Genomic DNA, 72,089 nt, shown 5'->3' with positions numbered 1-72,089 from the left:
CAGTTAAAAATATGTGGACTTGTAAAAGAGAAGTAGCAGGAAAGGTCTGAACCCAGAAAAACAGGTTGTGGTGAATCTGTAATCTCATAATGAGATGAAACCTTAATATGTTTCCACATTCTTTGCTTCTCGCCTGGCTGTTTCAGAAGCAGTGACAGACTTTCAGCGCTCAGTGTGAGGATGGGGTACACTTTGCTCAGTGTTCTCCCCTTAATCTGTGAGTACATGAGTAACTTCCTCTCTGTGATTGACTGAACTATAGTGAGTGTCAAGTCTAGTAAAATTCAAACTATTTTAAATGCTTTAATTTATGATATGCGATCATTCATAATTTAGAGGTATTAATCTTTATTACAGTGCTTACTGTCTGCCGTGGACATGCTCAAGGTGACTGGTTTCTTTCTTTTTTCTATGATTAATAAGTAAAGAACATTTTTTTCTTTATTTATGCTTATTAGTTTCTAAACATGTATTTATTTTCAATTAATGGGGAAAAAACAGTAGGCCTATTGCCATAGAGTGAGAAATTTTATTTTCATTAAAAAACACAGTTTTGTAACTGTGTGATTATGTTTGTGTTGGATTTTAGATGCTGAGCTGACCCTTAAACCAAACTTGTCCCATTTATTTGCTGGAGAGTCTGTAACCTTCATCTGTGACGCGAGAGAGGGAAACGAGACTGACTGGCTTTACAGATTCACCTGGAACGGTCATGAAATCGTCCCCTTCACTAAGAATAACTCCCACTCACTTTACCTGACAAAGGACCTGAGCGGTGATTATCAGTGTGTTTGTCATCGCAAGGGCTCGACAAATTTTACAAAACAGAGTAATAACCTCACTCTCTCCATATCAGGTAAGATACCATATTTCCTGTTAAGTTTTCTGTCACCTGCAGCACAGCCGTGGTAAAAGTACCACAACAGCATTACAGACACAATCAGAGAAATAAATTCAGAGAAAAGGAGGAAATTTAATCCTCTTCTGTTTACTCTCAGAAGTGAACCTTTTTCTATTTGTCTTGAGTGAAATCAAACTTCAGTTAACAAAGATTTGAATGAATAAAAAAGTTTATATTTGGTATCTAGTCTTTCATTCATGTTGATACACTGATCACAGCATAGCAGGGAATGGGACGTAACAACAAGCAGACATTTCCTGGTAGCAGATTCAGTGCCTACATGTGGAGGCTGCAAATGTAGCAACAGTTAATACATCAGGTACAGTGAAGCTTTTAGCTGAGCAATGTCACAACTTACAGTCATGGCAGCAAATGAACAAGCATGACTTTAGTGTATCAACATATACTGAAGGGAACATTATACTGTATGTAGTATGTGTGAAGTGAGAAATAGGTCGCACGAGAGGCTGTCTGGCTAAACTTCTTCAAAGTCCTTTATTCTGCTTATTATGAAGTCAAGTCAAGTCAAGTCAAGTTTATTTATAAAGCACATTTAAAACAACGACGTTGACCAAAGTGCTGTACAAGATCTGTAACCCCAAGGACTATACTAAATAAAAATAAAAATATATAAATAAATAAATAAAATAATAAAATAAAAATAAATAAATAAAAACATTAAGAACAATAAATAACATAAGAAAATTAAAAATTAAAACGTTTAAAACAAGTACCATAAAATACCATAAAACAATCATCTAAAAGGAGGTAGCACTGCAGCCAAATGCCAAGGAAAAGAAATGTGTTTTTAATAGAGATTTAAATGTGTGTATCGTCTGAGCTGTGCGGATATGGAGAGGTAGATCGTTCCATAGCTTTGGTGCTGCTGCTGCAAAAGCTCGATCACCTCTCTGTTTTAGTCTAGTTTTAGGCCTCTGTAAGAGCAGCTGGTTCGATGACCTCAGAGCTCTTACAGGGGTGTGACAGTGAAGCAGCTCAGACAGATACAAAGGTGCCAGTCCGTTTAAGGCTTTAAAAGTAAGCAATAAAATCTTAAAATCGATTCTAAAACGGACAGGGAGCCAGTGAAGGGATGACAGGACTGGGGTAATGTGTTCATGCTTTTTTAAACCGGTTAAAAGACGAGCTGCCGCATTCTGGACTACCTGCAGGCGGCGCACAGATGATTGATCTATGCCAAAGTACAGAGAATTACAGTAGTCCAGGCGGGAAGTAATAAAAGCATGAATAACTTTTTCCAGGTCCTGCTGCGGGAGATAAGGTTTTACCTTGGCAATGACTCTGAGTTGGTAAAAACTGATTTTGGTAACAGCACTTACTTGCTTCTCCATTTTAAAACTACTATCTAAAATGACACCCAGATTTTTCACAGCATCACGACAGTGAGGAGCCAAATGACTCAGAGTGCCAGAGGAGTAGCTTGAGGGGTCAAATTTACCAAAGCATATGACCTCGGTTTTGCTTTCTTTCATAATTTTTTTTTTTTCATAAAACTTTAACAATTTTATGAAAAATTGTTAAAGTTGAGCTTTTGCTTGAAATGCACTTGTTGGAAATGTATGAGAAACAAAAAAATAAATAAGTTTTAATAACAAAAATCATCTGTTTTAAACAAAACAGCACACAGACCCACAGCCACTTTGACAGCAGACAGGACAGCCATCCCACTGGGGGGCTCGGTGACACTGACCTGTTCTGTTGAGGGCTCAGCTGGCTGGAGATATGATTGGTTCAGGCAAAACCCCGGTTCTCATGAGGTACCGTTTGATACGAATAGTTTGCAGAACATTATTCGTATCTCAGATGAAGGCATCTATCGGTGCAGGGGGAGAAGAGGGAACCCAGATTTCTTCACAAACCTCAGTGCCGTGCATCACATTAAGAAAACATGTGAGTTTAGTAACTGTTTTTAAAGAAATGAAGTCACATACATTTACAATGACCAACTTTTTCTGTTTAAATTTATTGTATTTTTGGTATGAAAGTGTCCAACAGGATCTTTGTGACTTTGCAACATAACTGGACTCAGATATTCAGCGGTGAGATGATTACCTTAAGGTGTGATATCCAAGGAGGGGAAAACACCGGGTGGCAGTATGAATGGAGAACAACAAGCTCAAGAACCCCTCCAACACAACGAGAATACAACATTAGCAGTGCTTCGTTTTCCTACAGTGGGAACTATTGGTGTAAGGGCAGAAGAGGCTTGTACTTCTCGACAGCTTGGAGTGATGCTTTCACACTAAGAGTCTCTTGTAAGTGAAATCACCTTTGAGTGACACAGTGTCATGGATTTGCTATGTGTTGATTTCTCATCTGTCTACTTATAGAAAAAAAAATCCTTTATTTTACTCCAACAAACAGCAAATAAACCCAGCGCGACAATTGCAGCTGATAGAAGAACCATACCAGCTGGAGGCAACGTAACACTGACCTGCTCTGTGGCGAGCTACACTGGGTTGAAATACTTCTGGTTCAGGCGTACCTCGTTCTCTTCTGAAATTCAGATGATTAGAGACGAAGAACCAGAGTAATCCAGAGTAATCCAGAGTAATCAGTGTCTCACAGGGAGGCGTCTACTACTGCAAGGGAGGGAGAGGAAACCCAGCTGTCTTTACAGATGACAGTGATCCAATCACGATTAAAAAAACAAGTGAGTTTAAGCACTTTAATTTGATCATTATGTGATATAATTTGATATAATATGTTATGCAGGAATTTGCTCAAAGCTAAAGCCATCTAATTATTCTGTACTTTTATTAATAGTTTCCAGTAAGACAGTTGTGTCCCTGGAACCCAACTGGCCTGTAATATTCAGTGACGAGATGATCACTGTTAGGTGTGCGATTTATGGCGATGGAAGCATTGAGTGGGAGTATGAATGGAGCAAACCCGACTCAAACGCAGTTCTGACAAACAATGAATGCAGAATTATTAACGCCTCTGTGCTCAGCAGTGGGATCTACAGCTGTATGGGTAAAAACAAACGGGACTTGTACTCAGTAACAGAGTGGAGCGATGCCATCACACTGATAGTTTCTGGTAAGAAAACCTCATTTTTTTAGTAATTAATAAGCAGATAAAATGTTGTATTCTTGATTTGAACAACATAAATTGATGCAGAACATATAAAAATCCATTGCAATAAGTTTTGTAACCTAGAAGAGGTTTAAAGAATATGCAAATGTACAACCTGAAAATGTTGGGATTCTGTGTAATATGTAAATAAATGCAATGATTTGCAAATGTCAGAAACCCATATTTCATTCACAATAGAAGAAAGAATAAATATCAAAAGCTATTTAAACTGAAGAAATGAACCATTCTAAGAATTATTCACTCATTTCGAATTTGATGGCAGCAACACAACACGGGAGAGGGCTACAAAGGAGAGGGCTGGAAAAGTGAGGACAGTCAGAACATTAATGATACACTGCGTTAAAACCAGGCATGATTCTGTCATGGGAACTGTCAGCGTTCATACATGAAACAGAATTTGAAGTCCTAAACAGAAAATGAGGACTATGACACTGGCTCTGTTCCACAGTGTGCCTTTTTCCTCTCACCCCAACCGGTCATGGCAGATGGCTGCCCCTCCCTGAGTCTGTTCTGCCAGAGGTTTATTCCTGTTAACAGGGAATTATTCCCAGTGGTTGCTCATAGGGGGTCATCTGATTGTTGAGGTTTTCTTTGTGTTATTGTAGGGTCTTTAGGGTCTTTGACTTGACGTTTGTTGTAATTTGGGGCTATATGAATAAAATTGAACTGAACCAAGAGAAAGTATCAACCCTTCGATGAAATTAAAAGATGACAATCAACAGGACCTGTTAGTGGGTGGGACATATTTGGGAGCAAGTGAACATTTTGTTCTCAAAGTTCATGGGTTAGAAGCAGGGGGAAAATAATGAACAAGGGTAAGGATTTGAGCAAGTCCAGCAGCTTTAATTCAAATTCATCTTTGCTACACTTGATGTAACTAACACTGACCATGAACACCACAGCCACTGTGCACCAGTCCAGCACAGAGCTTCACTGTAAATTCACCTCAGTACACCAAACTAACCAGTTTATCCTGCACTAATCAGCCTTCATGCAACCTTTGAATAACACAAAATTAGTGTACCTCTGTGTTTTTTATATGTTTCACAATATTAAAAAACAAACAGAAAAACACAACTTCACATCATATACAGATCTTGGCTTTGGATGCTGCCCCATGATGGATGGGTGGGTGGGTTTGTACACAACACTAGTGTCTAAATTAATAGGAGGGCCTGACTTCAAGATTCAAGATTCCTCTGGGTCATAGTTATATGTCACAGTTATGATGTTTGGTTTGGAAATGGTGGCACTCACAAAAAGACAGGAGCTGAGCTGGAAGTGGCAGGATCGAAGATGTTAAGATTTTAATTGTGAGTTGCCAGAATGGACAAGACTAGAAATGAATATATCAGAGCGACACCTCAGGCTGAGTGGTTTGGAGACAAAGTTAGAGGGGAAAGGCTGAGATGGTTTGGACATATGAAGAGGAGGGACAGCTGATATGCTGGAGAAAGAATATTCAATACTGAGCTGCCTGGCCGGAGGAAAAGAGGAAGGCCACAGAGAAGATTCATGTATGTAGTGAAGGAATGTGCAGAGGGTTTATGCAACACAGGAGGATCCTAGAGATAGGGTGAGATGGAGGCAGGTTGTCTGCTGTCGTGTCCCCTAAACGGAAGCAGCAAGAAGAAGAATTCCTTTCAACATGCATGTAACTGACACAGTGAATATATTCACCAACACCACATGGTTACATGCATAAATTGACTGAGTCCTGATTTAGTTTGACTACAGTATAATATATCTCTGCATGTTAATTTATTTCATATATCTTATGTTGGCATTTAAATTGTTGTGTGTACTTGATGCAGATTTTTAGTGCTACAGAATAAGATTGACTATTTACTGTTTGCAATTAACAGTTTTTGGTAAAACTGTTATTGTCTTTAAAGCAAAGGGACAGCAATATATGATATATAATAATATTACTGCACACTTTTCCCCCTACAGGACACAGACCAAAGGCCAGCATCAGTGCTGACAAAAGAGTCTTTCTAGAAGGAGACAGTGGTCCTGACCTGCTCTGTGAAACCATCATCTTCTGGTTGGAGTTACTATTGGTACAAAGGCAAGAAAACCTCAGAACCACTGACGACGGCAGAGGCTGTTTTCCACTCTGTCGGACAAATCAGTGTATCACAGGAAGGAGACTACCGGTGTAGAGGAGGGAGAGGAAACCCTGTTTACTTCACAGAGTACAGTGATCTGATCAGTATTAAAAAAATTGGTGAGTCACAGTAAATGTTTCTTTTCTTTAATTCACTGAAGATGTTAAATTGTATTTTTAATTTAACTTCTTTGTCTTTAACATCAACAGTCACAAACAGGCCAGTTGTGACTCTGCATCCAAACTGGCCTGAGATATACAGAGGAGAGACTTTTACTTTGAAATGTGAGCTCCCAGGAAGAGATACTGAGTGGGATTATGAATGGGAAACAACCAGTTTATATAAACCTCCAAAGCAAAATAAATTCAGGATTTCCACTGCTTCTCCACTTGTATCACACAGTGGCCACTACTGGTGTAAGGGAAGAGTGAAAAGTGCACAACAGAATTCAACAATGTGGAGCGGATCCTTCGAACTAAAACTACACGGTGGGTGAATTGTTTATGCAATGTGAACTGTACACTGTACACTTTGTGCAAATCCATTATTATGGATTCATAAATGTATTATTTTTTAATAAGAGAAAATTATATTAACAGGTCATACACAGCCTGTCCTCACTGTGTCTCCATCATGGCTGAGTCCTGGAGCCTCAGTAACTCTGAACTGTGAGGTTAAACATCCGTCTGCAGGATGGAGCTTCTACTGGTATAAAGCTGTGTCCCAGATGTATGTATTACTCTTCCTACTTGCGATTCACCAGGATTCACTATGATAGATGGCGTCACCTCTACAGATATGAATTATTACCTGGAAGCATCAGTGGGAGTGAAAAGGATTCGTATATCATTGATGGACAGACACACACAGCAGGATATGTGTGTAGAGCTGGAAGAGGAGACCCAGAGTATCACACTGATCACAGTGAACCAAAGTTTGTCTGGTCTGCAGGTTGGTTTGTATGTTCCTACCTTTATTTTTTTTTAAAAAAGTGTTAATTTTATAATTTCTTATAGAGTCTCTATCAAAGATGAAATTTATGCCAGTAATCACATTACATGTACATTCCTGCCTCCCAGTATAAATAAGCCACAATGAGTATTTTTTCTGTTCCAAGATGACTGTATCTTCTTAAAATGCTGCAAATGTTTAACAACTCTGAATGGTTAAAAGACAATAAGAAAAAGTGAATATGTACTCCAGATGTTTGTCTCTTTTTTTGTCTTGATTTATTTATTTATTTCCACAGATTTTCATTCAGCAGCCTCCCTCACAGTCAGTCCCAACAGAGTGCAGCACTTAATTTATGAATCTGTGTCACTGACCTGTTCTGTAAACTCTTCTTCGTGGAGAGTGATGAGATTTGATGAACATGGCTATCTGAGCCAACTCCCAGACTGTCCCAACTGGAGGACAATGACAAGATCCACATGCAACATAGAAAGACACAGGCATCGGGCTGCAGTGTATTGGTGTGAGACTGAATCTGGAGAGTTCAGCAATGGAGTCAACATCACTCTACATGGTAGGTTTTACCCCCCCCCCCCCCAAAAAAAAAGACAAAACCCAAAAAGAACAAACAAAAATAAACCCCGTGTGTAAAAAAAAACTGTGTAAAATGTAAACAAAGACAGAAAGCAATGTTTATGTTTCAGTGTTTCAAATGAGAGAATGAGGGAATATATCATTTTAAGGAAAATTTTAATTTTAATTTGGAGGCAGCAAAATGTCTCAGAAATGTTGGGACAGGGTAACGTTTACCACTGTGTAGCATCCCCACTTCTTTTAACCACAGCCTGTAAACATCTGGGAACTGAGGGGAGCAGCTGCTGGGCTTTTGGGAGAGGAATGTTCTCCCATTCTTGTCTGATCAACAGTCACAGGGTTTCCTTTGTCATATTTTTAATTACCTCTACGGAGGTTATGTTTTCGGTCGCGTTGGTTTGTTTGTCTGTTTGTTTGTTTGTCTGTTTGTTTGTTGTCAGCAGGATTACTCAAAAAGTTATTAACGGATTTCGATGAAATTTTGTGGAGTGCTTGGAAATGACAAGAGGAAGAAGTGATTACATTTTGGTGGTGATCCGGATCACGATGTGGATCCAGGAATTCTTTAAAGAATTCTTTACTATTGTGGGATAGGGGGTTGGCCTTGGCGGAGGTTTGCGCTCTCTGAGTGCTTCTAGTTTCATAGTGCATCAGATATTTTCTACTGGTGAAAGGTCTGGATGCAGGCAGGCCATTTCAGCACCCAGGCTCTTCTTCAGTGAAGCCACGCGTTTGGAATGGGTGTGGTATATGGTTTGTCTTAATGAAATATGCAGTATATGACCTTCCCTGAAAGATGCTGTGTTGATGGGAGCATATGCTGCTCAAAAACCCTGTTTCACCATTAATGGTGCCTTTCCACATGTGTAATGTGCCAGTTCCATAAACACTGATGCATCCTCATTACCATCAGAGATGCAGACTTGAACTGAGCACTGATAACAAGCTGGATCGTCCCCCTCCTCATCCATGATTTCCAAAACATATTTCAAATTTTGACTCGTTTGACCACAGAACAGTTTACCACTTTGCCTTGGTCCATTTTAAATGAGTTTTGGCTCAGAGGATCACGGGCATCCAGTACTGATTTTTGGTTCTGTCTGTTGCACACAGAAATTTCTGCAAATTTTCTGAATCTTTTGATGTTGTTATGCACTCTACATGATGAGATATTCCTATATCTAAGTAGGAATATATCTATTCCTACTTAGATATTACTAAGTCCTTTTCTGAAATTGTTCCATAATTTGTGGATGTAGTTTTGTGCAGGTTGGTAAACCTCTGCCCAACTTTCCTTTTAATCAAATTAGTTGAAAAATGTTTTTGTCCATTCATCCATTTTCTTCCACTTCTCATATTTCATACTTCATATCATACTTCCACACAGCAAGAAAATGCAAACTCCACAGAGAAAGGCCCTGGCCAAAGTGAAAAGTTGCTCATATCCTAACCTCTCCGAAACATGTGGCTGCCATCAAATTCAAAATGAGTTGATATTTTTCATGAAACAGCAAAATGTCTTTTTTTTTCTGTGTGTGATTATAATAAAATATCAGTTGGTGACATTTGCAAATCATTTCATTCTGTTTTTATTTACATTTTACACTGTCCTGATGCTTTTTAAAATTCAGTTTGTAGATACATTTACAAATGTATCTACAAACTAAACGTTAAACGTTGATGTAATGTTTCAGCTGTCATAGAAGTGTACATAAAAAGTATGTAGAAAATGTGTTTCCGATCAACGGCAAAGCGCAATATGCTATTTATAATATACTTATAATTAGTTTAAACCAGATTAGGAAAAAACATATTTTCAGTCTAAGTCCGCTTAGTCATCATAATAATAATAATAATGAGAGAATGCAGCCAAAAAATGCATTTCAAACCTATTTATAAGTCTAATAATCCTGCTGTAGTTCAAAGTGTGAAGAAATAAAAGAACAGCATTAAGGCTGTTGGTGCCACTGTCTCAATTTACCAAACACAAACAGCTGTTTCATATTATTTTAATGGCTTTTACAGGTACGCATGCTATCCTGGTGAGCCCTGTCCATCCAGTGAGTGAGGGGGACTCTGTCGCTCTTGGCTGCAAATTGAGGGCAGGAAACTTGAATTCCACTGTTGCCTTCTACAAAAATATGAAACTAATTCAGAAGGACGACAGACAAAATCTAAACATCTCTGCAGTGTCAAAGTCTGATGAAGGCTTCTACAAGTGTGAATATTCAGGGCACCAGTCGCAAGAAAGCTGGATGTCAGTAAAAGGTAATTGTGATGATACAGTCAGTGGCAGAAAAGCAGACAAATAATTTGTATTAGTTTAAAATAAGACATGCAGTAGTTAGTCTACAAAAATGAAATAAGAAAATTAAGCAGATGAGTTGAAATGGTCCTCTCCACTGGAAGCATATGAATCCTCATTTTGAACTAAAATGTTATTTAATAGTTTGCATTTTTGGCCACTTTATAGAGTGTTGATTATTTTCTCTTCATTATTGTGTAAATATCACAGTCCTCACAGTTTTTAGAGTTGTTTTATTTGCAAACATTTTTCAACATCCCTGAAAGTGTTTGTCAGGTACAGAGTGTGGCCCATTGACTGGACTCCTCTATGTGAAATCTCTTGATAGGTGAAGCGAACTAACTCTAATCCTTTATTATTGCAGCATCCAGGTCCTCACTTTCTCTCTCTCTGATCACTGGGCTGGTTTGTGGCATCTCACTGATTCTCCTCCTGGCCCTGCTGCTCGTCTGTTGGTACAGAAAATCAAAGGGTGAAATATTTACATTACTTATCTATTTTATTTATTTATTCAATTAAAAAGATTAAAATCATTGTCATGGAATGGACTATTTTTTTTTTCATTTGTAATACACACATAATTAACATTATTACTGTCTTTTCCACAGGTACACTTTGTATCAGGTTGGTAAAACACTTTCTTTTCTTGTCTGCAGTCTGCTGATAGTAAACAACACATTCACTGTAACGTTTACCTGTTTAAAAAACTCAGACTAGCCGAGTCTCAGGAACCCGGTCAGATCACTGCTACAGTTCAATCTGTCAGCCAGGACAAAAATCAGCAGCACATATACTCCTCTCTTCTTCACGGTCAGCTATGCATCAAATACAAATATTCTTTGGCAGCTGTTACAGCTGCACATTTCTTAATGAACATTCATCACAACATAGCTGCAAGTTTACTGCACATAATGTGACTTATTTTGTCATTGTCTTGATTTTCACTGACCCGAAGGTGATGCTAATATCTATGAGTCATGCAGACGCTCTGAAAATGCGGTACAGTATAAATGTTTTTCCAGAAAGAGCAAATGAAAAATTCATTATTTTTATTGTGCGATAAAAATTTAAATGGTGAAATATTTTTCATTTTAGGTGAACAGACAGATGACCACGGAAATACTACATCTCAAATCCAGCTCAGAAGCATTGGACAGAGGAGTGAGTACACAAAATATGAAAATTTAAAACACGTGCACATCTGAATGTCATACCTCTACATATAAGGCATGAGTTTCAAAAACTCAGGTTATAGAAACCTGTTTTCCACAGTTTGGGATAAAATATGATTTCTATACTGAACTGTTTGAATTTCTTTTCATGCAAAGAGGTCCTTCAAAAACATGTGATATCCACAGACTTTGTAAGCTGTGGCAAATAAACTTTATTTGTGTGTAATCTTTACAGGAATTTGTGATGATCCAGAGGAAAACTCTGACTACCATAATGTAAATCCAAACTCGCCTACAGGTACAAATATTAGTTGTTAGCAAATGTTCAGTTTCAGGGTGATCTGTAGATGAAGGAAACATGTATCACATTATCATTAGGCCAAATGTGTGTTCACTGTACTAGAGCTTTAATTAAATATCCTAATGTTTAGAGTCAGAATTGTAACTCTTTAAAAAAAAAAAGTCTTCTCTCGCATTATATGTTTTTTTAGGTGTTTGCTGGTTTAACTTATTTTATTGTCTGTATTTTTTTTTTTAAAGTTCCCTAAAACATGCAGGTGCAGCATCAATAAACAAGCGAAGCCTGGACAGCAACATGAAAAAAACAAACAAAAAAACATGAATTCTCAAACATTTTAACTTTAGCATCATTACAACTGCTGTATGATAAAGCTGATGAGCCATACCATGAAAATATGTGAAAGAGTTTTTAAAGATAGATTAAAAAAAACAGGTGATGATCACTGAGCAGCAGTATTAATTCATATTAAGAGAGCTGTATAGAGAAGGTCAGTGGGTCAGCATTGTTTGTTTGTGGACCTAGATAAAGCTTATGATAGGGTGCAAAGAGAGGAACTGTAGTACTGCATGAGAACATTAGGAGTAGCAGAGAAGTATATGAGGGTGGTGCAGGACATGTATGAGGACAGTGGTGAGGTGTGCAATAGGAGTGACAGATGGGCTCAAAATTGGGGTGGGATTACATCAGGGATCAGCTCTGAGCCCCTTCCTGTTTGCTGTGGTGACGGACAGATGAGGTACATGCGTGTGAATGAGAGAGAGACAGGTTGAAAGGTGAGTGTGCAAGTAGTTGAGTTTAAATACCTTGGGTCAACCATCCAAAGTAACGGACATCGCAGAATAGAGCTTAAGAAGAGTGCAGGCAGGGTGGAGTATATGTGTGTGTGTGTATATATATATGTGTGTGTGTATGTATGTATATATACACACATATATACACACACACACATATATATATATATATATATATATATATATATATATATATATATATATATATTCAGTTCAAAAATGTTGGTTTGGTTCTACCTTGTGTTACTTTTCTTATCAGTTATTGTGTAATTGTTGTGTAAATGTTCACATTATGGTTGAAAGTTTAATATCAAATTAAAGGCCAGTGAGATTATCAGGTCGCTTTCAACAGTAACAACAGTAAGGTTATGTCAGTGTTATGTCCGTAAGCTTACGCTAAATGTCAAAATTAGTGATCATGTCACATGATCACCAGTGAACATACCAATGAGCGCCATGAAAAGTAATTCTGTGAGTAAATGTATACACAACATATAAACATGGTGACATCCAAACCACTTTGTGGAATTGTTTGTAATATGAATATTCAGTATATAATTGTAAATTATATCTTTATGTCAGCTATTACATTTTGCATATTGTACTGTATCCTGTTTTCCCCTCATTTTATCTGATCTATATGATTTAAAGTTACTTAAACATTGTTGAAGGAAGCATCCTTTGTTGCACTGCTGACTGTGGTCACAATCAGCCAGCACAGTGTCTTTCTCCTTAAACATCCCACTTCAGAAGTCTTGTAACACATAGACTACATACATACTGTATTCACATTTACATTTCCCCAAGAAGATAAACCTTTTTGAATCACAAATTCTCCAACATATCCTGGCCCTATTCCATTCATCACCCTCAGTTATGGTATTGACCTCCTGTTCCCATTTGCTTTTTGTGTGTGCGTGTCTGTGTGTGTGTGTGTGTGTGTGTGTGTGTTTTGAGATGAACTGTATTTATTAGTCAGTTACTTGATATGTCTTTAATTCAAAAATATGATAAATGTCTCTCCAAATTATCTGGTGATATCTGGAGACAGACAAACAGACAAATACACATATATATACATACATGAGTGCATACATAACATCTCAGGCCTCAATGACAGGAGATTACAAACTCATACCAGCAGGGGGCAGCACGTGAACAGTAGCATTAAGTCTTTTATAGTTCACTAAATAAACAATTTAATCTGTGATAAGCTTGGACAAAATAGGAAAGCCTACAGAATTTCTGTGTTCTTTTTTCAGCAAATATTGTACTTGATACTGATGCTAATCACAGGTGCATTTCATGGCATTTTATTTTATTATGGCATAAAAATCAAAAAAGTTCTGGGTAAATGTGGCTCATAGTATCACTTTTAATCGTCATTAAAAGTTAAAGTTCTAAATCAGTCCCAGTCCCTTTCACGTGTGTTGTGAAATCTGTTGTGAACCTGAGTAGTTGTTTGATGGTGGCATTCTGAGCTTCTGTCTCTTTAAGAGTTTCCAGAAGTCTGAAAAGGGGAAACACTGACTACCGGTGAGTTGTACTGTTTGTACTTAAAAGGGTGTGCTGGGTCTATTGCAGAAAAGCCGAGTTCTTCAATGTGTTTCTACCTTTTTTTTTTTTTTTAAATCATCTTTAAGCCATGAAGTGCACAGTAAAAAGTCTGAAACTTTGGCACACAGATGTGGGCTGCAGCTGGGCTGGAACCTATCCCAGCTAAGACCAGTTGGTAATTGGGGTATCCTGAGCATGTTACTTTATTCATTCTAGATGGAAATTTATTTGATGTGTATTTGAAGCAATTTCATGTTTTTGTCCCATCTGCAATTTAAGGCTGCAATACAGCAGCAGTCTATGGTATGATTATATCCATGGCAGGAAGGAAATAATATTGCTTGCTTGCTCATTTTTTTTAATCTCTTCCTTTTTTTGAACCCATCTGAATTACATTATCTATTTAGTTTCAAGCATAGAGTTACCACAGCAACCTAACTGTTGACATGAATGTTTGTGAGAATAATTTTTATCGACACCGCAATCTACATAAGTGGGCGATGTCATTTCCAACATTTATTGTTGTGTGGTGCATTATATGTCTATTACCTTGTGGTCCTGTCCTGGTGTTTTCCAGCCACAATAGAAACAAATAAAATGCTGGAGGTTTTTTCTCTCCTGGGTCCCCACACTTAGTTGTGTTCAGGTTTGTTTGTTTCTTTCAACGGCAAACATATTTGTCCATCCAGCACTGGATCAGGTGTCCCTGAACCCTCCCTTAGTTATGCTGCAGGAGGCCTAGGTTGCTGGGGGGGGTTCCCATGATGCACTGATAGTTTCTTCTCACTCTCTCTCTCTCTGTTTAAACACCACTCAGCATTTAGTTATTAGTCATTATTAATCTCTGGCTCTCTTCCATGGTGTGGCTTTTGTCCTGTCTCCCTCCCCTGTCATTACATTCTTTTAAAAAAGTGGGCTGCAGTTTATGTATCATGTCACATGTGTGGCACTCAATTTGGAAATGCTCATATGGATCATATTTGAGAGGAGGAACAGACAACTTGTTTGGATTGGAGGACATGTAAAAATGTCACGTACGTCCTTAATATTTTATCAGCATGACCAACAGTGCTTGTGATTTGTCTTCATGTACTCATCCTAATTAATTAACCCAGTCTGCATTTAATATTGTGTAAATTAATGTTGTGCAGTTTAAGAAAAAGAGACCACCGTATGTCAGTTGGTTGCATTTGTCTACATCACAGACTATATACACTGTATTTGTGCAGGTGCTGCACAAAATAAAAACATGCAGCAATGTGATGCAAAGATCACAATACCATGCCATCATAGCTTTAATAGTTCTATTTTATTATTTTTTAGCAGCCAGATCTAACATCATTTCATTTTACCTGCACTAAGACTTGATTCTGCCTCTTTCTGTTGCTGTCAGGCCTTTTGCCACTGAATGATTCCTGGTCCCATTTCCCTATTTCTTTATCTGAAGGGGATTCATCAGGACTTTCTTGGTTCCAACCTAAACCAGAACAAACAGAAGATATTTTTATGTTGTTTCACTTCTTGTTGAGATTCAGCATATCTTTCTATATTCTGTGTAGCTTTAGATATGCTTATATTTTCCCTCTTACCAATGCTTTTCAATATTAATGCAACACTCAAAGCTTTTGTTCTTCTGCAATAAATCTTTGCTTGATATCTGTATGGGTTTTTCAGACAATTAAATTAAATACTATATTTACACCCACATCCACCTGTTCTCCAGTAGTGTTCAGTAGTCATAGCAGCCTAAATCATACAAATATAAACAGTGCAACATGTGTTGTAATGGAAAGCCTAAATAAAAACATAACTGTTCAGATAGACCTCGTGGTTTGTGCAATCTCAGTGTCGTCAAGTGCAGTATTTGTTTTACTGGATTCTTTTGAATTTCAGAAGCAGGCATAAAGTTGTATTTATAGTAACTTTGCGGGAAACATGACCAGATGACGTGTGTTCTGTGGCTGCAGCTTTCTAGAGTAGTCTCAGTTTCGTTAAAGAGAGAAGGAAACAGAGACAGCGGACTCTGTTGTAATGTGAAAATTTCCGATCTACCGTTAAGATTATTTTCCTTTGCTGAAGTTTAGAGTATCTCTGGTACAAACTGAAAGTATTTTTCAGGCGTGTCAGTGCTGGATGTGAGGATGGGAAACACTTTGCTGTGTGTCCTCTTTGTATCCTGTGAGTACCAGCGATTTTTCACCAGTTTTTCTTTTTTTTTTTTCTTTGTACAGCATTTTAGAAATGACTTGGCTTAGTTTTGAACAAAAAAAAATGTTGAATCTTCACAGGCAGTTAATATTAATAATCAGCACTGCTAATTAGTTCTATATTTAACTGTAATTCTCATTTATGGATCATCAGGTTTTTAAAACAATTCTTTGAAAGTTTGCTTCTTGTTCCAGGTTTAAGTCCGTTCCTCTGCTATGGACATGTTCAAGGTAGAAGCTCAGTTTTGCCTTTTATTAATTTTTTTTTTTTTCACTTTGAATTAAGTCTCCATCAGCTTTATCGCTGTCTGCTATATCTTCTACTGAATATTATGGTATCATTTTTATTTATACTTGCACACAGATCGCAGCGAGGGACATAAGTATGTCATTCTATAAAGACTGGTAGCTTTCAGCATTGCAAATATGTTTGTGTTCTAGATGCTGTGCTGACAACAGACCCCTCCTGGTCCACATTTTTTATAGGAGAGTCTGTGACTTTCATATGTGACGTGAAGGAAGGAGCTGTGAATGACTGGGAATATAAAATCAACAGAGAGGGTCGAGATTTTGTGCCCTACAACACACATCAAAGCTACACATTAAAAACTCAGTATACCAGTTACAGTGGTGAATACCAGTCGCAAGAAGAGCTCAAATGATACAAAGGATAGCAACACTGTCTCTATAACTGTAAGTCTTTAATGAAAGGTCAAATGTATAGGTTTAGCTCCATAACCACAGGTTCTATTTAACAAGGAGTTTAATCACATTAACATAAAATGTGTAAAACAAAGACTCTGAACATCATGTTTTTGCACCTCTAATGTGAGAAAAAGTCTTGCAGTGAGTGCAAAGTTTACTTTCTTGAGCTGCTGGAATTTCAAATAAGTTATTATTTCCTCTAACATGAAATATTAATAAATACTTGTAGCTACAGGGGTATCCACTTTATATACACAGATCAGCATAACATTATGACCACTGACAGCTGAGCACACGAACAAGTGTGAGGTGTTGGCTTGGCCTCCACATTCCCCAGAGCTAGAGCCAATCAAGCATCTGTGGGATGTGCCGGACAAACAACTCCATTTTATGGAGGCTCCGCCTCAAAGCTTACAGGAATTAAAGGATGTGTTGCTAACATCTTGGTGCAGATACCACAGCACACCTTCAGGGCTCTAGTGGAGTCCATGCCTCAATGGGTCAGGGCTGTTTTTGGCAGGTGGTGATGATGTTATATTTGATAGGTGAATAATAAATACATTAGAGTTGCACTCATTAAACCATGTAACACAACAGACTTCATTATTTATTATTAGCATTAATTATTCCTAACATGCAAAACAACAAACCAGTTGACAGATGCTAGTTTATTTTCACTTGCATGGTGGTGAACTTTCATACTGCCTGTTTTATTTTACTTCATAAAAACAATTAATACAATTACAATTAATACAATTAATTCTTTTTGTTTAATTTTTTAATCATTAAAGAATGCTACAGACAGATGAAATGCTAAACTAATATTTGCATACAGATAAACCAAAGGTCAAACTAAGTGCAGATGTCACAGAGATTCCAGGAGGAGGCCGTGTGAACCTAAGCTGCTCAGTGAGCCCATCATCAGGATGGAAATACTACTGGTACAGCGATGAGAAACACTCTGAACCTCTGACCACACAAGATGCAGTTTTCCACTCAAATGGACAAATCAGAGTCTCACAGGAAGGACTCTACAGGTGCAGAGGAGGAAGAGGAGACCCAGTTTACTACACAGAGGACAGCAAACCAGTCAGCATCAGTAATCAAGGCAGGTTTGACTCATGCAATGATAGCATGCAAGTATTTCTCAAAATTGATAATACTATTTTCATTAAGGATTTTTTTTCTTCTTGTTTTTAATATTGTGTCACATATACTTCACGAGGTCCGACTCTTTATCAGTAGATGTCAACTCATTATAAAATTATGAATTGATTTATTTTTGGTAGAGGATATGCTTTCTCAATGCCATTTTGGTTATGGAAAGAAGATCACCATCATTTAAATATTGTATTTCTTCACTGGAAATGTTACACAATGCTGCCAAGAATACATTTCAATAAAAAAAAAAAATTTGCAAATGTTTTATTTTTATGTATTTATTCCTATTAAATATATTCAGTGGAAGTCACCAAGATTTTCTGTTGATTTTCTGTTTCTGTTTGTCTCCTAACTGGATATTTTTATGTGAACAGTTCCCATTAAGCCCACTGTGATCCTGCAGCCATCCTGGACTCAGATATTCAGCGGTGAGACAGTCACTGTCAGATGTGAGATTCAGGGAGGAACTCAGTGGACGTATGAATGGAGTCCAGCCAAGTTAAACACACCTCCAACATCCAATGAACACAGAATCAGCAGAGCTGCTGAGTCTGACAGTGGAGGATACAGATGCCGGGGCAGAAGGAACTATTTGTTAACAGAGTGGAGTGATACCATCACATTGACTGTATCGTGTAAGTTGGACAAATTTCATTGGATTTAATTAAGGAAAACATTATTTTCTTCTAACAACTTTATGTCTGTGTTTGTGTCACTCAGTAAGATTATTAGGCTCATTGCACAAGAAACAGAAAGCAACTTTTGACTTGTAGCTTTTAAAATGCAATCATTCACAATGAAACATCAATCATAGAACAAATACAGTACCAGTCAAAAGTTTGGGCACACCTTGTAATTCAGTGTTTTTTCTTTATTCAAAAATTTGTCTGCATTGTAGATTAAAACTAAAGTCATCCAAACTGTATGAAGAAATAATTATGGAACTATTTAGTAAACAAAAAGTGTTTAACAATGTGAATGTGTTATGTATTTTAGATTCTTCAAAGTAGGCACCTCTTGCTTAGATGACAGCTTTGCACATCTTGGTATTTTCTCAGTCAGCTTTCTGAGGCAGTCACCTGCAATGGCTTTCAGTTAACAGCTGCACCTTGTCAAGCGTTAATTTCTTGAATTTCTTGCCCTCTTAATGTGTGTGAAACCATCAGTTGTGTTGTGAAGAGGTAGAGTTGTTACCCAGTGAATAGCCCTGGTTGAGTAATGTTCTAATCCATATTATGTCAAGAACTACTCAACTAAGTAAAGAGAAATAACAGTACATCATTATTTTAAGAAGTGAAGGTCAGTCAATCAGAAAAATTTCAAGAACTTTGAAAGTATCCTCAAGTGCAGTCACAAAGACCACCAAACAATACAATTAAAGTGGCTTTCATCAGCACTGCCCCAGGAAAGGAAGATCAAGAGTTTCCGCTGTTGCACAGGATCAGTTCATCAGAGTTACCAGCCTCAGAAACTGCAAGTTAGCAGCACCCCAGATAAGAGCCCAATAAATGCTTCACAGACTTCAAGTAGCACACAGCTCAACATCAACTGCTCAGAGCAGACTGCGTGAATCTGGACTTTATGGTTGAACTGCTGAAAAGAAGCCACTTCTAAGGAAGAACAAGAAGAAGAAGAGAATGCTCAGGCCAAGGAACACAAGGAATGGACATTAGAACAGTGGAAATCTGTCCTTTGGTCTGATGAGTCCAAATTTGAGATTTTTGGTTCCAAACACCATGTCTTTGTGAGCCGCAGAAAAGCTGAGAAAATGGAAATGGTTCCTACAGTACATGTGTAGTTCCCACCATGAAGTATGGAGGAGGAAGAGTGATGGTGTGAGGATGCTTTGCTGGTGACACTGTTGGCAATTTATTCAAAAATCCAAGGTACACTTAACCAGCATGGCTGCTACAACATTCTGCAGCAACATCCCATCCATCCTGTCTGGTTTACACTTAGAGGGACCATCATTTGTTTTTCAACAGGACAATGACCCCAAACACACCTCCAGGCTATGTAAGGGCTATTTGACCAAGAAAGAGGGTGATGGAGTGTTGCATTAGATGGCATAGCCTCCACAATCACCTGATCTAAATCCAACTGAGATGGTTTGGGATGAGTTGGACAGAGTGAAGGCAAAGCAGCACCTCTGGGAACTCCTTCAAGACTGTTGGAAAAACATTTTGTGTGATTCCCTCATGAAGCTGACTAAGAGAATGCCAAAAGTGTGCAAAGCTGTAATCAAAGCAAAAGGTGCCGACTTTGAAGAATCTAAAACATATTTGGGTTTGTTTAACACCAGCAACCCAGCTGGCCTCCAATATTCAGAGGGGTGTCGATAACTCTTAGATCTGTGGAGTAGACATGAGTATAATAATTTACAACAAACTTACAAATGAATTGTATCATATTATGAATACAGGATTAAGCACACTTTGTTATGTGACAGTGAACTCTTCAAGTGCAGGGGGAAAATTAAAAACTCTCCACCTGCGCTTAAATCATCAGCGTACTTCAACAAGACTGACAGTGTAAATATCTTGAGCCAAGATATTAAGAGAAATTGTGTTCAAAATTAAGAAACCCAGCTACACATAACAATAATAAAATAAAATCTCTTTTCAGCAGATGAACCCCGTCCTGTCCTCACTGTGTCTCCATCATGGCTGAGTCCTGGAGCCTCAGTAACTCTGAACTGTGAGGTTGAACATCCGTCTGCAGGATGGAGCTTCTACTGGTATAAAGCTGTTCCTGAGAAGAAACCATACAACAATGTGTATTACAGCTTTGAGCAGCTACCTGGTAGCCACAAAGGGACTTCACTGGACTCCTACATCATTGATGGACAGACACACACAGCAGGATATGTGTGTAGAGCTGGAAGAGGAGGCCCAGAGTATCACACTGATCACAGTGAACCAAAGTTTGTCTGGTCTGCAGGTCAGTTTGTTTCTGTTTGTCCGCTCAATAAGATGATGTTATATGTTTGTCTTTTACCAGCATGCAGTATGACTGTTCATATTCATGCTCCAGCAATTAAAGAAATTGTTGTGGTCCTGTGAACTTCCCCATCATTACCTTTCAATAAATTTCCTGTGATTGCTTTTGTGATTACCCCGTTTCATATTTTGATGAATTTAATATCAGAGAGATGGAGAGAGAGAAAACGTCTGAGATTTTGACATTTGCTATTAGTGTTTTACCTCATTCTACTTTCAAAGCAGACAGAATATATCAAAAGGTGCTGCTTAGAAATTTAGGCAATGACTGACTATAGAGATAGCAGATGAAATTATAGTTTACTGCATGGTTGAGGGCAGGTTCTTTACTAAGCTGGTTGTTTAATATTCTAAATGTACCAACTGATAGTTTTTTTGGTTTTGTTTTGTTTTGTTTTTTGAAAACTAACATTAAAGCAAAGGATTTTTGAGGTGTGATATTGTTTTTTTTTTTTTGCTCATCTGGCCAAAGGTCTGATAAGCTTATGCCATAGAGAGACAACTGTCATCTGTGTGTTAACATCCATTCATCCATATGTCCATAGTTCACAAGAATCACTCCTCCTCCTACAATATTGGTCAGAATTTAATCACACACTAATCACTTAATTGGTCTTCAGCCAAACAATAACCTGTGAATTGTGATGGCTCACCATTGCTCTTTTGGTTGATCTTTCATTTTTATTGTCTTTTGTTTCCAGATGTTCATTCAGCAGCGTCTCTCACAGTGAGTCCTGACAGAGTGCAACACTTCACCTCTGACTCTGTCTCACTGACCTGTGAGGGAAACTCTGCTGAGTGGAGAGTGAAAACGTTCCCTGAGGATTACGGGTTGCACTATGCTTTTTGGACAAGAATGCCAGTTTTCCAAGGGAACTATTATACGTCAGAGTCAGAGGCTGCAGTATACTGGTGTGAGTCCAACTCGGGACAGTTTAGCAATGCAGTCAACATCACCTTACAGGGTATGCTGTTAAAGGTTTGCTTTTTCTTTCATTTTTTCTTATATTTAAAGCATTTAGTCATCACATTTCATTAGCTTTTTGCCCCACATGCTATGCTTCAGAATTAATATAAGTAAGTTTGTATCTCATAATTAATATCAGTCTTCCTTCACCACTTAATTCAATTAAACTGTTATTTGTATACCCCAAAATCACCAGTCATCTACATATTTTTATAAAATGTGCATTGAAGGACATATCCTGGTCAAATATGCTTCACAGTGTTACTGGAGATCAAGGTAATGCCCTGCAGAGGTCAGACACTGTGTTTCTAAGGTTTGTGGGGCTGAATACAATAATGTCAGTTTTTTCTGAATTTAAAAGCAGGAAATTAGAGGTCATCCAGGTGTGTTTAAGACATTCCTGCAGTTTAACTAAGTGATGTGTGTTATCTGGCTTCATGGATAGATAAAGTTGGCCACTAAGCCACTTAAAATAAGGTTTGCTTAAAAACAAACTAAACCCATGAAAACTAAAACTTGAACTGATTTAGCTGTGGCTGATCACCCCTTCAAGTCATCTTTTCTTATTACCTCTTTGCCCGCATTTTCATTTTGGCTGCTATTTTAAGCTTGCTTCGTGGAAATCCTAAATTTCCTCAAGGAATCATCAGATCCCTCAGCATGTTACAGGAAACCTCTGTGCTTAAAAACACTTTGGTTTTTGGGTCAATGCCACAGCCCCAGCTCTCAGCAGCAGTGACGATCCTTAACACAAGAATTTCAGAAAGGTTTGAGGTCATGGTAATCACAGGACACACAGTGCAAGTTATTTAACAGGCATCTATTTTTTTTTTAATGTGACACTTACTTTTAAAGGACTTTGTTTTGTGGAAGGAAAATTGCTCATTAAAAGGCTAAATAGCATCACATCAACTTTAACAGTGGGGATCTGATACATTTTAATGTCATCATCTCAACTAAAAACAGACAAGGCATTTATATGATAAAAGCTTTTATGGAAGATGCATATGGTAGTTTTTTAATAGAGATTAAATGAGACCTTAATGTTGAGAAGTGTGTTTGTAATCTGTTCTAGCAACTGTATGTCACCTTTTTGTGAAAAATCCAGCTGAAGTTCTGGCTGATTTATAACTGAAACATTCTTTTTTCTCTTTCTCTTCACATCACTGTTTTGCAGATGATTTTAATGGTCCTATCCTAGTGAACCCTGCCCACGCTTTGAGAGAAGGAACCTCTGTTAGACTGAGCTGCAACTGTGGAAGACAAATTGTACCGTACAATGTGGTTTTCTATCATAATGATAAAATTATTCAGAATGATACCCGAGGAGAGCTGGACATATCTGCAGTGTCAAAGTCTGATGAAGGTTTCTACAAGTGTCAGTGGTCAGGAAAAGAGTCACCACAGAGCTGGATGTCAATTAAGTGTGAGTCTCTTGCCCTGTGATAGCTGGGATTGACTCCAGCCCCTTTGCAACCCTGAAAAGGATAAATGGAAGTGGATGGTTGGATGGATGGCTTTACTTGTGTTGTAGTATATTGGTTTAATGTCTCATCTCTCATTGTTATTAAAATACTTTAAATTTAATTCAGCTTATTAAAGTGTACTAATAGTTAAATGTCTTATCTCTAACAGCCTTGTCAAGATCTGAAAGCTTCTCATTTCTGTCACTGCTGATCATTGGACCAATTTTTGGCATCTTAATTATTATTCTTCCATTCTTGATATATTATTATATATTACCACAGAAAGTGCAAGGGTGAGAACACTTAGACTGAATACTATGTTTTAGTTTTTAATCATTCAGTTTCTGAAGTGAAAGTAAGCAGCAGTGTAAAATAAATTAAAACAACATAACATAAAATCAAATAAATAAACAAAATCATTTTTTGTTAAAGGCCAGATGGTCAGCCAGGATGAAAGTCAGTAGCAAATATACTCCTCTCTACTTCACGGTTAGTTGTTTATCAATCATCAGTCATATTTTTATCTTTATTTTACCTTCTCATCACAAAAGACTGGGGGAATATCATTTTATATACATGTGTGCCTATATCGAGGTTTCAAAAACTGTACTAATCACATCAGTTGCAGCTTTAATGAATATGCACTTAACTAAGATAGCAAATAATAAGATTTAAAAGTTTACTCATATAAGTACTGGATTAATAGTATCACAGATATAAGGTGACTAATTTAAATTTGGGCGATTTTCACTGAACTGCAGGTGACCGTTGCTTCTATGAAACAATCAAAGGCTTTGAAAACACAGAAAATGGTAAAGTATACATTTATGAATGATTATTTATGAAGTATAATTTATAAAGTGGTGCATTTGTTTAAATGATTATACAATAATTGTACAATAACTTCCATTAAAGTGAAAAAAATGAATACGTTAAAAAATATGTGTGCGTGTGTGTGTGTGTGTGTGTGTGTTGCTCAGATTACATCAACATCCGAGCTGGCAATCAGCTCTCAGCTTTGCACAACTCAAGTGAGTATACAAAATGCTAAATAAAACAATATAGTGATAATCTTGTCTGCACAGTCTATAACAATATGTCGTTCATGCAGATGGTCTAAGAATAGCTAGATAAAATACATAAATTTGAAGTTTTTAACTTTTTTAGGCTTGTGAACTTTTGCATAAAATCAGTTGTGTTTTGTTTTTGTTTTTATTAAGCTCCTGCCTTACATAAGGTCTCAACTTAATTATTCCTTTTTATAATTCCCAGAGTATATGCTTTAAATTACCAGCTAAATAAATAAATCCCAGCTTGCCCTGCAGCTCTATCAGAGGCCTGGGAGCTTGAGGATCCCACACAGTATCTTAGCTGTTCATAGGATTGCGCTCTTCTGGACAGAGAATCTGCTGGAGCCGCTCTCCCAGGTTAGGGGTCACTGCCCCGAGTGTTCCGATTACTACGGGGACCACTGTTACCTTCATCTTCCACATCCTTTCCAGCTCCTCTCTGAGCCCTTGGTATTTGTCAAGCTTCTCCTGTTCCTTCTTCTTGATGTTGCCATCACTTGGTATTGCAACGTGTATCACTAAGACCTTCTTCCTTTGTTTGTCCACCACCACAATGTCCGGTTGGTTAGCCATCACAAGTTTGTCTGTCTGTATCTGGAAGTCCCACAGGATCTTAGCTCTGTTGTTCTCAACCACCCTTGGGGGCATATCCCATTTTGACCTCGGGACTTCCAGGTCATACATGGCACAGATGTTCCTGTATACTATACTGTCAGTCCAGCTTTTTCCACCCATTGGTAGGATTTTTCAATGTCAGCCATGTCTTATATCTGCCGGTTGTACATGCCGTGCAGAGGCCTGTCCTTCCATGATGGTTCCTGTTCTTCCTCCTGTTCTGTCTTAGGTTTTTGATGCCTGAGGTACTCACTAAGCACATGATAGTTTGTGGCCATCTTTCTGATGTATTCATGGATTTTGTTGTTTCATTTAGGATAGTTGTTCTGACATTGGATGACATAGTGGCAACATTACTGTCTTTGGAACAGATGGATCGGGAGTTCAAATCAACACCAGGGCCAGACCATGCTAACCAAGCCTACCTTGGACTAGGAGCAAGTGATACATGACTGAAGACGTACTGGCTTGGATATCTCCTGGATTAACAAGGTCTGTGTCAGGTGTTGACCCGGGCATATTAACAATAAGTGGGCAATTGGAACTAGTAGTACCAGTTAAAAGTTTACCCAGTCATTTGACTGAGGAAGTATGTCTAAACTGCATCCTTAAATTAAGCTACTAATCCTTTTTTCATTACATTTAGCTGAAAACTATGAAAAGTTTGACATTAGTATTTTCTGCATTTAGGTTATTTGTTTTGTTTTGTTTTGTTTTTACCCCTTAAATTCCTCTTAATACATTTAAACTTAACCACCAGGGCAATATGCATGCCTACTATGTGTGTCTCGAAGATGAAATATATGTGTATATTTAACAAAATTATTTTCTTAGTTATCATTAGAGTAGCATAAAGAAACTCTTGATGTTCTGTGAAGATTAAACTATCGCCTGATTTGTTTACTGATCTGTTATGTGATACAGTTTATCATATTTGCCAATACGGCAAATATAATTTTTATTTTTTTTTGCCCACAGCGGCTTTTGTTAGCAGTGGAGAGAGACAGGAAATGGGGGAAAGATACAGGGGAAGACACGCGGACAAATTGAGGACAGGCCAAGACGCGAACCCGCACCGCAACGCGGCATATGTATGTGGTCGCCAGCTTCACCACTAAGCCACCCAGGCACCCGAGAGGCTTTCATTTTTTATTCGTGTTCAAACAGTGAGTGAGTTCAATGTGCAATTAATCAATCATCCAATAAATACAAAAACATTTAGAAAAATATTTGATGTGTGAAGCTATAATTTCACAGTAACCATTATTTAAGTCCACAATTTAATTTTTAACAATTTTATTAAGTGCAAACTGTAAATTGGCTTTGTGTTATTATAGATCAGCAAAGCTTATGTCTTTAGGGATGGATGGATGGATGGATGGATGGATGGATGGATGGATGGATGGATAGATAGATAGATAGATAGATAGATAGATAGATAGATAGATAGATAGATAGATAGATAGATAGATAGATAGATAGATAGATAGATAGATAGATAGATAGATGATTCAAAGTTGATTAAATCTTTGCATTGTGTGTCTGTGCGTGCCACACTAAGCATGGAGAACAGAAAGAGGAGAAGAGAACTGTCTGAGGACTTGAGAACCAAAACTGTAGAAAAATATCAACAATCTCAAGGTTACAAGTCCATCTCCAGAGACCTTGGTGTTCCTTTGTCCACGATGTGCAACATAATCAAGTTCACAGCCCACGGCACTGTAGCTAATCTCTCTGGATGTGGATGTAAGAGAAAAATTGATGAAAGGTTGCAATGCAGAATAGTCCAGATGGTGAATAAGCAGCCCCAATCAAGTTCTAAAGTAATTCAAACTTCCAAAGGGTGTGCAAATAAATATTAAGTTGAGGGTGCCAGTAAGTTTGTCCAGCCCATTTTTGGAGTTTTGTGTAAAATTATATGTATTTTGACTTTTTTTTGTTTTCCTTCTTTTTGTTTTATTCCAACACACACAAAGGAAATAAACATGTGCATAACAAAAGATGTGTAATTCCAGTAATTTTCTGGGAGAAATACTTTCTGGAAAAATTTCAGGGGTGCCAACATTTTCGGCCATGACTGTAATACTTGTATTGACTACTTGTAGCCTGCTCTGTAAATGTGTAGTTGATGTGAACAGTTTAAAACTTCAGTTTGGTTATATCATCCTCGGTCTTACACTAAAATGTCAAAAGACAAGATTTAATTTCCAGGTAATTCAGATTTTTCCCAGTAACTCCGGGCCTCTTTGGAGTGTATCCAACTCATGCCATTCTTTGTGGTCTAAAATGGATAAGAGACCTGTTAGCCTAAAGAGCTCTGCTGTCAAATGTTTTACTTGTGTTACCAGCAGGGAGCAGCGTGACCCTCATCTGATCTGTGGACAGCTCTGCAGGCTGGGTGTGCTCTGCCTATAGCAGATGGCCATTTAAATGATAATGATATTAATTAATTAATTAACTCAGTCAGGTCACAGACACCCTAAAGACAGCAGCTTTATGAGCTTGAATGTGTAATAAATTGATTTCAGTGAGTTTTCATCATAGAATTTTTGTTTCATCCTGCTGTTGTGCCTCATATCTGTAAAATATAACTACAAAAAAATTTTAAACAATATTATCAACATATAGGAGTATGATATTGCGTTAACTACACAGCATGTGTGGTTCAATCATTAAATGCAACTAACAATTTTTTGTTTGTTTGTTTATTTGTTTGTTTAAATCTACTAAATGAAGAAATCTACTGAAAGTGTAAGTGGGCCCCAAGCAGCGAAGCCTTCGTCATGTTTCTTTTCTTACACATGTTCTTCTTCCTCTTCTTCTTCCGGCCCCATAAAGTGTAAAGTAAGAAATTATCAGCTTTGGCACATAGATGTGGGGGCAATGTGTGAATTCTAGCATGGCACCATCACACCTCGGTCACTTTGTTGGGCTGCCGTTTAAAATCTATTTCAAAACATGCACCAGGAAACCAAACAAGAACCACAAATATAGCACTCGTAGAACGGCTGTGTTTGCAGCTCTGCTCTGCTCTCTAAATATCAGACTGCCAGTGTTTTGTGTGTGGTCAGCCAAAAGAGCTTTAAAATCTGGATTTACTCTAATTGTTCTCAGTGGGAACAGTTCATAGAAGAGTCACACAATATTTTTTTTAAACTGATATTTGATTTCAGTTGAAGTGTTTCTTCAGTTTCATCTCAGTGGGTCTGAGTCTGAAAATTTAAATTTAGCCTAAATTTGTTTAATTTCAAAAACATTTCCCATGAGCCTTTGGCACACTGTGTGGTTACTGAGTGCTAAAAAAAAAACAGCTGACATCACTATTAATACAACAGTTACAGGAACTTTTAAGGCAACAGAGGCGACCTGGAAGAGGGACGGACTTCATCTTGCCTCACACTCACTTCTGCATTTTTGACACATTTCAGTTTTGCTCACGTTCGCTCACTTCTTGTGGGCAAATTTAGGACCACACCAGAATTTTATCTTAGAGGAGTCTGCAGTGATGTAATAGGATACTTTGCATTAGTGAAGCCTTTCTTTGTTAATTAAAATGAAAAATTAAGTAATTTTAGTTACACATTTTGAGTGAGAGTGCGTGGATTACCAACACCTGCTGTGAACATTTACTATCAGTGAGTATGACATCTCTGTTTATCTGCTGATATTTCTTTATGAATCCATTTTCTGCTTATATATATCAGAGTCACAGGTGGGCTGGAGTCTATCCCAGCTGGGATACACCCTGTACACACTTTATTCATTCTAGATGGAAATGTATTTATTGTATATTTGAGGCATGATTTTGTGCAGCAGCCTTTAGTGTATCATCAGTGATTCGTGGTTTCTTGCAAAGTAGCAGCAGCCTACTGGATGATTATCTCTATGGCAGGAAGGAAACATGAAAAGTCTGTTCTCTTGCTTGTTGACACTATTAATCTCCTTTCTTCATTTATACATCTACATCGCTTTGAAGCCATCTGAATGATCTTTTCTTAGTAGTAATTATTATTGGTGCTTCCCCAGAAAAACATTTTGTAACCACCACCTGTGTTGTCCCTGGTTCCATCATAGTTCTCCCCCTGCTGGCTACTGATGGGCTTGTCTGATTCTTGTGTTGAAACTCACTGTCAAACTCTGATTAGGTAGTTTTATAACTCACCTGGTTGAGCAGGTGACCCATGTACCTCATTGCAGGGACCCGGGTTTCAATCTCAGTTTCCTGTGTGTCATTCTCCCTCACTCTCCCCACCCTCATTTATACTTCCTGCACTGTCCTATGGCATCATGTTCTGAAAGCTCTTCATTGTCTTATGAAATATCTGAGAAGAGAATCTTTAAGCCATCTTGATCAATAAGGAGTGACACATATAGAGTTATTTACAGTGGTATGCAAATTTTTGGGCACCCCTCATAATTTTCATGATTTTCATTTATAAATCATTGGTTGTTCAGATCAGCAGTTTCAGTTAAATCTGTCATATAGCAGACAAATACAGTGATATTTGAGAAGTGAAATGAAGTTTTTAGGATTTACAGAAAGTGTACAATAATTATTCAAACAAAATTAGGCAGGTGCATAAGTTTGGACACCCCAACAAAAAAATGACGTCAATATTTAGTAGATCCTGCTTCTGCAGAATTAACAGCCTCTAAATGCTTCCTATAGCTTCCAATGAGAGTCTGGATTCTGGTTGAAGGTATTTTGGTCCATTCTTCTTTACAAAACATCTCCAGTTCAGTCAGGTTTAATGGTTTCCGAGCATGGACAGCCTGCTTTAAATCCCACCACAGATTTTCAATAATATTCAGGTCTGGGACTGAGATGGCCGTTCCAGAACGTTGTACTTGTTCCTCTGCATGAACGCCTCAGTAGATTCTGAGCAGTGTTTAAGGTCGTTGTCTTGTTGAAGTATCCAGCCCTGGAGCAACTTCAACTTTGTCACTGATTCTTGAACATTGTTCTCAAGAATCTTCTGATATTGACTGGAATCCATGCGACCCTCAACTTTAACAAGATTCCCAGTACCTGCACTGGCCCCACAGCCCCACAGCATGATGGAACCACCACCAAATGTTACTGTGGGTACCAAGTGTTTGTCTTGGAATGCTGTGTTCTTTTTCCTCCATGCATACCGCCCCTTGTTACGTCCAGATAACTCAGTTTTAGTCTCATCAGTCCACAGCACCTTATTTTAAAAGGAAGCTGGCTTGTCCAAATATGCTTTAGCGACTCTGTTTGTGGCGTGTGCGCAGAAAAGGGTTCTTCTGCATTACTCTCCCATACAGCCTCTCCTTGTGCAAAGTGCGCTGAATAGTTGAACGATGCACAGTGACACCATCTGTAGCAAGATGATGTTGTAGGTCTTTGGAGCTGCTCTGTGGGTTGACTATGACTGTTCTGACCATCCTTCACCTCTGCCTATCTGAGATTTTTCATGGCCTGCCACTTCGGGCCTTAACTAGAACTGTGCCTGTGGTCTCCCATTTCCTCACCATGTTCCTCACAGTGGAAACTGACAGCTGAAATCTCTGAGAGAGCTTTTTGGATCCTTTCTCTAAACCATGATGTTGAACAATCTTTGTTTTCAGCTCATTTGAGAGTTGTTTTGAGGCTCCCATGTTGCCACTCTTCTGAGAAGATGCAAAGAGGAGAAACACTTGCAACTTAACCCTTTCTCATTATTGGATTCACCTGTGTATGTAGGTCAAGGGTCAATGAGCTTACAAAACAAATTTTGTGTTCCAATAATTAGTGCTAAATCAATAAAACTACAAGGGTGCTCAAACTTATGCACCTGCCTAATTTTGTTTAAATAATTATTGCACACTTTCTGTAAATCCTATAAACTTCATTTCACTTCTCAGATATCACTGTGTTCATCTGCTATATGATATATTTAACTGAAATTGTTGATCAGAACAACCAATGATTTATAAAAGTAAACCATGAAAATTATGAGGGGTGCCCAAACTTTTGCATACCACTGTATTTGTTGTGTCCCACCCCAGATTTGCAGTTGTGATAGAATGTGACAAATTATAGAACAGGTGCCACAAAACAGAGCGGACAGGTGTAGGTGCCTGAAATGCAACCATGTTGGAATCTTGTGCAGATAAAGTAGGAGCAGAAAGAAAAAAACAAACACATGCACTCAGTCAGACATAAACAAACAAATACACCCCCCCCCCCCCCCCACACACACACACACAATTCAGTTCAGTTTTATTTATATAGCACCAAATCACAACAAACAGTCACCTCAAGGTGCTTTATTTTGTAAGGTAAAGACGCTACAATAATTATAAACACACATACCACACATACACCCTGACACACATACTAACAACAGGCCATCCAGGAGGACAGAGTGAAAGGACACAGCAACTCCACATGTTAATGACCCATGTGTAGTGTGTGTGAGAGAGAGCGAGAGAGTGAGTGTGGGAGTGGACAGGTGTGCGTGTGTGTCTGGGTGGGAGGGATGTGTAGTTTGAAATCATTGAAAATCTGTTTTCTTTTGTTTTTTTATATGTTCTTAACAGAGAATGAGACAAATACTCTGAGGTTGAAATGATAATAAAATTTGTATTTTAGTAAACATTTAAAAAGATGCCACAGATCCCACACAGAGGGTCCTGTCAGCATCCATAATAAACTTATTAATACTTATTCCAAATTTTATTCTGCCATCAGTTAATTGATGATTTGGGAATAGCTGGTATCCACACTTGTAGGTGTTGTCTAATGTACTTAATCTAGCTACTTAGCGTTATCTTAATATTTGTTCGTAATTTGCAGAGTCATAAGAAACTTCAGGAGAGCAGTAAAATAAAAAGAATCAGAAGAGTGTAACCTCTGCCTGTTCTCCACCTCGAATGAATTTCCAGGAGGCACAAACATGCAGGCATTGGGTAGAGGGGAGATTGATTTTACTGTTTAGATATATTTATTAGTATTTGTTGTTTTTATTAATATTTCTGTGCAGTTGGAGGTTTGTAAACATTTATTAAAATCATAAATAGTTTTGAGAGTGGATTTATGTGAATATTATATCTGAATATGTGAGAAGATAAATGTTTGATGCTACTAATGGTTTATGACAATGAGTATTTAGCATGTTCATATATGGTGCAATCAGTGTGTGTGTGGTATGGGAAGGTCCAGCTAGAGTTGTGTTCTTGTTGTGTTTCTGGGCCGTTAAATTAATGTACTTCACATTTAAAACTAGCGATCTCCTCATTTTACTTCTTTGGCCGCTCAGTCAGGCTCACACGTGTATAATACAACTTATTGTTTTTCTATGATTGTTTACTTTTACATTATATTTGCATTTCATAAAAATCTGCCTGACATGTTTCTGCAGCAGCAGGATAAACATGTCACACATGCTGTGGTCAGACCTGCTCAGTTGTGTTATTTCTGTGTCAAAGGAAGGAAGCAGAGAGAAGTTAAAAAAGTCTTTGTGTTGTCACAGTTGTTGGTGTGTCGTAGCTGCTGCTTCACTCTTTCTCTTTACAGCAAGTTGTAGAAGTTTTCAGACGTGTCGCTGCTGGATGTGAGGATGGGACCCACTTTGCTCTGTGAGCTGGGCCTATTCTGTGAGTACATCACTGACTTCTATAGTTTGATTCATACTGACTGATAAACATGTTTCAGTGAGAAGAACAGAGTATCAGTCATTTGGAGCATTTCAGTTCATTTGAACAGAGGACTCTCATGTTTGTTATCAACATGGTTGTTTGTAGCCTGGATTAGATTTTAGTGCACTGACTCAGATTAGAGTGGAGCTGCTTTAGTTTATCTAAGCAAGGTTTGTTTCTTCATCTGTGATCATTTGATGCATTTTACATCTTAATCTAAAATGCAGCCAATCACAGCAGCCACTGCTAAAAGCCCAAGTGTTTTATTTCTGCCATATTTGAGTGTGTCTTTAGTTTGATGATGTCTGAAGTTTCTGCTTTTATTGTAGTGCTCTGTACGCTCCTCTGCACTGGACACGCTCAAGGTGACTGAACACTTTCACTTTTTCATTTCTTTCTTTTTATTTAGTAATAAAGATTCATCTCAGCCTGCTGCATCAATCATATTCAATATTTGAACATACAGTATAAACACAGATGTTGCCTCCTATAGTCCATAAAAGTGTGTTAGATTGTTAATGTTGTGGTTGTGTTGGATTCTAGATGCTGTGTTAACTATTGAACCCAACTGCTGCAGTTTTTTCATTGGAGAGTTTGTTACCTTCATGTGTGACATGAATGAAGGAGCAGACACTGACTGGGAATACAAACTCAACAAGGATGGTCGAGAATTTGTCCCCTACAACACACACAAATACTACAGATTAGACATTACATCTACAGGTTACAGTGGTGAATATCAGTGCTTTGGTAGCAGGAAGAGCTCACATGATACAAAGCGCAGTAACACTGTCTCTGTAACTGTATCAGGTAAGTCCTCTGTGAGCAATAGTATAAATTTATGATCTCTGTTCAAATACTCATCTGAATTATAAAATACATTTAATTAATGTTGAAATGTTGGAAACTTTTTTCTGATGCTGTGAAACTTTAACCAGGACGTCTGTATTTTACCTGTTACTTTGCTCACAGTGTACACAGCACTAAAATACTCACAGACTCTGATCATCATTACTACATGTGTGTGTTTTAATGTAAAACAGCAACTGTGGATAAAATTAAATAAAAAAAAAAAACAAAAAGAAGAAACATCAAAACCATTACATTTAACTAAAACAAGACAGAGCCCTCTTAGCCCATCACTGTGTGTCCTTCAGTGAACTGTATTAGTTTACATTCAGTGTGACTTCTTCAGGTCAGAGAATGGACAAACAGTTAAACTGGGTTTATTTACAGATCTACAACCTGAGTTACTGTAGTTCTGTCACCATGCTGAGAGAGACACCAGGAAAATTGAAAGTGTCTTAAACTGCATAAAAAAGAAAAATACTTTAATAAATTTGCACTTTTTAATGCCTTTATAATTGTATCAGCTTTCCAATAAGCCGATACTTGGTGTTACCTTTTCTGATGTGTGCTCCACAGCTGTGTGCTCAAACACTGACAAGTCCAAATTTTGCCACCACTTCTTTATTATTACAGACAATATGCAGTTCTTGTCCTTCTGGATGAGCATTAGTTATGCAGCTTAACATACTCAATACTAACATACCTGACACAGACCATGGTCAAAAACTGTTGCGCTTCCCCATTAATGCCACTGAATGCATGAACCCCTTTCCGTATAAATGCAGTAACTCATAAGGTAAGTAAGTGCCCCCTAGTGTCCAAATGCATAAAATACAAAGAAAGAAATAAAATGGCTCTTACAATAATGAATCATGTGTATGTAGCTTTTCCTTCTCTTTCATAACTGCAGATAAACCCAGGGCCACACTGACAGCAGGAACAACAATCATACCAGTAGGGGGCAGTGTGACACTGACCTGCTCTGTGGGGAGATCTGCTGAGTGGAAATATGAGTGGTTCAGACGCACCCAAAGAACCACTGAAGTTCAAATCAGAAGAGATGATCAACCAAACAGAGTTATCAGAGTATCTCAAGGAGGAATCTACAGATGCAGAGGAAGAAGAGGAGACCCAGTTTACTACACTGATATAAGTGATGAAGTCATCATTGAGATAACCTGTGAGTTCAGTAATTTAGTTTGAAACATTCACTCATGATTAGCAAACATACAATGTTAAGTTTTCTCTGTTGATTTCATGTTTCTGTTTGTATCTCAACTGTTAACATTTGTAAACAGTTTCCAATAAAGTTGCTGTAAAACAACAACAACACAACTGGACTCAGATATTCAGCGGTGAGACGATCACTCTGACATGTGAGGTGGAGGAAGGAGGTGAACCCACTGAGTGGGAGTATGAATGGAGAGGACCCAGGCAAACCACACAGTGGACACACAGTAATTCTTTGACATTCAGAGTTTCTGAGTCCAGCAGTGGAGACTACATGTGTAAGAGTCGACTCAGAGATGACTCATATTCTTCAACAGAGTGGAGTGAAGCCTTCACACTGTCAGCATCAAGTAAGTCATGTTTGTTGTGTGATCTACATTTTATAAATGTCACAATGGTCAGCACAGGAGGAATGAAATGGTCCACAAAGCATGTTACATTTTTAGTCAGAGAGCTGCAGCTGATAGCAGCCTCACTGCAGACAGTTTGTCAGACACTTTGTGTTGGGAATTTTCAGCTGGTGTAGGGAGGATGATGTTGATCTGTTGCTCCATTACCTCAGTGATATAATGAAATGAATTAAAAAAAAAAAAAAAACAGAATAAAGTGTTATTTGTAACTAGCTAGACTGATTTGGTCTGTAAGCAGAAGCTAAAAATCACAGTGGACAAAATTTGTGGGATGCATGGGTGAATTTTGTGTGTGTGTGTGTGTGTGTGTGTGTGTGTGTGTGTGTGTGTGTGTGTGTGTGTGTGTGTGTGTGTGTGTGTGTCACAGGTTTTAGACTGGGCACTGGCTCTGCACCCACGGGTTGGTACACATGTAAAAAAAAAAGACAAAAAAAAAGACAAAAAGAAATGAGGCTTGTAGGAGAGGTGACCAGGTGGAGGGTAGAGTAGGCTTTTTTAATATTTCAGATGGAGATGGATACGTTTTCCAAAAGATGTAATCTATGAGTAATTATTTAGAGAGTGTAATAGGTGTGTATGTTTTTTCTTGGATTACAAGGTGTCTTGGTGACTGATAAAGCTCAAAGGAGTAATCTGGGGTTTTTTTTCTTGTTCAGCTGGATTTCTGTGGGATAAGGCAGCCTAGACCGAGGGATAGTGTCTTGGTGACATCTACTTAAATGGTCAACAGAGCTGATGTGAACATAGTATCTGGTGTACTTTGTGTGACTTTCAAAAATATTTCATGTATGAAATAAACATTTTGCAGTTACTATTTTTGTTTTCTTTTGGTTTGTTTTTTCCCACCGAGGTGAACTGTGTGGCACTTTTTTGTCATTAAATAGATATTTGCATTTAGATACTTTTAGACTTTTAAACAAACTCTATCAAGGTCAGAAATTAAAAGTTAGAAGGACCATACCCTTACATTAAAAAGAATGGCGCTGGTGAGGTCAGCAGCCGTCGTACCTGCTCCTACGCTTTGTTTGTATATATTAGGTTTAGCTTTAATTCTGGACTTTATAATTCCGCCTGCTCTGTGTCATATCACGTATGACAGACAGACTCTTTTTAATATCAGAATACAGCACTCTGGCTGTATTCTGACACCTTTTTCTCCCGACCCGGCTTGGCCTCAGGAGATCCAGCGTTTCCAGTGGGCCAGCTCAAACAAAGGAGGGCGCGGAGCACCCAGGTCACGGACAAGGCCCCGAGGGAAAAGAGCCGGCGTAAGAGAGAGGCTGAGGTGCAGAGCGCACCAAACGCCACTGCCGAGCATCCTGTTGGCTAATGTCCAGTCACTGGATAACAAGCTGGACGAACTCAGGGCCAGCATACAGTTTCAGAGGGACATAAGGGACTGCAACATCATCTGTCTCACGGAGACATGGCTGACCCCCCTCATACCGGACCACGCCGTACAGCCGTCTGAGTTCTTCAGTGTTCATCGCACGGACAGAACGAGTGAGTCTGGAAATTCAAGAGGAGGAGGTGTGTGCCTAATGATTAATAACAACTGGTGTGACAGTAGGAATGTTGTCCTTCTGAAACAATCATGTTCACCTAACCTGGAGCTCCTAACCCTGAAATGCCGCCCCCACTACCTGCCCCACGAGTTCACTTCAGTCATCTTCAGCGCAGTCTATATTCCACCTCAGGCGGACACAAACACTGCACTATCCGAGCTACATGAGGCTATTTCCACCTATCAGGCTAACCAGCGTGATGCGGCTCTCATCGTAGCCGGGGACTTTAACAGTGCAAACTTGAAAAAGGTGATACCGGAGTTTACTCAACACATAAACTGCCCCACCAGAGGAGAGAGGACCCTAGACCACTGCTACTCTCCATTCAAAGAGGGCTACAAAGCAAAGCCTCTTCCGCCTTTTGGGAAGTCAGATCACACCTCTGTCCTTCTACAAACAAAGGCTCAGGCAGGAACCCCCTGCTGTGAGAGAAGTGACACGGTGGTCTGATCAAACAGAGGCCGCTCTGCAGGGTGCGTTGGATTCAACCGACTGGGACATGTTTCGCAGCAGCGCAGGCGGAGACATTGAGGAGTTTACGGAAACGGTTGTGGGATTTATTGGGAAAGTTGTTGAAGACACTTCACTTAGGAGGACCATCAGGACTTTTCCCAACCAGAAGCCGTGGGTGGATAAATCTGTCCGCGACGCTCTGAGGTCCCGCACCGTCACCTACAACTCCGGCCTCGCCTCTGGGAACATGGAGGACTACAAGGTTGCATCATACAACGTCCGCAGAGCGGTGAAAGAGGCTAAACATCGCTACGGCCGCAGACTGGAACAGCAACTACAACAGTCTGACCCCAGGGGACTGTGGCAGGGACTACGCACCATCACGGACTACAAAGCACCACACATGCCCCCGGTGAGTGCCGACGCTTCTCTGGCTGATGAACTCAACAACTTCTTTGCGCGCTTCGAGTCGGGAAGCCGACAGCCCGCTGCGCTCCCGGCCGGAGGGGCGGAGACACTCACTGTGACGGAGCGCGACGTGAGGAGGGCGTTTAGACGTGTAAACACCAGGAAAGCGGCTGGACCAGACGGTATTAGTGGACGTGTCCTTAAGACCTGCGCTGACCAGCTGGCACCTGTGTTTACACTGATATTCAACCTCTCACTGAAACTGTGTGTGATTCCCACCTGCTTTAAAAAGTCCATCATAGTCCCTGTCCCAAAGAAACCACACCCCAGCAGCCCCAATGACTTCAGGCCCATAGCACTCACCTCTGTGGTGATGAAGTGTTTTGAGAGACTCATCAAGACATTCATTACCTCCTCACTGCCCACCACCCTCGACCCACTACAGTTCGCATACCGGCCAGACAGATCCACAGACGACGCCATATCCTTCCTCCTCCACAAGACCCTTTCACACATAGACACTGGTAAGGGGAACTATGTGAGAGTCCTGTTTACAGCTTAGCATTCAACACCATAGTTCCCTCCAGGCTGGTCTCTAAGCTGTTGGACCTGGGCCTGGGCCCATCACTGTGCAGGTGGGTTCACAGCTTCCTGACCAGCAGACCACAGGTGGTACGAGTGGGTCACCTCACCTCATCCTCCCTCACCCTCAACACCAGATCCCCCCCAGGGCTGTGTGCTCAGCCCTCTGCTGTACTCACTGTACACCCATGACTGCGAGGCCACGTCAGAGTCCAACGTCATCATCAAGTTTGCTGACGACACTGCTGTTGTGGGACTGATCTCCCACAATGAAGAGACAGCCTACAGTAGAGAGGTCTCCCGCCTGGAGAACTGGTGCCAGGAGAACCACCTCCTGCTCAACGTCAGCAAAACGAAGGAACTGATCGTGGACTTCAGCAGGAAGCAGCAGAGGGACTACCATCCACTTGTCATCAGTGGTGCTGAGGTGGACAGAGTGGACACTTTCAAATACCTGGGAGTGACCATCTCACGGGACCTGTCCTGGACTCATCACATTAACATCACTGTGAAGAAGGCCAGACAGCGTCTCTACCTCCTCAGGTGGCTGAGAGACTTCAAGCTCCCACTCAAGGTGCTCAGGAACTTTTACACCTGCACCATCGAGAGCATCATGCGTGGGAGCATCACCACCTGGATGGGAAACTGCACCAAGCAGGACTTCATGGCTCTAAAAAGGGTGGTTCGTTCAGCTGAACGGACCATCAGAACCACCCTCCCCAACCTGCAGGACATTTACACCAAGCAGTGCAGGCTGAGGGCCATGAAGATCCTAAAACAGCCCAGCCACCCCGGACACTCTCTCTTCTCCCTGCTCCCATCAGGCCGGCGTTACCGCTGCCTGAGGACTAAGACTGAAAGGTTGAAGAAGAGTTTTTACCCACAAGCCATCCGTCTGCTCAACTCTGAGCCCTAACTGGACTATCATTGCACTATGTAAATATTATAATATTCTATAATTCCATGTAAAAGTGTGTAGAGTGTATAGTATATAGTGTATAGTGTATAGTGTGAATTACTTATTTTTATTTTTATTCTTCTTATTTATATGTGTGTGTATATATGGTTGCAGGTACAAAATACATTTCACTGTGCATTGTACTATGTATAACTGCGCATGTGACAAATAAACACGATCTTAATCTTAATCTTAAAGTTTTGTGTCTTGAATCTGTGGAGGGAACAAGAAGACATCACACAGAAAAAGGAAAAAGACTCATTTATGGAGTAAAAGAAACAAAAAATCAGAAAGCATCCATTGAAAGGATAAAATGCAACATCAGGTCAGTGTGATCCTGACCTCTGTTGGGGGGATAATATATATTTTCTTTCTGTCTTTGTCTAAATTCAACAGTAGACCAACCAAAGGCTGAAATAACTTCTGATATGAGAGACAATCCAGTAGGAGGCAGTGTGATCCTGAGCTGCTCAGTGAACCAGTCATCTGGATGGAAATACTACTGGTACAGAGATGAGAACTCCTCTGAGCCCCTGGCCACAGAAGATGCTGTTTTCCCTTCAAATGGACAAATCAGAGTCTCACAGGAAGGACTCTACAGGTGCAGAGGAGGAAGAGGAGACCCAGTTTACTACACAGAGGACAGTCAGTCAGTCAGGATTGATAAAAATAGTGAGTTTCCCATCAGTGAGTGTTCTAGGAAAACAAAATGTGATTTTTTTTTTTTTTTTTTGTACCATGTAAAGACAAACACCTTATTATAGATAATTATTACATGTCAGATCCACAGAGAAGCTACTGAGTGAGAGTGTGAATGGAGAACTATCAAACTTGTTAAATATGCTTTTTAACTCTGCAGTAGACACTACAGGTGCAAAGGCATAATGAAAAGTCTTTAACAGACTGCATTTATTACTTCAATAACAGTATTCAGTATAATCTGTATTTAATATTTAGAATAGAGATTTAATCTTGTTTTAGTCTGGCTCTTTATCTACTGCATCACTGCCTCAAGAGTCAATATTTTTTTCTCAAAATGTTCACAGAATTTGAACCACCGCTGCTCACTCCACCTGAAACAAAGTGTTTGGGTTTGTGAACAAGCTGTACTAAAGTGACTGTTGCATTAGAAAAATACACCACATGGACAAAAGTACAGAGTCACTTTCACTTTACACCTACAGGAGTTACTCAGCCATGATAACTCATGCCATGAAACTCCTGGTGCACAAATTTATGTTAATGTCAGAGGAGGTTTGGAGCTCTGCAGTTACTGAGTCAGCAGAGCGTTGGAGACTTTAACACAGTACGCGCCTCAGCACTTGTGACCTCGCTCTGTAACTTTATGTGGTTTTACACTTCATGGCTGAGCTGCTGTGGCCTCTAAAAACTCTGATTTTACAATAATACCACTAACAGGGAAGAAATTTCCCAAACTGGCTTGTTGCAGTGGTGGTAAACTATTACAGCACCACACTCAAATTCAGTGAGCTCTTGCGAGCGACCTATTCTTCAACAAATGTTTGTAAAGGCAGACTGCATGGCTAGGTGCATGATTTTAATACACCTGTGCCAATGAGACTGAAAACACATCAATTCAAAGATTAAGCACCCAGTACTTTTGTCCATATGGTGTAAGTAAGTGTATATTACACTGCACCAGTGACACACTTATGCTGTGAACTCGGTCCTTAATGTGACTCATAGAGATCCTGTTACTCTTGGCTCCAAGTTTATTTCTGTAAATATTCAGAAAATGAATCACCATAGAGATGGCAGTAAAACGTGTGTAATGTTTTCAATTATTATTAGGTGTACAGGTATTATAGGTAGTGCTTGTGTTTTGAAAAGGCTCCATATAAATTCTGTTGGTAAAGTTGTATACATGCGTCTAATTAACGTCTATTATTTATTATAGAATTGTCCAAGCATGAAAACTCTTCATTTCTGATTCTGCTGATTGCTGGAGTCGTTTGTGGAGTTTTACTGATTCTCCTTCTTCTGCTGCTGTTTCGCTTCAAAAAGTCAAAGGGTGAGAAAGTTTCCTTCTGATATTTATTTATTGTTCAAAAACACAGATGAATTCTGAACGTTGCCTGTACTGTTACAGTACCACAATAGTTTGCAATAAATAATAATAATAATAATAATAATAATAATAATAAACATGTCATTTTCTTTTTTACAGATTCAGGTTTTATCAGGTTGGTTCAAATCTTTCACATTTTAACACAACAGAATTAAATCCTACGTTTCTTATTAAATCTCCTGTTTTACTGCATTTTATTCCCCAGCAGGACTCAGAGCACAAATCAGAGCTCTGCTACAAACCACATGATCAACCAGGATGAAGCTCAACACAGCCAACACACTTCTCCTCCTGAAGGTCAGCCTTAACCACGACAACTTTTGTTGTTGTTGCTGCACATGTCAGTTTCTGGTTATCTAATTTAGGAGATTATCAAATCCATATGTTGGAGTTTTAAATATTATCTAACATTGGCTTGATTTTGTAAGTAATGCTTGTCTCAGTGAATCATTCAGAGACCGTGATGACAAAGAAAATGGTAAAGTATACACAGTGGTATTTAAGTATGTTGACTCTTTGTGATTATGTTCATTTATGTATAAATGTGTAACTTTATTTCAGTTGAATCTGTGGATGTCCTGTATTACTTGATGGAGTTTAAACACATCACTAAGAACAGCAAGCATTTTATGTTATAAAACTAAAACTAGATGTTTTTATTAAATGTGTTTTAATTAAATAATTAACCATTTTAAATAATAATGAAAAAAGAAGTGGAACTCTTGATCATTACAGTGTCATTACAAAGTCAGTTAAATTTCAGGGACATCAATCTTGTCCGACTAGGAAACATGAACCACTGTGAATCCATTTCACTTGGTGCAAATCAAACTGTCAACTGCACCAATCATCCAGGTGAGGAAATCCCAGAAAGCTGATTCTGTTCATCTGGATGCAGCGTTTTCAGAGGGAGAAAGCTAATGCTCAGTCTCAGCTGACTGCAGGTTTCCCCAGCCTTATAAACAGCAGATGGTCAGAGGTGGTCGTTCCCTCTTTACGTAAAGGGACTCATTGATTCCCTGCTCAAAGCAGCGCTCCTCTCTGTTCAGGATGTCTACATCCTCATCACTGAAAGAGTGGCCACTGGAATTTAGGTGTAAATAGACTGTAGAGTTCAGGCATGACGATGTACTGTAGCTCTTCTGTTTTGTTGCTAAGTCAGAGGACGTTTGGTTTTCCCTGATAATTCAAATTAGTCTTCCTAGCACTTAACTGCGTACATTTTATTACTCTGCTTGTGCCGTGTCGGGGGGCCCAATCTTTGGGGTGAGCCCATTTTTGAGAACATGCACATGCTTTTGAAAGATGCTTTTCTATGTCTCCCAGCTCAGTTTGAAGAGTGTGGTGGAGATACTAGGACACTGGTATACATACAGAGCTAGACAGGATCGTAGAAGATGCTGAACCTTCTTCTTTGTATGAGGAGGAACAAGAGGAGCATTGCCAGAGACCTACAGACTGACCCCCAGGGGGGGCTACTCGTGTGCATGTTTCTGATCAAATTGTTTGACTCTATGAGGATTGCTTGAGGCCCCGGCATCCTCTAACGGGACCTGTGCTTGCAGCCCAGCACCGTGCAGTTCAACTGGACCCAGCAGAAAGAAAAACTAGATAAATCAATCAGGAGGAAAACCAGGAGAGAACAATGACCTGTAACCACCACAGAAACATTCCCTTTTTGGGTTTGTCTTTTTATGCCTTATCATATTTTAACCTATAAGCATTATATTAAATTTGTCTGCAATGTAAAAGGGACTCTATATTTCAAATCATAGCCTGGAAATTAGCCAACATAGTGTTTATTATGTTTCATATGATTCTAATATCAGGGCAAACATTATTGAGGGGACCCATCTAAATGCTCTTTGGCAGGGATCTGTAGTTGTTTTTGATGCAGGCACATCTGCTAACTTGTTCCAGTTGATTGTCGTAGCTGGTCAGTTAGAGACGCCATTATTGTTTGTGCCTGGTTAGAAGGTCATGACAATCTGTATTTATGAACATTATATGTAACTTTCCTATATTATCTGCAGTTATGTGCCACAAAAATAAAATATTTTTAGGAACAAACAAGAAGCAGCAACTGAGGGATGGAGTTTAATATCTAATGCTGTGAAATTTCAATCAGTAAATGTGAGGAAAGGCCTAAAGATTAGGTGAAGAAATGTGAGGATTTGATCAGACCCCACAGTGACATCATTGGTTTAATAGGGTATTAATGGTATGAGCTTGTACAGTAATACCCATCACTTGAGTGTAGATTCTGACAGCGGTGGGAATATTAGCAGCAACTAACCAACCAACCTAGTGATGTCATCTTCTTAACTCGGACAATAAGGTGCTACATATGTTTTAGAAACTGTCATTTAAAACACTTCAGGCTCCTTGGTGTAAATTAGGCTTAATACGTGTAGTGCTTCATGTTCACTTTGAGATTTGGATGTGAGCTTATTGGGAGGGCTCCTTGACACTGGAGGGTGGAGGAGCATCGAACTGAGCTAAAATGAGGCTGACAGCAGCAGAGAAAGAAACAGGTTTTTAAACATGACAACAGATTGTGGAAAAAAAAAAAAGTTTAACCTCCATGTGACGATTTAGGACTGACCAACAGAAGGATGTAGATGAAATGGAAATCTAAAGTACTCCACACTTTTTTATCCTGATCATCTGTCCATCCCTTTCTTTTAGATGACAGCCTGCTGTATGCACAGGTCTTCCACAATAAAGCTAAAGCCAAGAGAGACAACGGTAGGTAAAGTAATCAAATATATATCTCATCTCGTTTGCTTTCTTGTTCACTATTTTTTACACACCAAGGAAAACTGTATAAATAAAAGCAATTATCAGTTTGAGCTAAGATGCTACAGTAATGATTTCCATTTGTGCCTAGTAAGATGGTCATGACTATCTTTACTTTATGCAGAAAAACTTTCCCATATTATCTGCAGGAATGTGCCATAAAATCTTCTCAAAAACAAACAAGAAGAAGGAACTCAGGTGCTGAGTTCAATATCTAATCTGTGAAATTTCAATCAGTAAATTCAAGGAAAGACTTAAAGATTAGTTGCACAAGTTACCTGATGTGATGACCTGATGATTTAAACATGACTGCAACAGATTATCATAAAATATCATCTTTAATAGAGCAAGAACCTGCTTCAGTCAGTTAATGTCATGAGCTTGGTGTTGACCAACAGAAGGCTGTAAATAAAAAGGAAATTAAAGCCCCCCCCCCCCTTTTTAAAAATTTTTTTTTTAATTTTTACATCCTTCTTCTTTTTAGATGACAGCCTGCTGTATGCACAGGTCTCCTACAGGAAACCTAAAGCCAAGAGAGACAAAGGTAAGTAAAGCAATAAAATATCTTGTTTATGTAGGTGTGGCTCACTTCCAGCCAGTTTATGTTTAGCCTTCTCGTTAGTAACATTCATCAAATAAAGTCTCCTGAGTCCTGCGTTGGGCTCCAGTCCTGCCTGCCACACTGTATTTGATGACAGTTATCAGTTTGAACTAAGATGTTACTGGGAATCATCTCTGACTAATAATTTCTTTATTTTCAGGAAAATCAGCTCCTGCAGCAGCTGAGGAAACAGTTTATTCTGAAGTCAGAACTCAAACAATGCCAAACCCCCTTTAACCACTGAATAATCCTTCAGTGGTCGATCCTTCCAAATTCATAACAAGATCTGTGTCTGCAAAACCAACTGAGTGCGTTAAAAAAAATTTTCATTTCATTCGAGTTTAATAGATTATTGAAAGAAAAACAAACTTATGCACTGTTTTATGAAAAGCTTTCTTTCTTTGTAAATGAGCTTTAGCAGAAAGTGATGGTGTGACTTTATGATCATGATCTTTTTCATTTTCACATGAGCACTTATTGAACTGCACATATTATTACATGTATATTTACTGATGTTTTCTGTCTTTTTTAATGTGTATATCCAGTATTTTTGTTCCCCTAAAGTGATTAAGAATCATTTGACATATTCCTAAAACCTTGTTTATTGTAAACAGTTTTTAAGAATTAATAAACTTTTTATTTCTTTATCTTCTGTAAGATGCCAGCAGAGTTTTATTGTGTTTATCCAATAGTGTGTGTGTGTGTGTGTGTGTGTGTGTGTGTGTGTGTGTGTGTGTGTGTGTGTGTGTGTGTCATATAAAAAATTTAATATTCTGGAAAAACTTTGCCAAAGGAAGGAGTGATGCAGAGGGGGAAAAGGGGAGCCAATTTTCAACTGAGAATACAGTTTATCCAAGGTTGAAAAATCTTGTAAGCTTCCCCTGGAATAAACTGCATAGAATACACACACAAAAAAAAATTATGCCATTGATTATTTAATATCAGCTCTTTTGGAAGTAAATATGTGATGAAATTGAAGCAATGAATTTTAATGAGAGGACTCATTCATCAGACACACTCAAATCACTTGTTGTCCAGTATAAATAAATAGTTAAAATAAATTAACTTTTATTACTTAGTGCTCATATAAAGCCAACTGTGCAATCACACATTCACAGATTTCTATTTATGTGTGTACCAGTTGCTTAATTTCCTCAGTAATATAATTAGAGTACCACACAACAGCAAACACCTGAAAAGAGAAGACAAACTGTCATGTTTGCGGCAGGGATGAGACTCAACTGCAGACTGAAGAGAATTAACAGATTTATTGATAGGAAAAAATAAATATCACAGGGATGTATATCCAGTAGATGGCATCTGAAACAGGATCACTCCAACCCTCCGATGGAGTCTCCTCTCCGCCACTCGACTACCCGCGTGGTCCTCGGAATACTGTGCGGAGAGGGGAAAATAAATCGTCAACAGGGAAGAACGTTGGAGTAATACACAGAGAGGCTTAATACTGACTGGATACAGTGTACGGTCCAGCGCTGACTAAAGGCCGTTCTTCTCCTTAAAAAGGGATCAGGAATTTAGCTGATGGAGAGCAGGTGAGTGACCCAGCTGGCAGGAACTGGATAGGTCCCACCCCTGAAAAGCAAGGCGTGGTTAACAGGAGCCATGACACAAACACACACTTTTTCTGTTGTGTGTGTGTGTGTGTGTGTGTGCGCGTATTTGTCATGAAACGTACTTGGTAAAGAGGGTGAGAATGCACAATAACAACCTCCAGAGCCAGAGCTAGATAGAGATGGACTCAGGAAACCCAGACCGCCCACACACCTGAGACCACACATCCCAATGACAACCATGTGTCCAACCCCAGAGAAGGAGGATGGAGGTCCCAGCTCGGACTTCCACAGCCAAAGGGCAAGAATCCCAGAGAACCAGGGACTTGGGTAGCCAGCCCCACCAGAGGCCAGTCATCCCCAGGGGGGGGGGTCCCAGGACTCCAGGCACCTGAGAACTGCCCAACGCCAAGCAGAGCCCCCCCTTCCTCCTTGGCCAGAAGTATATCGCGCCCACCCGAACCACAAACCCCAAAGCAGCAAACCAACAACCACGCAAAAACACCCAGGCTCATGCCCCGCCCGGAACCATCGAGTGGTTTGGCTCTGGCTTGAGTAGGTGACCTTCTCTTCCAGCTACTTGGCTCTTTAGGCTGATGTCATGTTGAACATTCATGGTGAGGCTGAGTCACTGAAATGACAAATAGGGAGACAGATTTTTCTCTGCCTTTAAAGAGACCATGTTCATCACAAACTGTAATACAATGACGCACAATGAAACAACTGAAACTGCTACTTCACACCATTTAACAGTCACATTTCTGTTTATCAGTCATCAGAATGAGTTATAATAGGCCTTCTCTGTGAACCATTAGGTGCTTTTTAAAGCACTGATAAAACTAGAAGCAGGTATTTTAACTGAATTTTTATCTGTGTCATGTGTTATCCTTGTTTTCCTTAACACTTCTGTAACCCATGTTAAAATCTGACATAAAAAAGAATAAACAGTTGATTAAAAGTCTGCAGACAGAAAATAACGTCACTGCCCCTTTAAGGAACCAGCGTTACAGACGCAGCACCTGAGTGACGCTGCAGTACACAGACCGGAGGGAGAGAGCAGAGGAGGAGTCAGAGAGAAGAGCGTGATTAATTAACAGGAAAAAGTTAATATTATAGTGGAAAAAAAAAAAATCTACCTGCTCGGGAACTGACGGGGATTTTATGAGAACTAAGCTACATCGGGTTTGGTGAGTTTTATGTTTATTTTCCTGCATTTTCACCGTGTTGTACTTTTTCTTTTGGCGGAGGGCTAATGCTAAAAAAATGTAGCCGTTACAAAGAAATGCTCCGTCATAAACTGTTACCTGATTAATATATTGGGTTTATGAAGAAGAGTTTATTTGTATAATTTGAGGATTTAAAAGGAGTTTTATTGTGTTTGTGACCTGTTACACAGGTCAGGTTTTTTGCTTGGTTTGGAAGCTCGGTCGGAGCGAGGATTGGTTTGCCGTGTGCGGCGTGCACATTCACAGACGGGATTCAAGATGGCGAGCCAGACCCAGACCTTCAATTCATCTTCTCCATCGCATTAGGGAGGGATTCTCCTGCGTGTGGTAATTCGCTGCCGGAGCGGTAGGAATATCAGGAACTAGTTCGAACTGAACTGACCAGAACTGAGAACTGATTGAATTATTATCCTTTTTGGACTGAGTCAAACTGAAGCTTTTCACTGAACTGAGTACCTGAATTTACATTTTGACTTGAACTTGAATTTAAAGTGTCATACTTTGATTTTCATATGTTTATGTGTCTGAATGTGATTTGAATAGTTGTGGTCCACTTTGATTTAATTGTGTTTGAAGGTATTTTTCTTACCTGTAAAAGAAAGGAGATTGAGTTAACTCAGGAAGAAAAATAGGAATCTTAAAATAGATGCAACCTAGGAAAAAAAAGACTGGTTTAACTAACTCAAATTAGTCTTATTGAAATAAGCTAGGTAAACTAAAGAGCAAAAAGAAAGAGTGACATACTCTTTATTTTTTTTCCTTTTCAATTATATTTGCCTCCTTATTAAGAACCTGCAGGGTAATTTTTGTTTCATGTATTGTATTTTATGTGTGTGTTTTTGCATTCAGTAAATTGCCGGCCTGTTCCACTTAAAGCAGCGGTCTCTGGTGTTGTTATTCTTGCTCCCCACTCCTTAGAGCCTAGAACTGGTCCAGTGGCGCAGTTAGCGGTGTGACACCGGTGCTACACTTCGCATTTGTCATGGTCCCCAGTCCTGCTGGGTCAACTCATCCTCTCTTCAATCTACAGTTAAACCACTCACCTGTGGGTTGTTGAACTTGTTCTCTTCTGGCTACAAAAGGCTGGAGCATCTCCTCGGTCACCACCAAATCATTGTACTGCATGCAGTACAGCACGTTGGACTCCTAACCATTGCTTGTGTATAACTTTCCAATCATGGTGTGTTTATTCACCTTCGACTTCCTTTGTCCAGATGCCCGTACCAAAGGAGAAGGTATGAGGAAAGGATCTCATTCGGAGAGACAAGGTGGGGAGAACCGCTACATATTGATTAACTCACCTGCCACCAGCATATTGCTATTTAAAGAGACTGCACCAGCCTGTTATTAGATTCCCTTTTCTCTGCACCTGTGTCCAGGTTTGCACACAAGCATGACAGCGCTTGTTACAGCTGCATTTAATTTTGACCAATAAATATGACTAAATGTATTTACTTTTTAGTTTCCTGAATACAGTTGATGATTTTTGAATGAACTTGTAGAGTTAAATAAACATCTTGCACTCTGAAAGGTATTTGGTATTTATTTCAGTATCTTTTTTGTAGTCGTTCACTTTAAAGCCATTTGTTCTCTTTCACTCTCTTCTTTCTCATTTTTAAAACATGCAACACCAGACACATTTTATTCAAAACCAGAGTGACAGATGCTGCAGTCTAATTAATACTCCAGTTGATCCTCTAGCTGCATGGCATTTTTAATTACACACCTTTCCTGAAAACAGTAGTTTGTTGCTACAGAAGCATCAAGATCTCATGTGATGTCAAACCCCTGATCTAGCAGCATAGCTTTAAAATTGTGAAAGGGAAGTTAGTTTAAATTTAGTAACCACATCCTAACTGCCAGTGCCTCTTTTTTTTTTTTGTTACCCTGGTCATTGCTTTAATATGTGAAGAACCCACAGTCCCAGAGGAAGTCTACATTTAGCCTAGAATTCAGTTTGTTTCATTCTGTGTGTGCACTTGCAGTTAAAGCAGAAGCCAGAATTTCAACTTCATGCAAAATATGTAGTGACAAGAAGGTTTTCTCTGCTGTTTGCTCTCAGCCCACTGGGTTTAAGTAGTGTGAGATATAAGACAGAAACTGATGACTTGCATATGTGGTGCTATTTTAGATTGTTTTCTTTGACGCTGTCTGTGACACTCTTGTGTACACACAGAACACACCACTGTGGCAGATCATTTTCACAAACAATTATTTGGGCCGTTTGTGAGTTTGTTTGCTGTCCACCGTAAGACACAAAGTGTAAGCAGTAAAAAAAAAAGTGATATGTCATCAGAATACTAGTATATGACTTGTAAAAGAGAAGTTGCAGAGAAAAGCCTAAACTGTTTTTTTGGGGGGGTTTTTTAAGCTTGTCATTGTGGCAGTTTTCACAATCAGAATGATGGTGCAAATGCACTGTTGTACCAAACATATTTGCTTTTACAAGAGCATCTCTGTAAGTTTTCTATAGGCTACTCTTGTTGATGTTTGTATTTTTATTTTATTTATTCATTCATTTCTATTTTTGTCCACAGCATATGACTGCCAAGTTTGACAGGCAGCAAGGAAAGGGTAAGAAGAGAGATAGAGAGAAAAAAAAAGGGAAAAAATGAAAAAATAGAGAGGTAGATACACATACTCACACATGTATACACATATATACACATACACACAATCTTGCTGTGGTTTGTAGTAATGTGTTTGTGTGCTGCTGTCATGGAACGTACTCAATAATGAGGGCAAGAAGCCACAACAACACCCCTCAGGATCCAGAGGCAAACAGGGAAAGACCCAGGTGACCCGAGGCCACGCATAGTTCTTTAATTCAGTGTATATATGACCACTATTATTAATAAATTAAACTAGAAATGATTACTACAACTACCACTATAGCAATCCCCAACAGTTCTCGTCCAGCTGTTTCAGTGTTTCTCTTTTCATAAGCAGTGACAAACTTCCAGATGAGGTACACTTTGCTCAGCATACATGAGTAACTTCCTCTCTTTGACTGCCTGAATCATAGTGAGAGTCAAATCTAACTATTTTAAATGCTTTCATTTATGATGCATTATCATTTATAATTTAGAGGTATTAATCTTTATTACAGTGCTGAATCTCACCCTCTGCTGTGGACATCCTCAAGGTGACTGAACTTTCTTCTCTATTTTTCTGTGCATTAATATGCAAATGTTTTTCCTTTATTTATGCTTATTCACTTTTACACATTAGTGATGGGTCGGTCGCGAACGATCCGGCTCTAAGAGCCGGCTCTTTGAAGTGAACGACGGGAACCGGCTCCTGATAGTGAGCCGTTTCTTTTTTCTTTTCGTTCGTTTCCTTTTTTTTTTTTTTTTGTGGAAGCCGCATGTGATTGTTTAAAATGAATGGTGGCATATGATCGTCTACACTGAGCAGGAGGGGGAGGGTCCACACTGCGCAGTGAGTAAACAAACACCAGAGAGGGAGGGACTCCTTCAAAATGCACTCACAGACAGGAAAGAGCCAGAGGAAGTTGCACGTTACATAGAGGCTACACGCGGCAACGGTGAGGAAAATGAGTGACGGAAAGCGTAGCAAAGACTGGAAACATTTTAACCTTATACCTCCAAACATGTCGAACGAGAAACAGCGTACTTCAAAAGTGCCGGCATTTGCACAAACAACCTACATAGGTATACTGTATACAAATAGTTCATCCCTCAGTGTAATTAGAAGAACAAATCAGGGCAGGTCATCAGGCAGAAGAAACAGGATCAACTCCTCAAAGGCCCTTTGTGTTTCTGATTTCCAATCTTTTGTTTTATAATTTGTATTTGGAGCACTCTATTATATGTTGAGTATATAAAGAAATGTTTGATATAGGCCTAATGTATGCTTTAACATTAGTAATTCATTTTACACTTTTTAAAAAAAATTAAAATCTAAGGAGCCATTTGGGAGCCGAAAGAGCCGGCTCGTCTTTGGGAGCCATTCCTAAAGAGCCGGCTCTCTGAAAAGAACCAGAATTCCCATCACTATTACACATGTATAATTTCTTTTCAATTAAAAAATGAAGCATTGGCTTAGAGTGAGCAATTTTCTTTTAATTAACAACAAAATCTTCTTATCCCCCTAAAGGTCTGGATACCAGTGCAGAGGTGAGATTAACAGAGTTTATTTACAGTTTTTGAACAGTCTTAAAGGGGGCTCTTATGCTGGCAAGCAACGCTTCTCTCCAAAGCGCCTCAAAACTCTCCCATCCTTAGCTCACCTCTTCAGCTACTGGTGTCCTGAACAAAAGAGAGGTGATGAGTAGACCATCAACAAAAAGGAGCCTTGCAAAAAAAAAAAAAAAAAAATGCTTTTGACCAGGCTGAACTAGATACCACTAGTAGAGCTTGATGGAAAAGTCTGCCTTTTGAGGTTATGGCTCACTCTGCTAAACAGCAAACAGGTGAGAGTACTAATGAGAATCAGATGATGTTACAGCACCTCCCTTTCTTTATACTCTGCAGGGTTTTCTTCTGCAGAGGATCAGTGATGGAGTGGGCCAATTATCTAATTGGGGTGCACCTGTGTTGGGCCTACTATATGGTTTAAGTTGGCCTGAGCTAATGATCTTTCTCCCCGCTTTCTACTCCGGCTCTTGGTTTGTTCCTCTTACCTCATGTTTCTTATTTTTCTTTGTGGTAAATAAAATATTGATTGGCAACACAACTGGTTTTGTCTCTGGCTGAGGGCCGGCTTGTGACTAGTGATGGTATGATGAAGCCAAGTGCTTCACCAAAAGCCTGATCACACAAAGCCCTGTTTAACAGCTCATTTAGGAGTACTGACATCTGCTGGACATTTGATGTACAGCATTCCTACTGTTACCTTACATGTTGGCTGGTGGATCTTTTAGCATAATAATGCAATTATTATGTCAAAATCTGGTGCTTTATTGATTTTTATTCAAAAATAAATTTTGGCATAACTTCCCCAGCCTTAGAAAACACTCTCTTACAGAGGACTGAAGAAGCAGGGGTACATGGAAAATGAAGGATCTAAGTTATGATAGGACAGTTTGCTTTGTCTTTTGGCTTAGGTTTATTGTTTATTTGGATATTGTTTTCCCTCCTGTTTTGGAAGAAATGAAAACTTATTCTAGAACTGTAAGGACCAGGGCAGTGGGTGAGGTGGTTGGACTAAAATCTGCTAGTGGTGGATGAAGTGGAAAGGGGAATGTCAACACTTGCTGGGAAAAGGCAGCACGACTGGGAGCACCTCAGAATGGTGAACTGGGTGACCTGCAGATCAACGCTAATCTGGTGTCTCCTCACTGTGACTATTCTGCTTTTGTATCTAACTATGTTGTGTTTTTGCTCTAAGTAATGTTTAGATTCATTGGATTCTTGGATTCTTTTATTTTGGACTCAGTGCCACTGTTTTAACTGGGGGTTATTCAGAGTATGTGTTTGGTCCCCTTCTCTGTTCCTCTACATCAGGTGAGTTTATCTTGTGGTTTGGTTGAAGGTCATGTGGCTGTCGGTGTTCCCCCCAAATTGCCTGTTGAGGAGGTGCAAATGATTTGGGGTTAATGACTTGGCAGAAGACAAGGTGTGGGCAGATGGTAAACCTAGGATGGCAAGTCACCAATCAACACCCTCCCAAGTTCCCAAGTGGTCCCAACTGGTCTCCTTTCTGGCTTATTCAAGCAGGCTCTTCCAGCATCAGCTGTGAGTAGTTCTGCTCAATGTTACTTTGTCCTTGATGGACTCTTGGTTAGAGATTGGGTGCCACATAGTGACCAATATTAGAGAGTCCCAGTATTCCAAGTAATTGTTCCAACATCTTTACAAACTAAGGCACTTCAGGTATCCCATGAGGTATCCCTGTGCAACAATTGGCTTTGTTGCACAGGTGGCATCCTGTCACGGTACCATGCCGAATTTCACTGAGCTCCTGAGACCCATTCTTTCACAAAGCGGCGAAGATCCAGTCTGCATGCCTAGGTGCTTTGTTTTATACGCCTGTGGCCATGGAAGTGATTGGAACACAATGATCTGGATGGGAAAGAGAATTCTGTTGGCAACGTGGTGTATCATTGGCATCTTTTTTCCGACATGCTGCTTATTATTATTTTGTGGTATAGCAGCGTAATAACATTTACAGTACTGGGTCCAATTGGTTGTGTTTGATATTATTCTGTTGACACTAAGCAATTCTGTATGCTGAATAATTATTATTAATATAATTATAAATGGCTTATTTACTAGCCTGTAATTAGGTGCATTTGTGCAGTTATGCAAAAATGAACATCTTTTGGATGAAAAGAGCATGTCCAGCATGTCCAAAAGCAGGTCAAACACCCTAAATCACATATTTCTTAAAAAGCCTATGGCCTGTAGATTGGATATGGCATGATTGATACTTGTCCCACTCTCCTCAATGTCATTCACATAGTTTTACAATGTGTCTCATATTGAAATACATTGTTTTTCAAAGGGCTGAGACTGAAAGAGCAATGAATCCCAAAAATTAATATTCAACTTCAACCTTGCAGCATTAATAGCAGTTAGGCTCAGGGGACAATGAAGTAGTATGGGCCCGGGGGGTCCCCATATCAAATTTTGCTTAGGGCCCCTTCAAGGCTTGGGCCGGCTCTGGTATGTGTGTGTGTGTGTGTGTGTGTGTGTGTGTGTGTGTGTGTGTGTGTGTTTGTTCCACCTTTTCTTATACATTTTTGTCTTCCTTTCCTTCTATTGGTCTCGTGAAATTTACTGCAAAAAGTCTGAAACTCTGTTTGGTTTATTTTTGTTTATGTATGTTTGGTTTATTTCAGTGTTTCATTTGTTCCTGTGCAAATCAATAAAACTGATATCAAAAATATTTTACTCAGGAAGGAACACGAGAGCCTTTTCACCAGGAATGGGAACATTGTATCAGCATGCTGATGCTCTTAATGGAGATCGTGAAACAAAATGACAAGCCTGCTCCAGAAATGATCAAATTATATGTTTTAAATTAATATTTATTTGACTGTATTCTAAGCAAATGTCTGTAAGTGGTGGAAGTGTACTGGAATAAAAATTATATAATTTTAATATTTGACTTGTTTTTGTAAGCAGCGCTGTGTAAAAATGTATAATGTTTTATTCAGAGATGAAGTTTTTAAAACCAAGCAGTCAGTAGATTTAAGCTGGAAGGCGATTGAAACACTGGAGCTGAGCTGTGATGTCATCAAGTACACTGGTGTTCCAACTGAGAAATAATCCCCCGTACTTGTCAAGTCCGCAAGTTCGTACTTGAGGTTTGAGAAACGCATGTGTGACTTTGACAAACATTGAGCACGCTCACTACATGTGACGTTATTGCGTCCTCTACTGCGCATGTGGGACACTTTCAGGTTCGTCTGCTGTACAGATCACATCCAAGTCGCATATATTTGGAAATGTGAACGACCACGCAAAACAAATCGGATTTCACGAAAAATCGGAATTGGGTCACTTCAGGCTGCAGTGTGAACGTAGCCTTAGTCAGTTAGTCTGACACAGTTTATCTTCTAAGCACTCATAAGTATAATCTGAATTTTAGACTGCATGCATTCACTAAAGGCAAAATTGGCAAACGAGTCACATCTCTTCAACAATTTGTTGTATCAAAACCTCCATTTTAGGAAAGTCTAAAAGTTTTGCACCATTTCACCATTAGTTGCTGGTGCAGTAAGCACTGCGGTTTTTCACTAGTAATTATGAGTAATCAGATTGCCATAGCAACTATGTCCTGATAAATTGCGTGCTTCCTTTTATTGCAGCTTTGTTTGATTTTTGATATGTACAACATTAATTCTGTAAGAGAATTTCCCATCGAGCATGGCGCAGCTGTGTAATATCTATTAAAAGACACTCATCAGGAAACCAAACAAAAAGTACAAATGTTATAACCACATTCTTCATTTTTTACCACTTGCAACATTTATACAACTTCTATTGCAGTTGACAAATGAGTTCTAAAGTCTGAATTTAGTAAATGGCCCGCTATGTAGTTATTGAATGCCAAAAAAAGTCTTTCATTGTCTATGAATACAGCAGTTAGAGAGCAAGTGAGCAGGACTTCATTTCTGTTTCAGGACACTATTTCTGTTCTCTTGAGCTCATTCACTTCCTGTGCGTGAATTCATGACCAAACCACAATTTCACCACAAGGGAAGGGTAATTAACAAGAGTCTGCTTTATTGTGATGGAGCACTTTACATCAGCTCGGTCAGTTCAGATAACACACTTTTCTCAACATACATTTCACTCTGTGCGAAAGTGGTAGATTACAGCACCTGCTGTGAAGATTTACAACCATAAGTGAGTATGAGATATCTATTTATCAATATTAATGGATTAATGAATCAGGTTTCATAACTGCTTATAAAATATAGGGTGTCAGATGTTGCGGAAAAAAATCACTGAGTATTGAAACTTTCATGGTCCAGAGTTCCCTGGACTGACTGAGTCTGAGTGTGTGTGAAGCTGTTGTTCATTTTTTTTTTTTTTTTTTTTTTAAGCCTGTCATGTCTGGTAGATCTTGCAAGCAGAACTGTGATCTGAATGCGTTGTTGTGCCAAACATATTTGCTATTTCAAGATGAGCTCTATAGGTTCTCAATAGGCTCTTCTTGTTGATGTTTTAACCCTTTATTTTATTTATCTGAGTTATTTTTCCACATACTATGTAACAGCCAGAGCTGACAGGCTGAAGAAGAGGAAAATAAAGAGAAGAAAAGGGGAGAGAGAAAGGGAGCAAAAAAAAAAGGGGAAAGAGCACAAGTCTATTAATCAGATACTTCATCACTTTAACATATAAAAAAATACTATCAATACTTGCAAAAATAAATTTGTGTGTGAAAAACAAAACTAACAAAGCATGTTACGCACACCAACAATTTTGTTGAGTTGTGATTGAGTGGGCGTTTGTGTCTGTGTCATGTTTGTGTCTGTGTCATGGAACGTACTTACCAATGAGGGCAAAACGCTGCAGCTCCACCCATCAGAAGCCAGAGGCAGGTACGGAAAGCCCCCGGAAACCCAGGCCACCAGCAGCCCACCAAGAGCCAGGAAGACCCCCGGCCACTCAGTCCAAAGACAACCGCACACCTACCCCAGCAGACGGGAGAGGGTGGTCTCAGACGGAGCCCCCCCAGTCGAGGAGCGAGGGCTCCAGGGAACCCAAGGCGATGGGGAGCCAGCCCCCCCCCAGCGGCCAGCCCCCTGCACTGGCCGGCGGCCGGGCCCCCGGGCCCACGGCACCCAAGGACCGCCCGACCCTCCACAGAGCCCCCCCCCCCACGCCGAAGAAGCCAACGCAGCCCCGCACCGCACCCCCAAGGGGGGCAGGCCAGCACCCACGCCAGAACACCCAGCCCCACCCAGGAACCCCAAGGCACCCCCATCCCAGGGGGGTAGGGGGGAGGAGGCAACCAGCAAGGAGCGGCCAGGAGGCAAGGCACAAGGCCCAGACCCAGGTCCAGCCATACATACAAACACACCCAGACACCCGTGTACACATTTATACACAGATACTCATACATGCCCATACATACTTACCCACACACAGATATGCCATACATACACATTCACTCACCCACCCATACTCACGGAGACGGTGACAAATACACAAAGACATACATTCATCCATAGCTACCCACCCTCTGAAGGCGGGGCAAGTGGAAACCACCCCAGGGCCAACAGCGACCCCAGGACGCCACCAGCCCGGTCCCCAAGGAACCACCCGACCCCTACCCCGGGCGAGACGCAAGAAATCGGGGTGTAAGATGACCCATCCACCCCTCCTCCTCCCCAACTTGTAGGTCTATGTGTTAATGTTTGTGAGTGAATGAGGTGTATAGGGTGCAGTTAAAATTGAGGGGACAGTTATGCCACAAGCGCCAACTGTTGGTCGTCAGTGCTTGCCCACACTGCCCCCCCAAAACCCTCCATGTCTAAAGTGCAAATAAAATTTGGAGACAGACAGTGACGAGGATCCGAGTGGGGCCACCTCAGCGGCCCATCTCATCAACCTCTGAGTAACATGCCTGCCCCAAAGGTCCTATGTGTATCAGGTTGTAAGTGTGTATGTGTTGTGAGTTATAATGACTAAAGTGCAATTAAAACGGAGAGGCAAGTGGTGGTGCAGCTCTCCACGTGGCCTCTCCATCCTACATCTGTGAGTGATGTGTATTCTGTGTGTGTGTGTGTGTGTGTGTGTTTGTGTATGGGGAGGGGGGGGGGGGGGGGGCATATGACCAGGAAGAATCCTGGAAGAAGAGAGCCAGCTGTCCGCTGGCTCAATAGGCACCCCGACCTCCCACACCCAGCACAGGGCAGGGGGAGGTGAGCCCGGGGCCGCGGTGACAGCATCTCGGAGCACTGCAGCACCCGAGGTTGGCGCCCTCGCCCCCACTGCAGAGGGCGGCCCGCTCCCCCTAGATGCCCATTCACTCAACAATAGACACAAACAGGCGACAGGACATACTGGCCTGGGCATGGAAATGCAGTGCCCAGTCCCCCCCAGCCACCCCACCGCGGCCCCATCCCCCACCCCACCCCCCTGCAATGCAGGCACCCCAGGGCCCCAAAAGCGTAGACCGGACATCCCGACGTCAGGCCAACCCCCCCCACCCGGCGGCGCGGCCGGGACAGCAGAGGCCCCCCCCGCGCCTGGGGGGGCCCACCGGGAGCCGGCGCGGCCCCAGTGCCGGGGCCCCAGACCCCAGCCCCCAAGCCATACAGGGAAGACCAGCCAACCGACCGAGGGCCGGCACCACCCCCCCAAGCACCCCGCCCACACCCCAGGACCGAAGGCAGCACCATCCAAGCCCCCACCACCATCAACCAGGACAGGCACACAGACATCACCAGAAGGTCGCCCCAGGACTCCAGTCTCAGGAGGCTACCAGCTACCTAGGCCTCCGGAGTCCCCACCCACCCCCCCACAAAGCACATCAGGAACAGAGCCCGCAGCCCACCACCCCCACTAAGTAATGGAGCTGAGCAGTGGGAACCAAAGAGAGTCAAATTCCTCCAATTTGTTTTTAGAAGAAGCAGACATTCTCTCTAAACTAACATGATCTACTAATAAATTTCTGTACTGAGTAATACATAGTTTATTTTTTGTCTTCCAGTTCATGAGGATCATCTTCTTAGCGATGCACAAGGCAGTAAGAACTATGTGTGATATATTTAACTCCATAATTAATTCACTGACATCACCTAAGATGCATAGTCTGGGGGAAGTTGGGATACGACAGCTAAACCATGTGGATAGATCTTCACAAATCCTCTGCCAAAATCTCTGAACTGGTACACAAGACCACAGAGTGTGTAGATGATTATCCTCTGAATTGCTTGTACAGTGGGTGCATATGTTTGAGTGTGTAAGGCCCATTTGGAACATCCTTTGTCCAGTGTAGTATGTTCTATGGAGAATCTTATATTGTACAAGTTGTATTTGGGGTCTTTTAGTCATTTTGAAGATATTTAAACATATTTCTGTCCATAAATTTTGATCCAGGTTGACAGAAAGATCACGCTCCCATTTTGTAATTGGGAGGGAAACTGAATCATCAGTTTTTATTAATAATTTATATAATTTTGATAACAATTTTGGGGTACAGAGGTTAAGAAATTCTGTTACCCAAGTAGGCATTTCTAGATTCAATTGATTAAGGTTAAATCTTCCCTGTAGGACGGACTTAACTTGTTGATATTCCAGAAATCTACCGTTGCCAATTCTATATTTTGATATAAGTTCTTGGAACGTGATAAAATTTCCATCTTGGATAATATGTTCTAAGTTATTTATACCCTTATCACGCCATAACGGAAAATTCAGCATTTTCTTTTTCTGACAAATATCTGGATTGTTCCAAATGGGTGTTAGTTTACAGGGGATGAGTGAAGACTTAGTTATTTTTAAAAATTCCCACCAGGCTGTCAGAGAGGTATTTATACTAAGGACTTTATAGCAGTTATGATGTTTAATACTGGAACTAATGAAAGGTAAATCTGAGATTTTTATTTTTCCACAAAACGCCTGTTCTAGATCCAGCCATGGGTTGTCTAATGAATTGGATTTGATCCACTTTGAAATATACTGCAATCTACTGCTTAAGAAATAGTAATAAAAGTTTGGTAATTCTAGACCTCCACTGTGTTTTGGCTTTTGTAAAGTTTTTAAGCTTATTCTTGACGGTTTGTTTTTCCATAAAAATTTTGAGATGTTTGAATCTAGTGACTTAAACCAAGGAAGAGTAGGTTTATTAGGGATCAATGAAAATAGATAATTAATTTTTGGTAAAACCATCATTTTAATGGCAGCAACTCTCCCCATGAGTGATATAGGTAAACTGTTCCAACGTGTGAGATCATCCTCTATTGTTTTTAATAAGGGGATATGATTTAATCGTACCAAGTCTGAGAGCCTGGCGGAAAAATTTATGCCTAAATATCTAATATTTCCTGACTTTAGTGGGGTCCTAGAGGTTCTCTGGAAACTACAATTCAGAGGCAAAACTGTTGATTTACTCCAATTGATAGAGTAATCAGATATAGATGAGAACTTATCTATCAGTGTGATAGTCTTCAAAAGAGAGCCTTGTGAATTCCCAAGGAAAAGTAATACATCATCAGCATAAAGGCTAAGTTTATGGTCCATATTTTCAGTTTGAATCCCTTTAATATTTACATTTTGACAGATTGCTGCTGCTAGCGGCTCAATGAAAATTACAAAAAGAGAGGGAGAGAGTGGGCAGCCCTGCCTAGTGCCCCTCTGCAGACTGAAACTTTGTGAAATGAGATCATTTGTCCTAACACGCGCATTCGGAGAGCTGTGTAGTGTTCTGATCCAGTTTATAAAGGATGAACCGAATCCAAATTTTTGCAGAACTGCTAGTAAGAATTTCCAATTTACCCGATCAAATGCCTTCTCTGCATCTAAAGACACGATTGTCGTCTCTAATTTGTTAATAGAACAATAGTCTATTATATTTATCAGTCGACGTGTATTATTGGCTGAGTGCCGACCCTTGATAAAGCCTGTTTGATCTGGATGTACAATAAATGGAGTAATACTTTCTAATCTTTTGGCAAGGGCTTTGCAAATTATTTTAAGATCTACATTAATGAGAGAGATTGGCCTGTAGCTGGATGGGAATGTGGGGTCTTTGCCTGGTTTAAGAAGCAGGCTAATGTTAGCAGAGTTTAGGGTTGGAGATAAGATGTGATCACTCTGAATCTGAGTTACCATTCTGAAAAAAATGGGAGCTAGCTCAGACCAAAATTCTTTATAAAACTCGGCTGGAAAACCATCTGGGCCTGGGGCTTTATTATTTGGGAGATGCTGTAGGGCTTCACTAAGTTCAGACAATGAAAGAGGTAAATCCAGAGCTGCAGCCTGGCTGTCATTTAGTTTTGGTAGATTTATATTATTAAGAAATTCTTCAATTTCAGTATCAGATGGGTTAATCTGTGGTGAATATAAGGCTTCATAGAAGTCTTTGAAAGAGTTATTTATTTGTTGTGGGTCATGAGTAATCATACCAGTCGAGTCTTTAATAGAAAAAATAGCTGTTTTTTCTTTATTCAGTTTTAATTGCTTGGCCAGGAATTTTCCAGATTTATTTCCATGCTCAAAGTTTTCCAAACGCAGCCTCTGCAACATAAATTGTGTCCTTTTATCAATTATTTCATTTAGCTCCAGTTTCAGTTTCCTCAGGCTGATAATTGTATGTTCTTGTGGTGAAGTGGCATAGGCAGTTTCTAAAGATTTAATTTTTTGTTCTAATTCTAACACAAGTGCTTTTTCTTTATTTTTCCTATGCGAGCAGTAAGATATTATTTTGCCCCGCATTACTGCCTTTCCTGCTTCCCAAAGAACACATGGTGATATTCCTGGAATATCATTATATTCTAAGTATGCTGACCATTCCTTTTTGAAATAATTAATAAAATCTTCTTCTTTAAGTAATGATGTATTAAATCTCCAGTTCCTGATTGGTGGTGTGACTCTTTTCTGTGTCAGAGACATAGACACCGGTGCATGATCGCTAATAGTGATAGGGTGAATCTGAGTGTCTGTGATATCCATCATTATGAAGCTGCTAACTAAAAAGTAATCTAAGCGGGAATGAGATTTGTGTACTGGTGAGAAATAACTATAATCTCTCAAAGTAGGGTGATGTGAACGCCAAGCATCGCAAAGACCAAAATCCTTCATGTACTGTTTAAGAATGTCTGCAGACTGCCAGTTCCTCTGACTCACTGCTGTACTGAGCCTGTCAATATCTGCATTAAGTACCAGGTTGAAGTCTCCTCCTATTACAAGTGTGGTGTCAGAGTGATCTGAGAGTGAAGTGAACAAAGCATGAAAGAAGGAGGGGTCATCAACATTTGGTCCATATATACTAGCAATACATAAATCTGTATTCTGTATAGATAAATTAAGTATTATAAATCTACCTTCAGGGTCTATTGTACTGTTGCTAATGTTAAAGTTTATCTTCTTGTTAATCAATATAGCTACACCTCTTTGTTTGGAGTTATAGCAGGCTGAGTACGTGTGAGGGAACTGTGGAGAGGAAAGAGTGAGCACAGATGTTTTGGACACATGTGTCTCCTGTAGAAAAACAACATCTGCTTTTAAGTCTTTTAACCGATTAAAAATTTTTAGTCTCTTTTCCCTCGAACCAGCCCCGTGCACATTCCATGAGACAAATCTGAGTGTGCTCATATTTAAACTAACTGATGGACTGTTGTGTGCTCACTAAGGATGTGTGTGTGTGTGTACATATGTTCTGTATGTTGGCGTGTGCCCTTTATATTGATGTGTGCGTGTGTATGTGCGCTGTATGTTGGTGTGTGTGCATCTGCGCTGTATGTTAGTGTAGTAAACTGTAGCATTGTAAGTGACGTAAACATATTGCTGAGTGCAGAAAAAAAAGACGTGTAAAAAGTGACCTAAGTGACATAAAAATGAAATTAGATGAGGGGAAAACAAAACAGAACAAACAAACAAACAAACGATCATGGTACTATGCTGACTCGTCGGCGTTAATGGTACTACTTAGACAGATTTAGACTATTTAATGGTACTGTTTAGATGGTTGAAAAAAAAACTCAGAAAAGAATGTTAATATGGACACAGATCACCTGATCGATCAGCAGAGCCATGGCGTGGTGTTTTTGTCTCGGTAAAGCTGTCCGTTCACATACAGTTTGTCCACGGCGATGACAGCCCGGGAGCCTCCCTGCATGAACTTCTTCCGGATGGGGAATAGGGCCTTGCGTCGCTCCAGAATCTCCTTTGGAAACTGGTCGTTGACGCTGAAGTCCGTCCCTCTCAGCTCCCGGCCGCGGCTCTTCACCAGCTCTTTTTCTTTGAAGTGTTCGAATTTGGCCACGATCGGTCTGGGTCTGCGTGCTCCGGGTCGCTTCCCTCCTAGGCGGTGGACTCTATGGAAGGCGATGGTCTTCACGGCGTCCTCCGGGAGCTTCAGGTGAGTTTGGATAAATTCCTTCACTGTAGCCTCCGGGTCCTCCTCTGCCTTCTCCGGGATACCTGAAAACACAAGATTTTCTCTCATGCTGCGGGCCTGAAGCTCGATAATCGATTCTTTAATTGCTGTTGTTCATTTAAAGAAGCCATGAGGTGTAAGGAAGACTTACTGGTTACAATTAGGCCTCTAACACGGGATTACGCAACATGTGCACCGTATTAAGAGAGTTACGCAACAGTGACTCCTGTCATGAAGGAGACTAATAATGTTTTCCACTTTCTGAAAACTCTGCCAAACCACTGAAACACAGAACTTTCAGTTCATCTCCTAATGCAGCGAGTGCTTTTAAGGTCCAACAACTGCAGGATTGTTAGGAATGAATGTATAACATGCACCACCGAACATCTCACACACACACACACACACACCTCCTTTTTCAGTTAACAACATAGAGAGAGGTTTTAGGACAATCTTATAATAATGAATTACAATAGTCCTATAAGTAATAAATGCATGAATTACTTTTTCACCATCTCAGTGGGTACAGGAGCCCCTCAGGGATGTGTGCTCAGCTCCCTGCTCTTTACCCTTTTTGTCTGCACCCGCATACACAGTCTCTACCACTTCATCAAGTTTTGTGGCTGATACAACAGCGGTGGGCCCCATCAACAACAATGATGCGACCTACTACAGAAGTGGAGTGGCCACGTGGTGCAGAGACAACAATCTCTCCCTAAAATGGGGAAAACAAAGGAGATGATCACTGATATTAAATTATGACACAGCCAGCAGTCCCCTTTAACCAATAATGTTTCTACAGGGTTAGTTGGTTACCTCTGCCTGTGCTCCACCTCCCAGAGTGTTCAAATGAATTCCCAGGAGGCACAAAACCTTTTATTAGTTCCAGCAGTATAACAGCATGGGAGTTGGGTTTTAATGTTTACAAATGTTTGTTGGTATTTACTGGGTTTTATTCGCATTTCTGTGCGCTTGGGCATTTGTAAATTTATTAAGATTATAAAGAGTTTTTATAAATGAATTTATGTAAATATTATATCTGTATATGTGAGAAAACACATACTACTAATGGTTCATGACAAATGGTATTTAGCATGTCCACATGCAGTCCAATCAGTGTGTGTGGTGTGGGAAAGTGCAGGCAGCAGGAGAGGATAAACATGTCACGCATGCTGTGGTCAGACCTGCTCAGTTGTGTTATTTCTGTGTCAAAGGAAGGAAGCAGAGAGAAGTTAAAAAAGTCTTTGTGTTGTCACAGTTGTTGATGTGTCGTAGCTGCTGCTTCACTCTTTCTCTTTACAGGAAGTTGTAGAAGTTTTCAGACGTGTCTCTGCTGGATGTGAGGATGAGACCCACTTTGCTCTGTGAGCTGGGCCTATTCTGTGAGTACATCACTGACTTCTATAGTTTGATTCATACTGACTGATAAACATGTTTCAGTGAGAAGAACAGAGTATCAGTCATTTGGAGCATTTCAGTTCATTTGAACAGAGGACTCTCATGTTTGTTATCAACATGGTTGTTTGTAGCCTGGATTAGATTTTAGTGCACTGACTCAGATTAGAGTGGAGCTGCTTTAGTTTATCTAAGAAAGGTTTGTTTCTGCATCTGTGATCATTTGATGCATTTTACATCTTAATCTAAAATGCAGCCAATCACAGCAGCCACTGCTAAAAGCCCAAGTGTTTTATTTCTGCCATATTTGAGTGTGTCTTTAGTTTGATGATGTCTGAAGTTTCTGCCTTTATTGTAGTGCTCTGTACGCTCCTCTGCACTGGACACGCTCAAGGTGACTGAACACTTTCACTTTTTCATTTCTTTCTTTTTATTTATTAACAAAGATTCATCTCAGCCTGCTGCATCAATCATATTCAATATTTGAACATACAGTATAAACACAGATGTTTCCTCCTATAGTGCATAAAAGTGTGTTAGATTGTTAATGCTGTGGTTGTGTTGGATTCTAGATGCTGTCTTAACTATTGAACCCAACTGGTCCAGTTTTTTCATTGGAGAGTTTGTTACCTTCGTGTGTGACATGAATGAAGGCGCAGACACTGACTGGGAATACAAACTCAACAAGGATGGTCGAGAAGTTGTCCCCTACAACACACACAAAGACTACAGATTAGAAATTACATCTACAGGTTACAGTGGTGAATATCAGTGTTCTGGTAACAGGAAGAGCTCATTTCATACAAAGCGCAGTAACACTGTCTCTGTAACTGTATCAGGTAAGTCCTCAGTGACCAATAGCATAAATTTATGATCTCTGTTCAAATACTCATCTGAATTATAAAATACATTTAATTAATGTTGAAATGTTGGAAACTTTTTTCTGATGCTGTGAAACTTTAACCAGGACGTCTGTATTTTACCTGTTACTTTGCTCACAGTGTACACAGCACTAAAATACTCACAGACTCTGTGATCATCATTACTACATGTGTGTGTTTTAATGTCAAACAACAACTGTGGATAAAATTACATTTAAAAAAAAAAAAAAAGAAGAAAAGGAAGAAACCTCAAAGGTTTCATGAAATTTAAGGTCACTGATGTTTGTGTTATCTAAACCCAAACCAGACAGAGCCCTCTAACTGTATTAATTTACATTAGGTGTGACTTCTTCAGTTCGGTGTTGCAACCTTGAAATATCCCTTTTAATCTTATTTGTATTTTCAATTATTTAGTTGGCAGTAACTGATTTAAACAATAAGTAAATATTTTATGTTTCTATTTTATTTTGATGTCATGCCAAATATTACTGTGATTAATGTTGCTACTATGGGGTCAGAGTTCAGGATGTGATGTCATCAACTATCGCGAGGTTGGTGAGCGGCGCTACCTCTGGTGAATGTTTTGTTAGTTTCTCTCGTGCATCTGTGCTCATCTGTGTTTGTGCCTGCTTTGTGGAATCATTCAGAGAATCAGGAATAAAAAAGTTGCTGAAGTGAAGACAGAATCCTGTCTTTTTAAGAGGGCAACATCAGCAGGACGTAAGACAAACAGTTTACTGGGTTTATTTACAGATCTACAACCTGAGTTACTGTAGTTCTGTCACCATGCTGAGAGAGACACCAGCAAAAAATTCAAAGTATCTTAAACGGCATAGAAAAGAAAAATACTATAATGAAGAATTTTCTAGATTTTACAGGAAATGGGAAGTTGCATAAAATGAAAGCATAATTAAAATCTCTTTTTGTATGTTTTAATTTCTTTATAATAAATCCTGTGTGCATATTTTGTTCCTTCTTTCATAACTGCAGGTAAACCCAGGGCCACACTGACAGCAGGAACAACAATCATACCAGTAGGGGGCAGTGTGACACTGACCTGCTCTGTGGGGAGATCTGCTGAGTGGAAATATGAGTGGTTCAGACGCACCCAAAGAACCACTGAAGTTCAAATCAGAAGAGATGATCAACCAAACAGAGTTATCAGAGTATCTCAAGGAGGAATTTACCGCTGCATAGGAGGAAGAGGAGACCCAGTTTACTACACTGATATAAGTGCTGACCTCATCATTGAGATAACCTGTGAGTTCAGTAATTTAGTTTGAACCATTCACTCATGATTAGCAAACATACAATGTTAAGTTTTCTCTGTTGATTTCATGTTTCTGTTTGTATCTCAACTGTTAACATCTGTAAACAGTTTCCAATAAAGTTGCTGTAAAACAACAACAACACAACTGGCCTCAGATATTCAGCGGTGAGACGATCACTCTGACATGTGAGGTGCAGGAAGGAGGTGAACCCACTGAGTGGGACTATGAATGGAAAGTACACAGGCAAACCACACAGTGGACACACAATTATTATTGGACATTCAGAGTTTCTGAGTCCAGCAGTGGAGACTACATGTGTAAGAGTCGACGCAGAGATGACTCATATTCTTCAACAGAGTGGAGTGAAGCCTTCACACTGTCAGTAACAAGTAAGTCATGTTTGTTGTGTGATCTTAATTTTATAAATGTCACAATGATCAGCACAGGAGGAATGAAATTATCTACAAAGCGTGTTACATTTTCAGTCAAACAGCTGCAGCTGATAGCAGCTCATTGTGGACAGTTTGTCAGACCCCCCCCCCCAACACTAGTTCAATGTAGTGTATGCTGTCCACTGCAGTGACGAGTGCTCGGACCTCTACATTGGAGAAACCAAACAGCCTCTTCACAAACGAATGGCACAACATAGAAGAGGAACCTCGACAGGACAAGACTCAGCTGTACAGCTGCATCTGAAGGAGAAAGGTCACTCTTTTGAGGATGCCGTTGTTCACATTTTGGACAGGGAAGACAAATGCTTTGAAAGAGGAGTAAAAGAAGCATCTGTGTCCACTGTGAACAACCATCATTGAACAGAGGAAGTGGATTACGTCACCAACTTTCCCCCGCTTACAGTGCTGTCCTGAGCTCCCTTCCCAAATGTCTCAACCCCCCATTCACACCTTTGTTCCAGTGACCTCAATGGGTCACATGAAACAATGGAGCAAAGTCTGACCCACACCTCCATTCACACCTTGGCACATGTGATTATGCACATGAACTTTACAAGATTATCAAATTGTTCACAGAATTTACACCATCATCATTCACCCCCAACTGAAGCAAAATGTTTTGGTTTGTGGAAGAGTTTTACTAAAGTTAGAGTCAGCAGAGCATTAGAGACTTACACACTATCCATCTCAGCACTAGTGGCCTCGCTCTGTAGCTTTATGTGGTCTTACACTTCATGGTTGAGTTGCTGTGGTTCCATCCTGTCTGAAGGCAGCCACCATCATCCCAGTACCAAAAAGAAACATCATCTCAAGTCTCAACGACTACAGACCTGCAGCACTGCCATCTGTGGTTGCAAAGTGCTTCAAAAGACTTGTCCTCCAGTTCCAGGGCAAACACCAGTTTACCTACAGACCAAACCGATCCGCAGAAGAGGTGTCAGCTGGAGGAGAAACCGCTCGTGTCTTTTCACAGGGCCACCATCAAGTCAGTATTGACACATGGCATTATGGTGTGGTTCGCTGCCTGCTCAGCAGCAGACAGGAAAGCTCTGCAGAGAGTAACCAGGATAGCAGAAAAAGTAATTGGTAGCCCTCTGCCCACCCTGGTAGACATCGCTAGTTCCTGTGGGTTTCGCTGAGCCAGGCAAACTTCCATAGACACAATTCACTCCGGTCACATGCTGTTCAGCCGTCTGCCATCAGGTAAACAGTCCAGGTCCCAGAAATGCAGAACCAGCAGACTGAAAAATTGTTTTTATCCATGGACTATCAGACTCCTAAACAAATCACATTGACTCACCAGCTCCTACATCTCATGAAACACTCACAGAGCAACAAAAACTGAACTGTACAAATGCCTTTCCCCTCAGTAATTAGTGCAATATTCTCCTTCTGAAATACCTCAAACCCTTATTAATAGATATTTATTTAACAAGTCCCTTCCCTGAAAATATGTGGAATGTAAATATACTTCTTGTGTGAATGCTGCTTTTCTGTTGTATTTTTTTACTTTTCTGCTACACAATTACACACTTAATTTATGTATGAATGTACGCATGTGCGTGCGTGCGTGCGTGCGTGCGTGCGTGTATGTATATGTATATTACTGTTAGTACTTCTTGTAACGCACTAACCAGTGGTGGCTGCCACAATTTCGTCAAGCACTTGTGTTTGATGACTTGGTGCTTTTGCAGCACCACTCTAAAAATTCGGTGAGCTCTCTAGAACAACACATTCTTTCACAAATGTTTGTAAAGGCAGCCTGCAGGGCTCGGTACATGATTTTATACACCTGTGCCACTGGGACTGGAACACCTGAATTCAAAGATGAGGAGGTGTGGCCCAGTACTTTTCTCTATATAGTGTAACATTACAATCTCTTGTGTTTTGAAGAGGCTCAATATAAATTCTGTAGGTAAAGCTGTACGAATATAACTAAAAATATAATTAATTTTTAATTCTATTATAATTAAATTATAATAATATAATAAAATTATAATATAATTTTAATTCAAACCTGTTATTTATTACAGCTGTGCCCAAGCACGAAAGCCCTTTGATTTTTATTCTGTTGATCACTGGACTCATTTGTGGACTTTTACTGATTGTTCTTCTTCTGCTGTTCTTTTACTTCAAGAAGTCAAATGGTGAGACCGCTTCCTTCTGATATTAGACTGAATATGACCTAATTGTTCAGAATCACGGATATTGCATGTACTGTTACAGCACCAGGAAAAAAATAATAATAATTTTTTCTTTTTTCTTTTACAGATTTGAGCTTCATGAGGTTGGTTCAAATCTCTCTCATTTTAACACACCAGAATTACATCTTGTGTCTCTTATCAAATCTACTGTTTTACCACATTTTATGTTCCAGCAGGCCTCAAAGCACCAATCAGAGCTCTGTTAAAAACCACATGATCAACCACGATGAAGCTCAGCATAGCCAACGAGGCTGTCCTCTCCAAGGTCTTGATCACGACAGGTTTTGTTGTTGTCGCTTTATTGATGAATTGTAAATTCTAATATGTCAAATTCTGATTAGCTGATTTAGAAGATGATCTAATCCATATATGGAAATTTCAGTTATCAATCTAACATTGACTTGGTTTTGTAGGTGATGACTGCATTTACGAGTCAGTCAAAGAATGTGACAATCCTGAAAATGGTAAAGTATATACAGAGGCATATACTTATGTAGGCTGTTTTTGATAATGTTCATTTATGAATAAATCTGTAACTCTATTTTAGTTGGATCCAGCAATGTCATATATTCTTTGATTGAGCTTAAAAACTTCACTAAGAATGGTAAGCATTTTATCTTATATAAATATAAAATACAGTAGCTTAGACACTTTTTATAGGACAGTAGTCTCTAAATTAAATAACAACTGTATTTTCATTCATTCATGCGAGTCTTCTAACAGGGAAGGCTAAGCAAACAGCTGCCTGCTGCAATGTGCACTGTTCAAAAAAATACATTTAAAAAATAGCTGAACACATGATCACAATATAACACAAAGTCAGTTTAGGTACACAATTTGCCTGATTTGAAACATGAGGCAAATGTGAAGAAATATGTGAGGATTCTGTCAGCTAGACCACATCATGACTTCATTGATTTAAGCAGGTAGTGATAGTTTGAACTGCATAAATATCCCTCACTGGAGTGTCAATTTTGGTAGGGGTGGAGGAGAAGTTTTGGATTTGAGCTTAGTGGAAGAGCCCGTTGATATTGGCCCTGTTGACCAGGGTTGGAGGAGGATTGAACTGACACTGAAATGAGGGCTAACAGCAGCAGAGAAAGAAACGGGTTGTCAAAAAAATCGCATCTTCAATACAGCAAGAACCTCCTTCAGTCAGTTCATGTGATGAGTTTGGTGTTGATGGACAGAAGAATGTAAATACAAAGAAAATTTAAGCACTTTTTTTTATCCCGATCATCTGCCCCAACTCCTTTAGATGACAGCCTGCTGTATGAACAGGTCCCCCCACAATAAAGCTAAAGACCAGGGAATGCTGTATAAATAAGTATAATCTAACTAAAAACTAAGATGCCACTGGCAATCGTGTTTGACTAATCATTTCTCTATTTGCAGGAAGATCACCCTCCTGCAGCAGCTGATGAAAAAGTTTATTCTGAAGTCAAACCACAAACAACTCTTGATAATTGTACAGAAATAAAATAGTGTACATGTTGTGATTTGTCATTCAAATCAAAGTTATGCACTGTTTTTATAAAAGGCGTTCTGCATTGTAAATGAGCTGTAGCACCAAGTGGTGGCTTTGAAACCTTTTTTCCTTATGAGCATTTATTTACCTGCATGTATTGTTGCATGTTTCCTTTAAAAAGACAGATTGGTTTGATAGCTGTTTTATGCACAAGTATCACTATATATTGCTAAAATGATGTTTGTCTGTTTTTAACTGTTTCATGAATTGATAACTTTTGTGTTTTGTCTCAATAAGCTGCCAGCAGAGTTGTAATTGTGTTTATCTGATAGACATCATATAAACTGTTTATAGAAACTGTTTATATAAAATTTTTATATTTGCCAATCTACAGTCCTGCATGGTATGATGTTCAACAACATTTAAAGGTGTTTGTACAATCATTCACACATCTTTTATCTCTGGTGAGTGTAAAACTTAGCTGCAGATCCAACTTGGGCTTTAAACATACTATAGGACTTCTCTACCAGCTAGTAAGCTCATTAGATCAATGTCAACTCAAATAAACAAAGGTGACTGTGACTCAAAAAAAGAAAAAAGAAAACTCTTGTTATCCTGTGTCTGTATTTAAGTCCTCAGTCTGTGTCAGTTCTTTGTCATGTTGTCAACTATGTTCCCCACTCTGCTCCTTAGTTTATGTTTAGCACTGGCACCCATCCAGCCCCAGTTTATTTGTGTTCAGTATTTCTTGTTGTTTCCTAAATAAACATTGCTAAGTTCAGTCCTGCCTTAAGAGTCCTGGGTCCAACCTTACCTACCACACAGCTCACCATGACGGTTTAGGTCTGTTAGTGTTTTCATTTTTTACTTTGATTTACTTTGTGAAATTTGCGGAAGCCAGTGTTTTACTTCCGTTTGCGCTGTTGTTTACGGTTGCGGGATTACACACTTGCCGTTCATTTAAACATTTTGACACTGCAGTTTCTTTTACCTGGCCTAAAAGGTACCACTTCGGAGGTGGAGACATTGCAAGGATGTTTTAAAAAGCAGCGAGGTAACAGTGCCTCACCCGTCACTTGTGTAAATGACATGAAATTATGGCCCGATTTCAGCTACATCAACATTATCTGTCAAGTGTCAAATTTTTGTGCAACTTTCCCCAACTTGAAAAAAAGGAATACATCTTCTTGAGTTTAGGATAACTGGGTTTCACTCAGAATTACTTCACACTGAACATCCTCCTTTTTGTTTTCTTTTATTTGGAATTTACAAGGGGTAACATGCAGTCACCTTCATAGCGCAGTGAGTTAGGTCAAAAACCTTCAAAGGAAACAAACAAATACAAATACAAGCAATCAACACAAGCCCGTGCACACGTATACGCACATTGCTTAATATAAATAAAAGTACCCCACCTACAATACACATAAACTCCCGTAGAAAAGTACTCCCATTAAAAATATGCCCGTCTAAAATGACCGCTCTTATCTTCACTGTATATAAAATTCACTGGAACTA

At 39.7% G+C, this 72,089-nt stretch overlaps 2 protein-coding genes and 1 pseudogene across 3 annotated transcripts; all 3 read left to right on the top strand.

The window, feature by feature from the left end:
• The window catches only part of LOC115797049 (basement membrane-specific heparan sulfate proteoglycan core protein-like), an 11,921-nt pseudogene extending 487 nt beyond the window's left edge, over positions 1–11,434 (top strand).
• A 5,777-nt stretch (positions 11,435–17,211) lies between these two features.
• Positions 17,212–23,605, top strand: LOC115797047 (Fc receptor-like protein 5). Its single transcript, XM_030753528.1, has 7 exons — positions 17,212–17,215; positions 17,551–17,855; positions 18,262–18,511; positions 20,505–20,816; positions 21,577–21,840; positions 23,020–23,272; positions 23,497–23,605. Exons 1-7 carry the CDS (start codon positions 17,212–17,214, stop codon positions 23,603–23,605), a joined length of 1,497 nt encoding a protein of 498 aa, XP_030609388.1.
• Positions 23,606–28,446: 4,841 nt separating this feature from the next.
• On the top strand, positions 28,447–45,135 carry LOC115796943 (platelet endothelial cell adhesion molecule-like). 2 transcript variants are annotated; one of them, XM_030753436.1, is made up of 13 exons: positions 28,447–28,628; positions 32,516–32,595; positions 32,967–33,002; positions 33,181–33,447; positions 34,394–34,666; positions 34,785–35,066; positions 39,489–39,764; positions 41,011–41,124; positions 41,281–41,296; positions 41,390–41,478; positions 43,870–43,929; positions 44,465–44,524; positions 44,742–45,135. In XM_030753436.1, the coding sequence occupies exons 2-13, from the start codon at positions 32,559–32,561 to the stop codon at positions 44,816–44,818; spliced, it is 1,587 nt and encodes a 528-aa protein (XP_030609296.1). In that variant the 5' UTR covers positions 28,447–28,628; positions 32,516–32,558; the 3' UTR covers positions 44,819–45,135. The 2 variants fall into 2 exon arrangements, with proteins under 2 accessions (XP_030609296.1, XP_030609295.1); XM_030753435.1 differs by having other exon boundaries at positions 41,387–41,478.
• The last annotated feature ends 26,954 nt before the right edge of the window (positions 45,136–72,089 follow it).

The sequence above is a fragment of the Archocentrus centrarchus genome, chromosome 18 (genome assembly GCF_007364275.1).
Source record: "Archocentrus centrarchus isolate MPI-CPG fArcCen1 chromosome 18, fArcCen1, whole genome shotgun sequence".
Classification (NCBI taxonomy): domain Eukaryota; kingdom Metazoa; phylum Chordata; class Actinopteri; order Cichliformes; family Cichlidae; genus Archocentrus; species Archocentrus centrarchus.
This window is presented reverse-complemented; position numbering and strand designations above follow the sequence as displayed.

Bases quoted from the DNA above. Each gene is read 5' to 3' on its own strand.
- LOC115796943 (XM_030753435.1), top strand. From the start codon at position 32,559: ATGGGACCCACTTTGCTCTGTGAGCTGGGCCTATTCT. The intron at 33,448-34,393 runs GTAAGTCCTCTG...CTTTCATAACTG, and splicing joins TGTCTCTGTAACTGTATCAG to CAGATAAACCCAGGGCCACA. The intron at 34,667-34,784 runs GTGAGTTCAGTA...ATTTGTAAACAG, and splicing joins AGTCATCATTGAGATAACCT to TTTCCAATAAAGTTGCTGTA.
- LOC115797047 (XM_030753528.1), top strand. The intron at 20,817-21,576 runs GTCAGTTTGTTT...TTTTGTTTCCAG, and splicing joins AAAGTTTGTCTGGTCTGCAG to ATGTTCATTCAGCAGCGTCT. The intron at 23,273-23,496 runs GTCTCTTGCCCT...AAGATCTGAAAG, and splicing joins TGGATGTCAATTAAGTGTGA to CTTCTCATTTCTGTCACTGC.